General features: G+C 47.5%; 6 protein-coding genes and 1 long non-coding RNA gene across 24 annotated transcripts in view; 3 read left to right on the top strand and 4 right to left on the bottom strand.

Moving 5' to 3' along the window:
- The window catches only part of Znf707 (zinc finger protein 707), a 7,432-nt gene extending 2,240 nt beyond the window's left edge, over positions 1–5,192 (bottom strand). The window contains exons 1-4 of one of the 2 annotated variants that reach the window (XM_076912280.1): positions 4,831–5,192; positions 1,765–1,924; positions 944–1,057; positions 1–197 (exon numbers count right to left, since the gene is read on the bottom strand). The exon at positions 1–197 is cut by the window's left edge and continues 2,240 nt beyond it. In XM_076912280.1, coding sequence (XP_076768395.1) covers positions 1–197; positions 944–1,057; positions 1,765–1,798 — 345 coding nt within the window. In that variant the 5' untranslated portion in view covers positions 1,799–1,924; positions 4,831–5,192. The remainder of the gene's footprint in view (positions 198–943; positions 1,058–1,764; positions 1,925–4,830) is intronic. The other variant, XM_034516025.2, reaches the window with a different exon arrangement.
- A 5,296-nt stretch (positions 5,193–10,488) lies between these two features.
- On the bottom strand, positions 10,489–24,390 carry LOC143434191 (uncharacterized). Its single transcript, XR_013103531.1, has 5 exons — positions 18,736–24,390; positions 16,535–16,588; positions 14,969–15,045; positions 13,826–14,297; positions 10,489–10,662 (listed from the first exon to the last, which is right to left on the bottom strand). It is a non-coding gene; the product is annotated as an uncharacterized LOC143434191 (long non-coding RNA).
- Positions 24,391–25,173: 783 nt separating this feature from the next.
- Positions 25,174–34,299, bottom strand: Znf623 (zinc finger protein 623). 2 transcript variants are annotated; one of them, XM_076912276.1, is made up of 3 exons: positions 34,113–34,242; positions 33,822–34,011; positions 25,174–27,457 (listed from the first exon to the last, which is right to left on the bottom strand). In XM_076912276.1, exon 3 carries the CDS (start codon positions 27,383–27,385, stop codon positions 25,886–25,888), a length of 1,500 nt encoding a protein of 499 aa, XP_076768391.1. In that variant the 5' UTR covers positions 27,386–27,457; positions 33,822–34,011; positions 34,113–34,242; the 3' UTR covers positions 25,174–25,885. The 2 variants fall into 2 exon arrangements, with proteins under 2 accessions (XP_076768391.1, XP_034373427.1); XM_034517536.3 differs by lacking the exon at positions 33,822–34,011 and having other exon boundaries at positions 34,113–34,299.
- A 6,578-nt stretch (positions 34,300–40,877) lies between these two features.
- Gfus (GDP-L-fucose synthase) lies at positions 40,878–45,968 on the top strand. The gene is made up of 11 exons (XM_034516500.2): positions 40,878–40,958; positions 41,628–41,785; positions 42,134–42,248; positions 43,771–43,899; positions 43,988–44,061; positions 44,237–44,370; positions 44,496–44,560; positions 44,816–44,882; positions 45,015–45,094; positions 45,257–45,356; positions 45,657–45,968. The coding sequence occupies exons 2-11, from the start codon at positions 41,640–41,642 to the stop codon at positions 45,710–45,712; spliced, it is 966 nt and encodes a 321-aa protein (XP_034372391.1). The 5' UTR covers positions 40,878–40,958; positions 41,628–41,639; the 3' UTR covers positions 45,713–45,968.
- Positions 45,969–48,857: 2,889 nt separating this feature from the next.
- On the top strand, positions 48,858–53,917 carry Pycr3 (pyrroline-5-carboxylate reductase 3). Its single transcript, XM_034516502.2, has 6 exons — positions 48,858–49,013; positions 50,966–51,030; positions 51,425–51,604; positions 51,837–52,049; positions 53,027–53,119; positions 53,277–53,917. Exons 1-6 carry the CDS (start codon positions 48,923–48,925, stop codon positions 53,457–53,459), a joined length of 825 nt encoding a protein of 274 aa, XP_034372393.1. The 5' UTR covers positions 48,858–48,922; the 3' UTR covers positions 53,460–53,917.
- A 4,541-nt stretch (positions 53,918–58,458) lies between these two features.
- Positions 58,459–61,002, bottom strand: Tigd5 (tigger transposable element derived 5). The gene has a single exon (XM_034516499.2). The coding sequence runs from the start codon at positions 60,839–60,841 to the stop codon at positions 58,904–58,906; it is 1,938 nt and encodes a 645-aa protein (XP_034372390.1). The 5' UTR covers positions 60,842–61,002; the 3' UTR covers positions 58,459–58,903.
- A 141-nt stretch (positions 61,003–61,143) lies between these two features.
- Positions 61,144–68,462, top strand: part of Eef1d (eukaryotic translation elongation factor 1 delta) — a 13,901-nt gene continuing 6,582 nt past the window's right edge. For 4 of the 16 annotated variants that reach the window (XM_034516593.2, XM_076911527.1, XM_034516591.2 and 1 more), the window contains exon 1: positions 61,260–61,375. Coding sequence is in view for 6 of the 16 variants with exons in the window: in XM_076911523.1 (XP_076767638.1) it covers positions 66,429–67,702 (1,274 nt within the window). In the remaining 10 variants the exon portion in view is untranslated. Of the gene's footprint in view, positions 61,161–61,259; positions 61,376–65,013; positions 65,029–66,398; positions 67,703–68,462 lie in introns of those variants that run through there. The other 12 variants (XM_076911530.1, XM_076911529.1, XM_076911528.1 and 9 more) reach the window with 10 other exon arrangements.

The raw sequence follows: 68,462 nt of genomic DNA, 5'->3' as shown, positions 1-68,462 counted from the left end.
CCTGAGGGACTTTCCATACATCTGGTTCTGGAAAGCATCCTTTTTGTTCATTCTCCTCCCAGAGGTAGCTCTGGGAAGACACACCTTACCGGACATTAGGACATTCTTCCTCAAGGTAGCTCCTCTCTTGGCTCCTGTCTGTGAATGGGTCCTCTGGGGAGCTGAAGCCACCTTACAACCTATAGACTTTCTGCCTCCTGTGGAGGAATAGATACATTTACACAGACCAACTCAAAGCAACATCCAAAGAAGGTGAAGAAAAGCTACCAAGTGTCAAATCAACTCAACTGACTTAGGGAGTCAAAGAAAGGTGGTGTGAAAATGTGTTCAGTGTGCACAGATGAGCCAAAACTAACAAGGGGAGACTTGAAAGTGAACCCTGAGCTGGGTTGTGGCACACGCCTTTAACCCCAGCACTTGGGAAGAGGCAAGTAGATCTCTGTGAGTTCGAGTCCTGCCTGGACTACAGGGCGAGTTCTGGAACAGCCAGGGCTCAGAGAAACCTTGTCTGGAGGTGTACAGGCACAATGATCTGGAGGGGACAGATCTGGGCTGAGTTGTAGCCCAACAACTGCTTATCTGAGGCCTTGGATTCCATGCCCACCAAGGCAAAAAGAACTCCCCCCCACCCCCCCAATGACCTGCTAGCACTGGAAATCTTAGGACCTGGAGCATGACCTCTCTTCTCTCTCCTCTCTGCCTTGCTGAATGGATAACACAGGTCCAATCTCAGCCACTCCTAGGCTCAGACAGTGCTAGGACACTGCCCTCCTTTCTCAAACACCTCTCTTCAGGTACAACCTCACAAGGGACCAATGACACAACCGCCATCAGAGCTTAGTGGCAGAACTATGTCATTCATACTGCCTCCAAAGTCCCTAATTCAGAAGGAGTACCTACTCCCCCACTGTGACTGAGAGTAGGAAATACTCATCTTGCTTACCTGGGTAGACACTTTTTTGTCCTTCCAGGAACTCAAATCTGTCCCATTCGTCAACCCATGGCTCATCCCATTGTTCCAGATGAGAAATAAGGCCCGGTTTCTGAACACAGCATCCTTTCCAAAAGGGAGAGAAATGGTATCTGATTTGTGTAAAAGACAGTAAGGCCAGGACTAAGATTAGCTCTGGGCAGCACAAGAACCCAGCAGGCTGGCCAGCCCTTGTAGGTGTGTGTTCTGGAGAACCTTCCTGGAAGTAGGAATGAAGAAGACAGAAGAAGTATGTACCTTCCCCCCACCATGAGCAAGCCTGAGAGACCTTGTTTACCACAACAAGGTCAAGTGACAGGATCTAGGTGGAGTTACCCACCTTGGCTGCCCAGAACACAGAAGCAGAACTGCCCCTGGGCTTGCCTTGAGACCTGGAATATGGATTATCCCACCCACCTGAAACCAGGAGGGGTTGTGGGTTGGGTCTTCCCCTTTAAATTGAGAGCTGAACATTAAAGCTTGGGGCCTTGATCAGAGAACTTTGTCTTGGCCTCATCTCTTCTCGCCCTCCTTCCCCCTTCGATTCCCAGCCCCCCTTTCAGGTGTACCCAGTTGACTTGTGGCTGCGGGCGGCTACAGAAGTATGCATGCCTACATGTGAACACACGCATGTTGACAGAAGCTGCCCCCCCCCCCCCCCGCAGGGCCCCAAGGGTTTGAGGAAGTAGTCAGGCTGTCAGGCTACCCCAGGGGAGCCAAACAAGATTGGACACAGCACAGGAGGTTTTTAGCCAGGCCCCTCAGAGCTCCAGGAGCCAGCGTGCAGCCCTTACCTAGCTGCCTCAGGTTGCTGAAGTTCTCCAGCATTACATCGTGGTAGAGGAGCCTCTGGCTGGGACTCAGACACTCCCATTCTTCCCTGGAGAAGTACACAGCCACGTCTCTGAAGGTCACTGGCACCTCACACCCAGCCGGCTCCAGGACGGCCTGCTACTGAGTGACAGTGAGTCAGAAAGAGCATGCTAGAAGCCACATGCAGTACAGGAAGAAGGGTCAGGGCAAGCAATGACTTCTGTGATGGTTCGTATTCACTTGAGGGTGTTTCCCAGAGGTCTAACCAACGCTTAAATGTATGCACTATCACCCCTTGGACTGTGGTTCTAGCCTAACAAAGAGGGGGAAAGACAGCAGGGCTCCAGCATTTCCTGTCTGCCCCCTGAACAAGGATGAAATCTGTCCAGCTTCAGATCACACTCCTGCCACTAGGGCAGGCTGTATCCCTTCAAACCGCAAGCCTGAACCTTGAAGCTACTTGTCACAGCAACAAGAAAAGTTACTGATAAAGAAGACATCCCTACAGTGCTGGGCACGACACTCCAATTTATCCTGTGCCACTGAAAATGAACCAGAGTCTGATGTTGTAGCACACACTTTTAATCCCAAACTTGGGAGGCAGAGACCGGTGGGTCTGAGTTCAGAGCCAGCCTGATCTAATGAGACAGTTGCAGGACAGCCAGGGCTACACAGAGAAACTGTCTTGAAAATAAAAATAAATTTATAAGGCAGACAGACGGTAAGAACGTACAAAGAGAAAGGAACCATCATTAGCTACCATTGTGGTGGTCTGGCTACAGCACAGCATGACCCTCCCTTCAGAGCATCCCCACTGCTATCAAGAGAGATAATCTTGATTCCTAGTCAGAACAAAGTAAGCAAACAGCATTGCAATAACCAGGTGTACTGCAATGAGAGTAAGATTGCTAACAGTCTCCCTAGAACTGACCCACCAATCCCTCAAGGCTGCTCATGTTCTGCTCGCTCTCCTTTTCATTTGATACAGGGCCCAGTTAGTGAAGTGGTGCTACCCATATTCAAGTGGAACTTTCCTTTTCAGCTAACCAATTAAGAAAATCTCCCAGTTAGGCGTGGTGGCTGAGGGATGGGTGGATCTTGATGAGCCAAAGGCCAGTCAAAGATAAAAAGAGAAACTGTCTCAAAAAAAACTATAGAAGTTCCCCAAAGGCATGCCCAGAGGCCCATCCTTGGTGCCAAGCTATATACTCATCATCCTTATCCAGGGTGAAGGGATCTGTCCAAGCTTCCCAAGGAAAAGCTACCAAATTAGTAAGAGAAAAACCAAAACTATAATCAATTTGATTATCTCAACAGACCTGGGATACAGTTTGAATGCCATTTTAAAATGTGCGATACTGAGTGATTGGCACATGCTTTAATTCCAGCACTTGGGAGGCAGAGGTAAGTGGATCTCTTGAGTTCAAGGCCAGCCTGGTTTACATAACAAGGTCCAGGGCAGCCATGGGGTAAAAAAAAAAAAAATCCTATCTGAAAAAACTAGTACCCCTCTCACCCCAAAAGATGGACATACTGCTCAAAGGAACTGAATACTATCAGAAATAAGATCCATAAAACAGTTGTTTTCTTTTTTTTCCCTCTCTTAAACAGGGTCTCGCTGTTTAGCCTTATATATACACACAGTAAATACAGTTTTCCAAAAATAAATAGCTGCCGGTAGGTCTATAATCCAAGCACTAAGGGGTAGAAACAAAAGCAGCAAGAATTCAAGGCCAGGCCAGGAACGGTGGCCCACACATATAATCCTAGCACAACTCTTGAGATCCAGGCCAGCAAGGCCTATCTGAGTTCCAAAGCAGCTATAGTGCCCAGTCTCAAAATCATCATCAAGAGTCCAAGGCCAGGTTTCATCTCTGCTGCATGATAAAACTCCGGGGGGGGGGGGGGAAGTTTAGAGAAGAAAGGCTTATCTAGTTTACAATTCCAAGTTACAGTCCCCTGCTGTGTGGAAGTCCAGGCAGCTACTCACATCATAGTCAAAAGCAGAAGAATGAACTAATACATTTTTAGAACTCACTTGGCTTTCTCTCATCTTCCATAGTCCAGGGCCCCAAATCAATTAAGCTATAATCAAAATCTGCCCATATCAATTAAGCTATAATCAAGGCAATTCCCCACAGACGTGCCCATAAGCCAACTTGAACTAAATAATCCCTTGAGATATTCTTTCCGAATTATTTTGATTGTGTCAAGTTGAGAAATTAACCATTACACCAACTTCGACTACAAAGCTATGTCAAAGACCGTTTGGGATACTTAAAAAGCAAGCCAAACAAAACAACATTTAATGAAACCAACGAAACAATTTCTGGTTCTACACGGGAGTTAGGAAGATGAAAGGGCAAGTAACAGAGAAAGGATTCGTTTTCCTGCCAAAGAACTAGTGTCTACAATAACTTCTACAAACTAACAGTAGAAAGAGAAACAACTTAAAAGGGTAAAAATAAGTCTAACTAATCCTAACACTCAGGAGACATAGGCAAAGTGGTCAGCACAAGTTGAGGCCAGCCAGGCTACAAAAGCGAAACTGTCTCAAGAAAAAAAACCAAGATAATTTATTTTAATAGCTATCACAAAAGTTGCGCCTACAGACACTCAACCTTGTGACTTTGCGGAGTGACTAACCAACCACCTACAACGTGCTGATACGCATTCTTATCTGTACTCGCCTAGCAAGGCTGCAAACTGGAACACACCTGGAAGACCCGAAGCTCGGGAATCACAGGTCTGGGTTGTGACTGCCAACCACAAACTCTGCATGATAAAACGAGAATATCTATTTCTCATCTGAACAGCAGAACTGGTGCCACAAGCCTGGCTGGACTTCAAGGCCAGAGAGCAAGGAGTGTGGGAAACACAAACAGAAAGCCGTAGTCCTGGAGGGCAGGAGCAGACAGAGACCCAGACTGAGACCCGAGGACGGCCGGAGCGCCGTACCAGCGAGAAGCAGGAAAGCCGAGCGCCAGTGCCATGGGGATCTAGGTGGGCGCGGGGCCAGAGATTGGGGGCAGACGGTCCTTACTCACCGGAGGGGCATCGCCGTTAGCCCGCTCGGGAAGAGCCTCACCGGGAGCAGCGGCAGCAAGACGCATGTGAAGGCCGCGGGGGATGCCGGGGGTAGGGTCGGTTTCAGCGCAAGCGCAGTGGCGCGGAACAGAGCAGTTCAAAGCGGCACTGCCGTCCAGCTCCAGAGGAGTCCCCAGCTCCTGCAGTTTCACCCGTCAACTCCGGTGCGCGCCGTACTGACTTCAACTCTGTAGCGGAAGTACGCCAACAAGAAGCGGCTTCCGGCTACTTCTAGCGCAGGCAGATAAGAAGGCGGAAGTATGCGCGAACCCGCCCCCTTCGATTGCTAAGGGCGGTCGTGCTTCGTGCATTCTTGATTAGTTTCCTACTTTAAGGGCTTGCACTTGGCCAGGTGGTCCCTCCACCGTGGAGGCTGGCTGAGCCCTGGCACTCTTGAGCCCACTGGGAGGAGATTTTTGTTTTGTTGGATTTTTGGGATAGGGTTTCTCTGTAGCCCTGGCTATTCTAGAACTCTCTTTGTAGACCATGTTGGCTTCAGACACCGATCCACTGTCTCTACCTCCCAAGTGCTGGGATTAAAGGCATTCGCCACTATCCCTGCGCGTTTTGTTTGTTTTTGTACTTTTATGTATGATAAAATACAAGTAATAACACAGCTTACCTTTCAACCTGTTGAGTTATGTGGTGTTATGGGCCAGCAGTTTTGCATTTTGGATCTGGAAAGCTCTTTATGCAAATCAGAAATGTCCATGCCCTATGAAACCTATCTCCAGTTCCTCTCCAACAGCCAGGGCCATCAACATTCTTTGTTTGGAATTTGTCCTATGACTGTCTACCTGATGTTTGTCAGGTTGGTTCATGTCAGTGGCATGGGTCAGGATTTCCTACTTTGTTTTGTTCACTCGGGTCACTGGATACTTGAGTCACTTTGATGCCAAATTTCATTTGAAAGATAAAAAATTATACTTCTAGTTTAGGCAACTTTCATTCCACAATAAGATAGCTGAGCAGATGGAAGGGAGGGTACAGAGGGAAGATCTAAAAAGAAAAATGAAAAAGGTAGAAATAAGATTGGTCTTGTCTGTTGTTTTTAAGAAAATCTTAATTGTTGGATTTTTACCAATGAAGACTCCAGAACCAGATGCTGGTGTGAAAGCCTGCCAGTTCTGAGAGACAGAGAAAGCATCCAGCTGACATTCCACCTCAGCCAATGTTCCAGAAGGAATCCCTTCTCTCACTCAGTCCCATGTGCCTCTATCCATCCTACTGACTCTGTTTACTCTCTGGCTTTTTCTTAATACTCTTATGTTCACTTCCTGTCAATTGGTTGCTTGTTCTGCCTCTTGACCTATGGTTGACTTTATTTAATCCTATTTACAATATTCAAGCAGAAAGCTCTATGGATTAAAAGTGTGTGCTAAAGCTGAGTCACACCACAACTAAAAACAGTTGTTTCCAGTGAATAACATAATCTCAGAGTTCACAGTGTGATTAAATGTCCTGTAACACTTGTTAGCTGGCAGTGGCAGTTCACTCCTTTAATCCCAGCCCTGGGAAGCAGAGGCAGGTGGATCTCTATGAGTTCCAGAACAGCATGGTCTACAAAGCAGATTCTAGGACAGCCAGGGCTACACTGAGGAACAAACAAACAAAAAGATTGGTCTAGACAAAGTTACTTCCTTCCTAAGGCAGAGACAGGCTATGGAAAAACAACTCCAGGTTGCTCATCTGTGAAGATTAAAGCTTAGGGAACTAGGAGCGCTACTATCATGCTCACGGATGGATATCCACTCTCTCCTGATTTCCCAAAAGGTCAGATAACAACCTACTTTCCTTTGATACCTGAGACTTGATTATGGTTGACACCTTTGTTGAGTCTGGTCAGCTCAGGCCCAGTGCAGAAGCCTAATGCCAAACCATGGCCTCCTGTGGCTTTTTGTTGAGCAAGAGAGCTAAGAACACACGTGTATGTTACCTGTTTGTATTCAGTACTTTGGACTGTGTGTTCAGAAAATAGAAATTCTTTAATTTTCTAGATTTATGTGTCAATTCCATGACTTGATGAATTAACAGTTTCTATGTCAGATGCACCCGTGCTTACGAGGCAGCCCAAGAGAGGTTCAAATGACCCCTGTCCTTACCAAGCATGTTACTTTTCTACTTGGGGTTATTCTGGGCTTTTTGTTTTGCTTAAATAGTAATTATCATAGCCGATTTAGAGAGGTTTGTTATACTAGAAAAGGTCATCTTGGTGTTGCACAAATAATACAGAACAAAGCAAAAGCATTTTGGTAAGGTTTTGGGTTTTTGTTTTTTGTTTTTTGTTTTTTGTTTTTTTGCCCAAAAAGGGTACATCAGAACCCAACTCCAACCAGTAAGTGGACCAAGAGAGGAAGTTCACTTGATTGTTATCCTAATGTAGGTGACTGCATCTTTTCCCTATCTGCTGGGGTCTGACCACAGTCTTTTGCAATCAGCTAAAGTAATCAGTGTAAAGGCATTGAAAGATCAGCCACTTCAAGCTGTCAAGATCCCAAAATGCACTGGGGCCTTTGTATAAACAAGTTTTACCAAGTAGGACAAATCAAAAGGTTCATTAAAATGTTTTACAAGGTAGGAAAGATTGAAGGTGAAGGAAGCAACCCTGTCTCGAAACCCAAAACAGAACAAAGAACCAGGCATGGTGGTACAGGTCTTTAATCCCAGAATTTGGGAGGCAGAGGCAGGTGGATCTCTTGAGTTTGAGGGTAACCTGGTCTATGGATTGTGCTCATGGACAGCCTGAGCTACATAGTGGAGAGACCTTGACTCAAAAAAGCAAAACACGATGACGGTGGTGATGGAGATTTAAAAGGATATTCTCTCATGGCCGAGCTGTGGTGACAACATGCCTTTCAAGGCCAGACTGGTCTATAGAACAAGTTCCAGAACAGCCAGGGCTCCACAGAGAAACTGTGTCTCAACAAACAAACATATCTCTTAGCAGGGAAGCTTTTTTTTAATTCTTAGACAAGGTCTCACTATGTAGTCTGGCTGGCATGGAAATTAGACCAGACTAGCCTCAAATTCACAGAGATCTGCCAGCAATTTCTAGTTTCTCTGGAAACGTGGGTTATAATGCTGTTTTGTTGAGGCAGACAGGTGAAAGTTTTGCTGAAGTTGACACAGATGAAAGGACACATGATGATTTGAAAGGATATAATTATGACCCCACAGACAGTGGGACCTCCAGCATTGGATCGCTTTGCTTCATCCTGCTAGTCTTTGCTGACCACATGCATGCATTGGTTTACCTTACATTGCATTGCTATACTTCACTTGTGGTAACTTCCTAGAAAGAAACTCATCAAAGAACTTCCAGTGAGATTCCTGCCCTTGCTGATTTGTGTGTGGCATCTGCTGAGTGGACTGGACTGCAGCTGCTGATTCGTGTTTGGTGTTTGCTAGTGGACTAGACTGTGAACAGTGAAGATTGAAATTGCCTCAAAGAACTATTTCTAAACAGGCTCACTTTCACTATATTTTTACACCAACTTTTCTTTTCCTCTACCTCTGGTGGGTGGTAGGCTACAGGAGAGGTTGAACCCTTATTATAGTAAGTTGTGAGATGTAGTGGGTTGGCCCAATGCTGCTTGTATTCTAATTCTAATAGTGTTTCCTTGAGACCTGGTTGCCCCACAGATGAAAGAGTCATCACATAGACCCAAGTGACACTATGTGATCTTGCCCCCAAGTTATTTCTGATTGGTGAATAAAGATGCCAACAGCCAATGGCTAAACAGAAGAGACATAGGCAGATTTTTGGGTTCTCAGGCCTGGGAGGGCGGTGTTGGAGGAAAACCATGAGGGAGAGAAGAAGGTGAAGGAGGAGAGAGAAGCCACCATGGGTTAGGTGAGTCATGAAAATGTGGCCCTGAGAGCTGGCCAACAGGAGTTAAGAGCAGTTCAGGTGAAACACAGTAATAACTCGAAGTTATTGATAGGAAAGTAGAATCTACTACTATAGATGGTAGGCAGGTGCCCAGCTCTTGTGATGTCTATGGTTTATTGTAAACATAAAGGCGTGTGTGACTTTTATCCAGGAACTGAATGATCAAGGCAGGTTAGAACCCCCGGATTGGGATTAAACATTTCTAAAACAGTGAAATATATAGGCCTACATTATAGATATGTAGATATATTCCATTTAGGTGTTGTGTGGTTTATTCATTTCTCAGCAGTGATGTTTGAAAGGTTGAGTTTCACGGTTCAGTGGAACTGGATTTGGAAAACATTGGCGTGTTTTAAATGGGATTTAATGAGCTATCCTAGTAGGCATATGGAAGACTTGGTTATTGGGAGTGATTTGAAATGTGAGTTAGTACCTAGCCCACGAGTTTCAGTGGAGACCTCAATATGTAGCCGAGAGACTGTTTTAGTGGTATTTTGGTGAAGAATGTGGCTACTTTTTGCCCTTGTGTGAAGACCCTGCTTAAGATTAAGGTAAAGATATTTAGATTAATTGCATTGACAATGGAAGTTTCTAAAAAACCCAGCAGAGACTTTGTTCCCTGGTTAAGTCTCATGAATAGCATTTTGAACAAGCATAGTAAGATTAGAAAGGAAAAAATTTAAATATACAGTTCAGGTATTAAAGGGGCACCAGGAAGTGAAATGGAGCTGGATCCTGTGTTCAAGGATATTAAATTGAGTTAAGGGAGTAGTGACCTTGGGGCAAGATCCCATCCAGCAAAGTTTAAGTCCAGGTGGGGTAGTACATGCCTTTAATCCCAGGAGGTGAAGACAAGCAGATCTCTGAGTTCAAGGCCAGGCTAGAACAGAGAAAATTCTTGGTGAAGAAAAACTTAAATCCAGGCTTGATGGACGATACGTTTAATCCCTGTGCTTAGGAGACAGTCATGCACATCTCTGCTTCAAAGTCAGACTACAGAGCAAGTTCCAGGACAGCCAAGCCTTAGTCAGTGAAGGAGTTGGAAAACATAAAGCTGGTGATAATGTCAAAGAACGAGGGGGCCATGTTACAGCCCCAGCAAACAACAGAACTCATCAGCTTTGGCCACATGACTCTGGCTTTAAAGTCCAGAATAGAAGGGATTACTGGGACAATTGATGCTGGTCAGCTGAAGCTAGGAAATTAGTGTTGATTAAGAAGAAACCAGCATCACTGAGGTGAAATCTTCTGAAAAGTGTTTTATGAGAGCACAAAGAAGCTGTGTTCCAGAGATAGCCAAGGGATTACCTACTGGGAGCCGACTTTTAGCAGAAATTGGCTATCAACTTTGCAGCCATCTCGAGCCATATACCCTGACAAGAGATTTGTTTTTCAACAGCCTACTACAGCTGAAGCACACTCTGATAAACATCTTGTTTATCCCACATATCTTGTTTTGCTGTTTAGTGACCCCAGCTGCATGGTGCATGTGGTAAAGTGTCTTCAGCTGTGTTCCCCTGCTTGTGCTTATAAATACCCAGGATTTTCTTGCAATAGAGAGACAATAAGAGAGAGAAATAATAAGAGAGACAGTGAGAGGAGACAATAAGAGAGAGATGACTGTTGCCGCCTGCAGCAACAGCTGAACAGGTTCACCTGTAAGAGAGGCTGAGAATAGGGAAATGGGCAGGAAGAGATGAAGCCAAGACAAAGTTCTCTGATCAAGGCTCAAAGTTTAATAATTTGTTTTCACATATAAAGGGGAAGCCCCACCCCCAGAGTCTCTTCTCAGTTCAGCCCAGGGGCTGGGCAAGGAGATAGTAGTCTGGAAGGTGTCAGGGCTAGCTCAGCAGGCAGTCCATTCTTCTTAGCTCAGGTAGCAGGCTCCAAGGTGCCAAGGCTGGAAATGTAATACATCTCCTAGGTCCTACTGTTGCTTGGTCTATTGTGGCAAATGACTTTGTAGGCCTGCTCAGGCCTGGGGGGAAGGGCACAGTTCCCCCCTTAATTTTTTAAGATGGCAGTTTCAATATCTGGACGGGGCACAATTTCATCCTGTCTAGGTTCTAGAGTGGCCGGGCGACCGTGCCTGGCTTAAGTTGGCATTTATATTACTCCTATATTACCCGTCATTGAGGAAATCATACATAGCATATTGATGTATGCCTCTGCCTTAGGTTTATGGGAGCTAAAAATTACTCCTATAATTACCCGTCATTGAGGAAAACATACATAGCATAATGATGTATGTCTCTGTCTTAGGTTTATAGGAGCTCAAAACACTCTTACCCGTCATTGACTAACAGTAATTCTCCTATGGTAAGCTTAAGATGAGGGTTTAGCCAATTAATATCTCTTAACACCTTTTAAAAAATCACTAAACGCAAATCAAGATTAAAAGCAAACCATTTTCTTTTTGCATGTATACTTATAAGCCAGAAGATGGCGCTAGATCTCACCACAAATGGTTGTGAACCACCATGTGGTTGCTGGGAATTCAATTTTTATATTTTTAACTATAAGTCTAGCCTTTAACGGCTGAGCCATATCTCTAGCCCCAACTATCTATTTTTATGAGAATTTTCTGTGTCACAATCTGCTTAGGATATAACTGAAGTCTCAAATATTGAAAAGATACTGCCTTTGAATCCTTTTGGAGCAACAAGTACTCTAAAAATTTTTAAAGCTCATTATATTGGAGCAAGGGTTTGTAGAAAAACTTTAGAGAAATTCGCTAATAAAGTATCATCCAATGATTAATATACACTAAAAGATTTAACCTCTTAATTTCTAGCATCAAAGTAACTATATATATATATATATATATATATATATATATATATATATTAAAGCAATTAACCATTCTTTGAAGCAAACATTTCTAATGATATCACTTCATGGACTCTTAAAAATTACAAATAAATTTACTGCATGTAAACCTCCCACCTTTACCATAAATGTAAAGGGATGGTATAAAAACATCTTTTGGATCTATAATAATTCTATATGTATTTACTGGAATGGAGTAGGCAAGTCAGACTGTAATGCCCCATTAGTTTCATAAATCTTAAATTTGAACTTTATTTTGGATTAATTTAATAACCAATCTTTTTTAGCTGGGTGAGAATATCAGATAAAGGTCAACTTTATCCTCTAATAATTGTTACATATATTAGAGGAATCTAAAGCATCTCATTTTTAACAACTTTGGATGTAAAGGAATGAAAACAAATTGAACAATATTTTATCAGCAGGTATAGTTATAACTCATGGAGGGAAGTAGGCATAATTTTAATGTCTCTAGCATAATTATAATTCTCGGCCCACAGACTGTTGTAAAATCTTTGAGTCTTAGATTTATCCCTCCTCCACTGTAGAAACAAGCAAGGCAAAAGACAAATTTCAGTAAACACATTTCTAGGACCTGGTAGTGAAGGCCCAGGACAAAAGGAATGTTTGGCCCCTAAGCTTCTGCAGAGCTCAGTATGCATTGTCTTAATTCAAATGTAAATGTTCTTAATCTCTGGCCTGTTCTCTGAGGCCTGGCTAGGCCTGAACTGTGTAATTTTTTTTTTAAACTTTAACTTTAAACTTTAAATTTAAACCGTAAACTTAAAAAGAAACGTGTTGTATCTTTTTTCTATAAACATGGGTAAATCAAAAAAATCTCAAACTCTCGATAGAACTACCAACTGTAGCCAATGGAATATTGGCAGTTTAACTATGTTTTTAAGCCTCTTTTGTAACATTAGAGTACAACCATAATTTTGAGAAACAAAACTAAACTTTAATGATGTAAGCAATCTATTTTCTCTAAAATCAACACCAAGTAGATTACCTTTATGCTATAAAGTTTTGCTGTCAATTCTTATATATGAATGTATGGTAGTACAGCTTTTAATATCTCACTAAAGAGACATTGTTCTTAAATCTCATCTTTATACATCTGGTTTCTGAATGACTCTAACCCTGAGTTATCAATCTTAAGCCAACCTTTGTTACCAAGGTTGTAAACTTTTTTTTTTATCATATCTAATAACTTTAGGCCAATAATCTATAACCAAGACATGTAGAACATATTTATACCTTAAAACCAATTAGAAACAAAAATGAAGTGACAACACATCTTATATATTTAAACCAAACAAACTTTCTCGCTTTCTCTAGCTGTAATTTTAAGATAAAAGCACTTTGTCACAGAGATTTTTCTATGACAAACAACTCTTAGCTTCCTTATTTAATCCAAAAAACCTGCTGGTCCCTTTAAAAGCAGCTTTTCTAGCTCAGCTTGACTCTTAGCTACAGGTGTTAAGCAAACTTATCAGCCACTGCTCTGCATATTAAAACTGCCTTTGAAAACCAAGTTAAACTAGACCAAGTGTTGAATCAAGCAATTTTAATGATCTTTTGAACATTAAACATAGAACACCACAAGACATAGACAGACCACCAATCATTCACACAATGAGACACGTGGACAAAAAACACAATGAGACACATGGACATTGGTGTGCCAAGGGACAAAGAATGTAGAATTATGGATACTGCTCAGTGTTCTGCCCTTTTTTGTTTTTCAAATTCTTTTAAACCCAGTTCCTCTTGTCTAAGGCTGCCTCTCTTGGGTCTGCCAAATATTCTCCTTTCCCCAACTCACTGTCACCCCCTATTCGATTATCAATAGCATCTTTTACAAGCTCCCAAAGGCAAAGGGTGTTAGGATCTGCCTTTGTAGTTCGTGAAACCTGTCTGTTTCCCAGGTTTTCTTATTCAAGGTTCCTTCCTGTGGGAACCATGGGCAGTATGAATTTATCTTTGTCAAAAATTTTTCTAACATACTATTTGAAAACCCTGGTCCTCCTGCCTGGAACAATCCTTGTAAGCTGCGGGCAAATGCTCATTTTGAATTCTCCTGACCCATAATTCATTGTCAAAACCTAGGTAAATTCGACGCTGGGCCAACTCCTATTTCCTAGACCCTATCCCTGACAAACACACTTCCTGTAAACATGGCCTTCAACAATTAACCGTAACTAGCGCTAGTATCAAAATCGTTTGCTACTTACCAAGTTTGTGGGATAATCTTCTTCTTCCATTTTCCGTAGAGCTCTACACAAGACAACGAATGTCCCTCAGCTGATCTCTTGATCTCAGGTCCGTCCCTGTTCAGGCGCCATTCTGTTGCCGCCTGCAGCAACAGTTGAACGGGTTCACCTGTAAGAGAGGCTGAGAATAGGGAAAAGGGCAGGAAGAAATGAAGCCAAGACAAAGTTCTCTGATCAAGGCTCAAAGTTTAATAATTTGTTTTCACATATAAAGGGGAAGCCCCACCCCCCCAGAGTCTCTCCTCAGTTCAGCCCAGGGGCTGGGCAAGGAGATAGCAGTCTGGAAGGTGTCAGGGCTAGCTCAGCAGGCAGTCCATTCTTCTTAGCTCAGGTAGCAGGCTCCAAGGTGCCAAGGCTGGAAATGTAATGCATCTCCTAGGTCCTACTGTTGCTTGGTCTATTGTGGCAAATGACTTTGTAGGCCTGCTCAAACCTGTGGGAAGGGCAGATGACAATAAGAGGGAGACAGTAAAGGAGACTTGACTACAGACCCTCTGGCTTGTCTCTATTCTTTGAGTCTCTTTCCCTTCTTCCCCTTTCAATACACTAACACAAAGTAGGAAGTGTACAATCAACGCATGTTACAATAAATGCCATAGAAGAAACAAAAGTAATTTTAACATGGCAAATTAATAAAAGATTAGGAGCCTTAACACATGCACTAACACTTGTTCAAAGTCCAGATCCTCTCATTGTTCTATATCCAGATCCTGTTCCAATTTTAATCATTGCAAATGTATCTTCGTACAATGCAGTTGTCAATTTTCAGATATGTCTCTGAAAATGTCCAGAACCAGCCTTCCAAATGAAGACTGTCATTTCCTTTTTTCCAATATTGGATTAATTTCTAGACCAGTCCATGACTGAGTCAGAATAACTGGTCACATTAAAGGAAAGAGAAGGGTCATTATAACAACTTCTCTGTTTGATTAATTTTTTTTGAAGGCAGTTTCCACAGTCTCCATGTTCTCTGTCCCACAAGGTCTAAAAGCTTAAAGCAAGGAAACCTGTCCAATCTGGGATATAGGCAAGCAAAGATGGGTCAGGAACATATGTCTAATACAGCTTCCCTGTCATCATTATCAGAACACTCTGAAAGCTCACAGGTCACCATCATTCTTTGTCCCAGCATCAGCATGTCTCACCAATCACTCTGGCAGCTAGCATTATCCTTCAGCATCCTGCAGAAAAAAACACAAACATGTCGTCTTCCCCATATTAAATACCTGACCAGGACCATGCCATATGCCAGTATGTGGATCCTTCCATTTCACCTAGACATAAGTATGCCTAGTTGTAGGGTGCCATAGACACTCAGCAGAGAGTTCCTTGGCATCCAAATTTAAAAATTGTAAAGTAAAAAGAACAAAGAACATAATTTAAATAAATTTGTGGTGTATGGGATATAACTCCCCCTTTTTTAATTTTATGAAGATATTGTTTTAAAGTTCCATAATACCTTGTCCTTGAGGATTATAAGGAATCCCAGGAATATGAATAGTATTAAACTGTCGACCAAACATCTCAAATGCTTGACTGTAATAGCCAGTTCCATGATCTGTTTTAATCTGGTTTGGAACACCCAGTATAGGAAAACAATGTGGGCAATGACTAATTATGTTTTTAGTTGTTTCTCCTGTTAAAGCAGTTGCAACTAGAAAGCCTGAAAAGTTTTCAATAGTCACATATACATATTTTAATTTTCCAAAATCAGAAATATGAGTAACATCCATTCGCCATAATCGCTTAGGTATAAGCCCTAAAGGATTAACACCATTATGTGGTACAGGAAGAAACTGAGGACATTGAGGACAAGTCTTTACAATTTGACATGCACATTCTCTAGAAATACCAAGCTATTACTATTTTGATGATATACAAAATGAGATTGTATGGCCAATTATTCCTGTGTAAGGTCTATGATTTGCCTGGTATACAAATCTGCTGTGACACTGCCCTCACTAAGGGGTCCAGGCAATCCAGTATGAGTTCTTAAATGTCCTATAAATAAGGAACAGTACATTCTCTTAAATTGAGTTGTATGTCCAGAAGCAGCCTTCCAATTGAGGACTGTCATTTCCTTTTTTACAATATTGGATTGATTTCTAGACCAATAAAATTCTTTATTTTGCATAAATAATTGCAAAATTTGAGAATTAGCAGTATCTTAAAAAAAGAACAATTTCAAGCAATTTGCAAACCATAAGCTATGTATTGGCTATCAGTATACAAATTTAAAGCTAGATTTTTCAGCATTTCAAAAACAGTGGCTACAGCATGTAGTTAACTTATTTGTGCTGAAGCAGGGGGAAACGCAAGAGAATAAACATGTGATCCAATTGCCTATGCTGCCTTCACATTAGATGAGCCATCTGTAAATACAGTAAGTGTATTCTCTATCAGCTGCATGTATAAATTTACAGGAAAAACAAAAGCATGCATAGAGGCAAATTGTAACAACTTTTCTTTGGATAACGATTATCAATTTTGCCTAAAAAATTCACACATGCAATAGGCTAAATATCAGCGTTCTGCAATGACCAACTTAATTCCTTATTCATATAAGGAATAAATATTTCATCAAGTTCTTTCCCAAAATGCTTTCATGATTCTATCCTACAATTCTGTATTAACACAGCAACAGCTTCAAAATAGGGTGTTAAAACTTACTTGGAGACGAAAAAAGATGAATCCACATTAATGGTCCCTTTTGTCAAAGAATTGCTGTGAACACATGAAAAGTACCAAGACTGAAAACAGCCAACAATTGATTGTAGTCTATATAAAATATCTGTTGTTGACTAATAGCTTCTTCTACTTTCTGCAAAGCTATTTGTCCCTCATCAGATAATTGTAGAGGGGAATTAGGATTTGTATCCCCATTGAGAATATCAAACAGAGGTTTAAGTTCTGTGGTAAGCTTAAGATGAGGTCTTAGCCAATTAACTCCTAACAACTTTTGAGAAATCATTAAAAGTAAACTATGTTTTCTTATTTGAATTTTCTGTGCCACAATCTGTTCAGGGTATAATCGATGTCCCAAATATTGAAAAAGATATCGCCTTTGTATCTTTTCTGGAGCAACAACCACTTTCCAAAATTTTAAAGCTCGTTGTATAAGAGCAAAGGCTTGTAGTAAAACGCCTTCTGAGGGATCAGCTAATAAAATATCCACATAATGTATAATATACACTGAAAGTTTCAAAGGCCTAACTTCTTGTATTAAAGCAGCAACCAATTTTTTACATAATGTAGGGCTATTCCTTGAGGCAATACTTTCCAACGATTTCACTTCATGGGTTCTTTAAAATTACAAGCTCACGGAAAGAAAACCCTTTACAATCATCAGGATGCAAAGGAATAGTATAAAAGCAACCCTCCAAATCCATGATTCTATGTGCATTTCCTGGAATGGCAGCTGGAGTAGGCAAGCCAGGCTGCTGTACCCCCAAGTTCCATAGTCTCATCAAGCCTTCACAAACCCTGCAACAATCTCCACCTGCTTGATTTTTTTTTCTTAATTACAAATATGTGTGAGTTAAAATCTTGAGCTTGTGATTGAATTGTAAACTGCAGCCAATGGAACACAAGCAGTTCAACCACAATCTTCAAGTTTCCCTTGCAACACTAGAGCACAACCACAACTTTGGAAAGCAAACAATCCCTTCTCTCCAAAATCAACACCAAGTGCATCACCCCCATGCTAAAAAGTTTGACTGTCAGTTCCTGCAAAGGAATGCACAATGGTGCAGCCTCTAATATCTCACCAAAGAGACACTACCTTAAATCCTATCTTTTATAACTCTGGTTTCTAGGATAAGAATTACATAAAATATTACCTAATTTAGAGGTATTATTAGAGACTTGTTTCCATGGGTAGGAAAACCTCTCATGCCACGTGCTGTTGTTCTGAATGACTCCAACCCTGAGTTACCAGTTTTAAACCAACTTTCTGTTACCAGAGTTACAAATTTTTAATTATACCCAATAACTTATAAGCCGATAATATATAACCAAGACATGCAGAGCATACTTATATGTTTAAAACCAATCAGAAACAAACATAAAATGGCTGCACACATCTTATATATTTAGACCAGACAAAATGTTCTTATTTTTATAGCTGTAATTTCAAGAGAGGAGCACCTTGTCTCCTCTCAATAATCACAATCACAGAGACTTTTCTAGGAGAAAACAGCCATGAGCTTCCTTGCCATAAAAGCCATGAAGCTGCTGGCCTCTTTAGAAGAGGCTTCTACACACAATCAGCTCCTGGCAGGGCTTCTCCAGCTGTGCTAGACCACTAGCTACAGACGCAGGGCTCCAAAGGCCAATTGAGACTTCTTGTTTAGGTTTTGTTTTGTTTTGTTTTTGAAACAAGTTATAACTAAATCAACAGCCGAATGACCCACAGATAAAGTTTTAACCATTTTTTTCTTCTGAACATGAAACACAAAACAACAATCAAGCAATGAAACAGACATAAGACACAGACATAAACTGACAGACATGGACAGACTGGTGCACCAAGGACAGACAATAGAGAGGGAAGAGAACTCGATGTCCCACCGAAGGGACCCAGATATCCTACCTAAGAACCAGAACTAAGCATTCCTACAGTAGGAACCAGACAGGACATCTCCTGACCTCCTCCTGTCCCTAGGAGAGCTCTGAAACAGCCTCCATGAATTTTCCTTCTCTTTCACCAAAGCATCCCTGAAACGCTTCTCTCAAACCCATTCTCTCTCATGTCTAGGGTGTAAACTATTTCTAGTCAGGGTCCAAAGATAAAAGCATCTATGAGAATTATCTTTGCTTCTCTAGATTTTAGCATAACTCTAAACATACACACAAAAACATTTTACCATTACCTTGTCCCTTTTTACAAGGTTTATTCACCGATGGCCCAAATTTTCTTTTACTTCCCTTTGTGAGCTTCCTCCCATGGTGTCCTTCACTGTATCTTGATTACCAAAGCACCAACGTTGAGGTGCCATCTGACCAAGCCAGCTCAGTCAGTCAATAGGTTCTCCAGGACAGGGGCAAGAATTAAAAAGAAAAAGACAATTAGACAACACTGTAGCATGACCCCAGCCAGTTCTGAGGCTAAGATAGGTTTATTTTTTCCCAGTCTGTTTTTATACCATTTTAATTACATGCAAATAATTAGGTCAGTTCTAGGTTGAGGAACAAGCAAGGCAATAAACAAAGTCCCAAGATCACTGTTTTTGTTTTGTTTTGTTTTTCTCTAGACAGGGTTTCTCTGAATAGCCCTGTCTGTCCTGGAACTCACTCTGTAGACCAGGCTGGCCATGAACTCAGAAATCCACCTGCCTCTGCCTCCCAAGTGCTGGGATTAAAGCCATGCACCACCACTACCCAGCTCATGATCACTGTTTTTAAGGACTTATTGGGATGACCAAAATATCTGAGCCTACTTCCCTGTCCTACTCCAAAGTCACATTCTTGCCTGAAGCCTACTTCTTTGTTCTAGCTTAAAATCAGATTCCTACCTGAGCTTACTTCCTTGTCCTGGCCCAATCTCAAATTCATGACAAGTTTCTATAGAAACGGCCCCAAAAGTTCTCCACACTTGGTAATGTGTAAGAGTAACCCAGGTGGTACTGGTTTTGAAATTATGAAGGAGTCATGAATAATTGAGGCTTGGCACTGTGAGAGGCTAGGGAAGGCCTTTGGTGAAGGTGCAGCCTCAGTTGCATTTGATGGCCAAGGACTAAAGGGGTCATGCAAAGGAGTTGAGGCTTGGCACCATGAAGGGACCTTATGAGAGGCCATTGGTGAAGCCTAGTAACAGTATAAGACCCCAGTGTATTGGATATGCCAGTCCACAGGATGATCACCAAGAGCAGCAGCTGCAGTGGAGTGGATCAACCTGAGCTTAGAGTGCTACCGAAGGCAGAGATGGAGAAGTGACACCAGCCCTTTGGAGGAGCCCAGAAAATCATTTGTGGATCAAAAGAATTGCAGCAAGGCAAGTGAAGTCAACTGTTACCGCTGTGGCGAGTCAGGGCATCTTGCACGGGAATGCACAATTGAGGCTACAGCCTAATTATTTTCCTTTGTCACCCCTCCTTTTTCTGATTGATGGTTATATTTTTTTTTCTGAATCCTCTTCACTGGCCAAAGGTTGGCAGATAAAGGCTGTTCCCAGGCCAGTGAGCTTTACTTGTAGTGTAAATGGAGGAAAGGGGTGGAAAAAAACGAATTTCTGCATTTAACTACAAAAAAAAAAAAGTTTTATGTTTAGTTTGGTAGAGGTGTTATGTATAATGCTTTGTTAAAGAACCCCCTTTCTGTGCCACTGGTGAATAGGGATTAATGAATGGGAAGAGTTCAGTCAGACCAGTAAGCCCTTCTGGGTTTGAGTGTGTTCCCATGTAGGAGGTAAAACCAATTCTGGAAGCATCTAAGCTTCCATAAATAACTTTAATTCTTAGCATAATGACGGCCTTGGATTGTCTGACCTCAGTAGCTATTAAATAACATCGAGTAACATCTGCATCAGGCCCTCATAGAACATACAGTTGAGTTGGGAGTAAACTGAAAAGACAAATGTGTTGAAGACTGTGCCAGGAAATCTGGCTAAAAGCCTAACACAGAAGCAGCTTCATCCCATTGTTGATGCTGGACGTACAGATGGTGATGGCAAAGGTATAGAACACGTTTTTTCAAAGACTAAATCTAAAACCCAGAGTAAACATCCGATGCTCAGAGTTAGCATAATTTGGAGCTATTCAGGAATTTCAGAGAAATGCATTTTCACAGAAATCAAGATGTTATTTTTGTATACTATATCACTTAGACAATTGTTTCATTTGCTGTAATCAGTTTTTAAAAGTCAGATGGAAAAAGCAACTGAAGTCCTAGAAAATAGAAAATTTTCATTTTAAAATAGTTTAAAATGTAATTTTAAACTATTCCAATAAGGCTGGAGGAGGAAGGGGGAAAAAAAAAAGAACAAAATGGAGTTTATTTTGCTATCTTAGTCCCTTCAGTTTCCTGTGTTGCTTTGGTAATTACAATTAAGTGACTGGATGGATGAATCTCAAAAGACACTTTGAACTTTGGACTTTTAACATTGTTGAGACTGCTATAGACTATGGGAACTTTTGAAGTTGGACCAAATGTATTTTGCATTGTGCTATATGTTTAGGTATGGCCCCTATAGACTCCTGTTTAGACAAGCCTATGGGGGCCAGGGAGTGGAATGTGATTGCTTGTATATTTTCTGCCCAGGGAGTGGCACTATTAGAATGTATGGCCCTGTTGGAGTAGGTGTATTACTGTGGTATGGGCTTTAAGACCCTCATCCTAGCTGCCTGGAAGCTAGTATTCTGCTAGAAGCCTTCAGATGAAGATGTAGAACTCTCAGCTCCTCCTGCACCATGACTGCCTGGATGCTTCCATGTTCCCACATTGATGACAACAGACTGAACCTCTGAACGTGTAAGCCAGCCCCAATTAAATATTGTTCTTTTAAGAGTTGCCTTGGGGGCTGGTGAGATGGCTCAGTGGTTAAGAGCATTGGCTGTTCTTCCGGAGGTCATGAGTTCAAATCCCAGCAACCACATGGTGGCTCACAACCATCCCGTAATGAGATCTGATACCGTCTTATGAGGTGTCTGAAGACAGCTACAGTGTACTTACATATAATAAATAAAAATATTTTAGAAAAAAAAAAAGAGTTGCCTTGGTCATGGTGTCTGTTCACAACAGTAAAACCCTAAGACAGAAGTTATATAATTATCAGTAAAGATGTATACATTGTATTGATTTTTCCCCTAAATGTGTTTTTTTAATAAATATGTCATGAATGAGTTTCAATTTCTTTTTATTTTGGGATAAATGGGACTCTGTTTATTTTATTTATTTATTTATTTATTTATTTATTTATTTATTTTTGGTTTTTCAAGACAGGGTTTCTCTGTATAGCCCTGGCTGTCCTGGAACTCACTCTGTAGACCAGGCTGGCCTTGAACTCAGAAATCCGCCTGCCTTTGCCTCCCAAGTGCTGGGATTACAGGCGTGCGCCACCACCGCCTGGCAGGACTCTGTTTATTACTAATTGCCTAGAAATATTGAGAGGAAAATGCCAGCAATTACTATAATCCAATATTTATATGTGTGATTCTCTGTGCTAACATCTGAGAAGCCTTTCTGGGTTGTCTACATATGGTTTGTTCCTCTTCTGAATCTTCACATTTGATAACTGTGATGCTCCATCTTTGTACTGTAGGTTGTCTTATTTGTTCCAAATTCCAAGGGTTGACTGGGATTTACTTAATCTGTATGCCCCTTCGTTACGCTCCAAAGAAATTACCTTCTAGTGGAAGACAGAACATTTGCAAGCTAGCTGCACACCACTCTCTACTCATCTGAATTCTGAAAGCAGAATCTCTAAATCGCATCCCCATATACTGAGGTCAGGAAAGAACTTTAATGGGGAATAATCGCTACCAATTAGCTTTACTCTGACATCAATCAGGATTACCAGATCTAATGGACTCTTGTCTGTTAATGTGACCTTTGAGGCAGAGTGATTATGTGGACTGTCCTTCCACTTGGCATTTTGCATCCCCCTCCTCTCACTGCTTCCTACCATTGGAAGTCCTTTCTGTTTTTGTTTTTTTTGTTTTGTTTTGTTTTTTTGTGGAGTACTTTTTGGTGTATGTAACTTTTAAGTAATGTTTTGTTGGACTTTCTCCTGAGTTCTTTGATTAACAATATATTTTCTCTGGTTGAATCCCCGCCCTCCCCCACAAAAAAGAATCTAGCAGGGAGGTGGTGGTGCGTGCCTTTAATCCCAGGACTCTAAGGCAGAGGCATGTGGATCTCTGAATTTGAGGCCCGTCTGACCTACAGATCTAGTTCCAGGACAGCCAAAACTACACAAAGCAATCCTGTCTCAAAAAATGAAACTTTTAAATTTATGTGTATGGGTGTTTTCCCTGTGTGTATGTCTGTGTACCAGGGGCCATGAAAGGGTGTCAGAACTGGAGTTATAGATGATTCTGAACCATTAGATAGATGCTAGGAAATGGACCTGGGTCCTGTGGTAGAGCAGGCAGATCATGTAATTTCTGAACCATCTCTCAAGTCATCTGAGCTTAGCTTTAATACACACACACACATGCATGCAGAATGAAAAAGGACTTTGAAATATGTTAGCTTTTCATCACTGTGGCAACATATTTGAAGACGACATAAATGTGGATTTGTTTGTGATCAGTTTCAAAGGGTTTATTTAGTCCATGGAGTTTGCCTCACGGCCCTGAGGCTGTGCTGAGACAGAAACACCATAAGCAGGATCAGGTAGTAGAAGGGGGTGCTCACTTCATGGCAGCCAGGTAGTAGACAGGAAGTGAGATGGAAGGGTATCTAGGGTATCTTCTACCGCCCAGCTCCACCTTCTAAGGGGCATTCAGATTGCAGGTGGGAACCACCTTGCTTACCTTTGGGAAATCTGTTTTAATATTTACTATGTGTATGGGTGTTTTGCACCTGTGTGTGTGTGCACCACATGCATCTCAGGTGCCCATGAAGGGGCAGAAGAGATAACTCAAGTTATGGACAGTTATATGCTCCCACGTGGTTGCTAGGAATCAAACCCACGCCCTTTGGAAGAGGAACCTGTTAAAAGCCTAGGTAAAGTATTAAGGCCTAGATGGAATGTTAATGCCTAGGTAAGTGTTACTTGGCTAGCCTGCCATTTTATTTTATTACTAATATTATAAAGAAATTTTCTCCTATGGTGTTTCTGTTGTTACTAGGAAACTTTCTTATGCCTAAGTTGATTACATATTCTGCTATGTTCTATGCCTTTGGAAACCAATCATAACAGAAGTCAATAGAACTACTTTGTATAGTAGTATAGCTTGGGCCCAAACCAACTACCTAGCAATACTTCCTGCACCTGTGTATAAGCGTTTATGGTATTTGCTTTTATAAGCTGCCCCTGAGGTAAACCCCAACATAAGAGAGACACCTGCATCAATATAAGAAACTATTTGGAATCAAACTTCCATTTTGAATGGTAGTGGAGTAAAGCTTAAGTTCCCAAGACCTCTCTGAGAACTGACATCCTACTTGGCAGAAAGAGACATGCATGTGGGTAACTGACATCTGGTTGGCAAGTTAAGATCTGAATGTTAGACAAGTCCCATCCTGATAAACAAGACATGAATATTAACCAAGGCAAGTCCCCTGCCACAGTTGAATACCCCAACCAATGAAAACAGGAAAAAATATACAACAAAGATATGTTTCTAAGAAAATCCACCCCTAAATCCTGATTGGTAGAACCTGGCACAGATGTTTGTGGATTTTAAGCTTAAAACCCCTGTGGGATCTTTTTTTTTTTTTTAAGGATTTATTTATTTATTGTATGTATATGAGTACACTGTAGCTGTCTTCAGACACACCAGAAGAGAACATCAGACCCCATTACAGATGGTTGTGAGCCACCATGTGGTTGCTGGGAATTGAACTCAGGACCTCTGGAAGAGCAGTCAATGCTCTTAACCGCTGAGCCATCTCTCCAGCCCCCCCCCCCCCCCCGTGGGATCTTAACTCAAGGTCACAGTTCAGCTTCTGAGCCTGAATCATGTCCCTGGTCATTCAGTCTTGGGATGTGGTGTTCAATAAACCATCCCTAGTTGATGAGCCTTCCTAAATCCATAGTGCCACTAATTATGGCCTTATCTACCTTATCTAGGGCTTTTTCAAGGACTGGAGCCCTTCACTCACTGTTCTGTGATGTCTGGCTTCCTCAGCACACTCCACTTAGAACACATGGCACCTTCTTCCTCTCATCTTTCGAATAGCTAAAACTACTCCTCATAGCTTTGGAAAATACATTTTCAAACAAGCGATGCTGAAAGAGGCAGTTGGGCCTGCAGCTGTTAAAGCAGGAAAGGTGAGGTAGGTGTGAGGGCACTGTCCTCAGAGTACAGTGGCCACCTCTGAATGAGACTGCGTCACACCTGGTGGGCAATAACTGCAGACAGGAGACTGTCAGCAACTCTTAACAGGAACAGGTAACAACAGGACTTGAGGTCAGCACTTCCTAGTAAACAGATCACACTGATGAAAAAAGAACATCCACAAATTTAAAAACAGCAACACAGAATGGTGGCAACTTTGGAGCACACATCCGTAGTCCCAGTTCTCAGGAGGCTAAGGGTAGGCTGTGAGCTTGAGGCTAGCCTGGGCCACATGGTAAGACCCTGTCTCAAAACAACAACAGCAACAAAAAACAAACAAACAAACAACCAGACAGACAAAGGATGTCAATTACACAGACTTGGGGGTTTTGTTTATTGTTATGTGCGAGACACTAGGGAGACAGGAATCAATGACACATCATTACTGTCCTCAGGGAACAGCATAATGGGAAAGAGGAAATTCCTAACTGTGGTATTTAACAGCAAGTACAGTAGCAATGGTAAGCACTGAGCAACAGAAGCACAAGACACAAACCCAGCTCAGTACGAGGAAAGCACTTTTGGGCATGATGCCTAAGAGAGGCCCCACTGAATAATCAGGAGTGACTGGGAGACACACCAGGACAGGAGTGGGGGCAGCCTGGGGATGTGAGTGGCAATACACATCCACTGCATTACCAGGCGTCAAACAGTTGAGGAAGCAAAGGCCAGAGACTAAACCCCATGGCTCAGAGATGAGTTCCAGACAACAGGGAACCAACTTGTAGTTTTGCATGAGGAAAGCCCCTTTCAGAAGGGGAACCATTTCTCAAGTAATAATACAGCTCTTCTCTGAAAGGATTTAACTTGAGAGTGTGTTGAAAATTCTCTAGAGGCTCTTCCTCAGTGTACAGCTCAAGATCAGATGTCCGGTCCTTCAGCTTGCCTGCCCTGATGACAGACAACAGACTAAAACTAGCCCATCTATGACTTGAAAAACTGACAATCCACATCTTCAAGGCCATATATGTCCTAAGTATGACTGTTTACAAGCACCACCTGGCTCAGAGTGACCATCTTATAAATTATCTCCACAACACTCCTGATCTGTAGACCTCTCTCCTAAATGAACGGAGGTCTCACTCAGGGAAAGATCCTCCTGGTGGACAAGATCTGGGGGTGGGGTAAGATCTTTCCCATGCTGACTGTACTTGTAGAGCTTCTCTTCAGTGTGCATCTTCTGGTGCTGAAGGAAGTTGGATCTCTGAATAAAGCCTTTCCCACAGTAACTACACACATAGGGCTTCTCTCCAGTATGAACAATCTGATGCAGCAATAACTTAGAACTCTGGATGAAGGCTTTCCCACAGTCTTTGCACTCAAAGGGTCTGTCTCCAGTGTGGATCTTCTGATGCTCAGTGAGGTGGGCCTTCTGCAGAAAAGCCTTCCCACACTCTTTACATTCATATACCCGTTCCCCAGTGTGGATTTTCTGGTGTCGTATAAGGTATGAGCTCAGAAAGAACGCCTTCCCACATTCGTTACACTCATAGAGTTTTTCTCCACTATGGATTCTCTGGTGCTGGGTGAAGTTGGATGTCTGACTGAAACGCTTTCCACACTCATTGCATACATAAGGCCGTTCTCCAGTATGAATTCTCTGATGCTGAATGAGCTTTGAGCTTCGAATAAAAGCCTTCCCACACTCGTGGCACTCAAAGGGTCTCTCTCCAGTGTGAATTCTCTGGTGCTCAATGAGGTCTGAGCGGTGTCGGAAGGCTTTGCCACAGTCTCTGCACTCATACTGCTTAACTTCTGTGTGGATCTGGTAATGCCGGATAAGGCTTGAGCTCCGAATGAAGGATTTTCCACACTCATTACACTCATAGGGTCTTTCTCCTGTGTGGATTCTTTGATGTCGAATGAGTAAGGAGCTCTGACTGAAGCCTTTCCCACACTCTTTGCATTCAAAAGGCCTCTCTCTGGTATGAATTCTCTGGTGCCGAAGCAGGTCTGAACTGTGACAAAATGCTTTTTCACACTGTGCACACTTGAACAGCTTTTCTCCTGTATGGACATGCTGATGCTCCATTAGGTTTGCGTAGTGAATGAAGTCTTTCCCACACACATTGCACACATAGAGTCTGTCCCCAGTGTGAACTCTTTGGTGTTCAGTGAGGAGGGAGGTTTGGCTGAAGCCTTTCCCACAATGATCACATTTATAAGGCTTCTCCCCTGTGTGAGAAATCTGATGTGGAACTACATCTGAATTAAATGGAAAGTTTTTGCCACCAACACCACAGGAATGGGTCTCCCCTTCTATAAGCTCTCTCTGAAGTATAAGAAGGTTTGAGTTGAGAATGGGATTTCTTCCTGACTTACTACACATTTGAGCTGTGTCTCCTGTTTGAATCTTCCAGTGGGTCACTGTCATCTGAGTGAAACCCCCATCCTGGGAGGAGGGACTCTCCAGGCTCTGCTTTTCTGGGTTCCCCAATAGCTGTACCAATCTGTCTTCATGAAACTCTCCAGACACAGAGGCAGAGGGCTCCAGCACTGTGAGTTTGTCTGACATCATCGTATGTGAATTTTCATTCCCAGAAAATTCAGGCTTTCAGGATCTTCTTGCCACCAGCTCCTACAGTAGAATCTGCAATGAGAAAAGAAGCTGGTCTTTCCCCTTTGTTAACAAGAAGCTGCTGAACTAGCAGAAGGTATAAAGTTAAACCGCCATCCATCTGAGAGAGGAATAATTTCCTCTGCCCACGTTTCTGCCCTTCACTGTTACCAGCTTTCATTGAGCCCCGATCAGCCACCCACATGGGAAGGCTTCCTACGGCCCTACCTGTGATATGTTCAACCTTAGGACAAACAGGCTATGCTACACAGCACTCATCTAACTTGTGTCCTGTGTGGGTGACAGAGGGATAGGAATATAGTCAGGACTCTACTTAAAAATCAAGACATATAATTCCAAGATCACTCAAATAAAATCTATCAATTCTACTGCCCACCACCCTCATTCACATTCTGCGTCTTGTGATTTATATCTTGTCCCTACCCAGGGCACATGCCACTCTAGACTATTTGTAGCATGCACGGCCTCAGTGCTAGCAGCATTTCCAACCTACAGCGACTGAGCCTGAAGCCAAGAACCCAGTTAGAATCTCCACACTTCTAATTTCTCACCCTTTCAGCAGCCTCCGTGAAATCCCTTGATGACTGGAATGATGCCAGTGGTTCCTGTCCTAGGCCTCACTGACACAATGCTCACACTTTATACATAGTTAGCCCCCAAAATGGTTGAGTTCTGTACCCAAAAGTTAGCCCACCTCAGATAAAAAAATTAAGAAAACAAAAACAAGCAAACACACACACACACACACACACACACACCTACCTATATCTGTACCAAACACGAGCATGTCCCTTTTGGGGGGGAGGATCATTATTCCTTGAAAACAGCATACTTACCAACCTGTCACAATGTGTTAGGTGTGATAAGTAACAGAGATGATTTAAAGGACAGAAGCTGTGAGTAGATAGCATGCAATCATTACACATTTTCTCTTTAAAGCAGGGTCTTACTCTGTGGCACTGGCTGGCTTAGAACTCACAATATGGACCAAGCTGTTAGGTGTGATAAGTAACAGAGATGATTTAAAGTACAGAAGCTGTGAGTAGATAGCATGCAATCATTACACATTTTCTCTTTAAAGCAGGGTGGCTTAGCTCTGTGGCACTGGCTGGCTTAGAACTCACAATATGGACCAAGTTGATTTCAAACTCACTGAGATTCACATGCTTCTGCCTCCCCAGCGCTGAGATTAAAGGTGTATGCTATCACTCTGGCAACTACAACATTTTACGACATTCAAGCATTCTTTGATTTCGTACCCGCAGTGAGGAAGTGGTATAGAATCCTTTCCTGCAACTCACCTGCCCTTTTCTTCCCATCACCTTGTGGGAGATCAGCTCTGGCTACATCCACCTGTTTTAGATCTGTCTGAACTCTTGCTCTCTACACTGACAGTCCTGATACTCTAAGGGTGTGTCAGCCATGTTCTACACTCTCCCAACTCTCCCCCCCCCTTTTTTTTTTAATTTAAATTCATCACTGGAGCTGTAGAGACAACTCAGAGGTTAAGGGTACTTGCTATTCTTGCAGAGGACGCAGGTTCCCAGCACACAAACCAATGGGAGCTCATAACTGTCTGTGACTTCAGTTCCAGGGAATAAGATGTCATAGTCTGACTTCTGTGGGCACCAGGACCACATGTGATACACACACACACACACGTAAAACACTCATATACATAAAGTAAGTTTTTAAAATATCTAATACTTTTTCCTACCCCTTAACCCTTACTTCAACGAGAGAGGAAAGGCAGGGAGACAGGAATGGCCGCTTCCACCACTGACCTGTGTCCCCATCAGTCTACCTCCCTCTTGTTTCATGAGTCAAGCTATACTTGACCTGAAAGAAGGTCCTCACCTCCCCTTGCTCTAGACCTTCTCCCATCCCATCTTGTCCAGCCATCACTCCCTCCCTCTTTAGATAAAAGCTTCTCTGCTCCTCTAGCCTGCCATTTCAAATCAGCATACAGTAATGCTAGCACTGCCACATAACTGGAGAAAGAAAGCTGGAAGTGACAGAGTAGGGAACAAGAGGGCCTTGACATCCTGTAGGTAGAGTATCAGCATCTCATTTAAAAAACTAAATGGTACATGTATCTAGTCTCAACTTCTCTGAAGGCTGAGGCAAGAGCATCAACTACTCTGGGGAACATATCAATATCCTACCTCAAGGAACACAAATACCTAAGTTCTAGTTCCTCTCCAGCTACTGTCCCTACTCTCCTTCACAATGACACTCAATGGTCACTGAGTTTATTTTTACATCTCCTCTCTTTTCTTTTTCTTTTTTAAAAAGACATATATTTATTATGTATACAGCATTCTACCTATATGTATGCCTGCAGGCCAGAAGAGGGCACCAGATCTCATTACAGATGGCTGTGAGCCACTGTATAACCATACATACTGTATAACCATAACATACTGGGAATTGAACTCAGGACCTCTGGTAGAGCTGCCAGTGCTCTTAACCTCTGAGCCATCTCTCCAGCCCCTCCTCTCCTTTCTTATGGATAGGACCTCACTGAGGTCAGACTCTCACAACGGTCTATCCTGTCACCCACGCTGGCCACTTATTCAACCCCACTTCCAGCAGTGCCTGTCATCCAGTCACTTCTTACTCATGAAGTCACCTTGTCACAATGCTCTTGGGACAGCCTCTACTAGCTTTCTCCCTCACCAGATACCTCCTCCCAGTGTTCAGTAAAGACAGTGGAGCCCTGCCTCCATCTCTACTGACCTACCTTAGCAGAGTGACGGTATCTACCGCCCAGAATGTTTTCCTCCTGAAACTGGGCTCTTCCTCAACCTCCACATTTGACCAGCTCCCAACCTGATGCCTTCCTTCTCTTGGGCTTTCTTGGCTGTCTAAATCTCAGGGGTCTACACTCTGATGTCTGCTCAATCTGCCCCTTCCACAGTGGAATCTCCACCACTTGCACTTGTTCAAGCCGTAATCATACAGTAACCTTTCATTCCCTTACTTTTATTCACGCCCCACATCCAGTGCGCTGGCTCACCTGTAGGCTGGGCCGTTACTGTACACCCTGCTCCTGTCTCAATGCGCCCTCTAGTGCTATTTCTCAAGGCACTAGGGTGACAATCTTCTAACCTGTCTTCACACTCCCTTCTTCCACTGCTCTTCTACAAAGCCAGCAGGCTGACCCTTTCAAAGCATAAGTGAAATGGTGACTTTCTATTTTAAAACCTTGAAGGATCTCCTAACCTCTCCTACCAGCATTCTTCCCCAAGTATGTAGGTGAATTAGCAGAAACACTTGAGTCACTTACTAGACAACTGTGGTAAATATGCTTGGCCAGGGAGTGGCACTATTAGGAGGTGTGGCCTTGTTGGAGTAGGGGTGACCTTGTTGGAGGAAGTGTGTCACTGTGGGGGTGGGCTTTAAGAGACCCTCCTGCTAGCTGCTTGGAAGATAGTATTCTTCTGTTTGCCTTTGGAACAATATGTGGAACTTTCAGCTCCTGCAGCACCATGCCTGCTTAGATGCTGCCATGCTCTCACCTTGATAATAATGGACTGAACCTTTGAACCTATAAGCCAGCCCCGGGTAAATATTGTCACTTACAAAAGTTGCCTTGATCATGGTGTCTCTTCACAGTGTGAAATCCTAAGACATTTGAGCTCAACGTTTCCCATCACCCCTTCTAAGAGCTGGCTGTTCCCAGGGGCCAGTGCTCTATTCTGCTCCATGCAAGCTTTAAGCTTCAGAACCGCTAAAGCTACAGCAAGGCAGTGCTGCCAGCCCGTGGCACCAGAGTCTCACTGGCATTCAGCATAAGGAAGTCCAAGGCAACCCAGCCCGCCACAGTGATTGGAAAGGACCTGCAGAGTCTCACGTGTGTCCCAGAGTAGATGCTGCACTACTTACAGAGGGAAAATAGCCTGGTAGAGAAAGGAGACCAACCAAGATCATTAGCCCAGTCAGGTCTGTCACCCTCAGAGTCCATGTCCTGGCTTGAGAGACTTTATCCTTCATAAGCACATATTGGATGTGTAGAGTATTTCACTTAGAGATAGACAGAATTGGTATTATTAAGAATTCTGTACATTGAAACTGAATGTTTAGGAAAAAAAAGGGAAAATGGACATGTGATTTATTTTAGAAATCACTAATCCCTTCTGACTTTTATTATTTTATGTAGCGCTAAGGATGGACCTCAGGATATTATGCATGCTCAGCAATTGCTCTACCAGTGAACTACACCTCAGCCCCTTATATCAGACTTAAAATGACAATTGTACCCGGACACAAGCCTGCGGCTGTTTACAAGAATAGCTTAGAACCACGTGTGCCTCTCTGTGACTTTTACAATTTTTTATTTTAAGGGAAGTTTCTTAAATAAAATACATCTGCTTGAAGAAATATTTATCTCAAAATCAGAATTTGGAGTGACAGAGATGGCTGAGCAGTTAACAGTATTGACTGCTTTTCCAGAGCACCTGGGTTCAAGTCCAGAACCCACACAGCAGCTCAAAACTCTGTGATTCAAGTTCTAGGGGATACAATGCCGTCTTCTGGCTTCTGAGGGTACCAGGTACACACATGACTAACAAGCAGGCAAAACACTCATGAGGCAAGATTGTGTTATGGTGTAGCTCAACCTTAGCACACACCTTTACTCCCTCTGGCTGGAATACAGACACATCCTTGGCACACACCTTTAATCCCAAACAATGAAGGTAAAGATAGTTTGTACAAGGAAGCTCCCATGTTTGAAAATGATGTCTGAGTGGCAAAGTGACAAATCAAGAAAGATTTGGCAGAATAGGATATGCCCGACTCTCACTAGAAGAGAAAGGAAAGGGAAACTACTTAAGGGACAGGATAGAGAAAGAAGAGAGGCAGTTTTACAGGGAGAGTTTTACAGACAGGTTGGAGAGAGAGCAAGCCAGAAGATTAGAACAGAGTACCAGAGTTAGGGACCAGGCAGAGCAATTCAGAAGCTAGATTAAATCAGTCAGCTGGGAGACACGTTTGATATAGAACGGCTGAGTTAAACCAATCAGGACAGTCCACAAAGAACTAAAAAGGGTGGAGCTTTTTCAGCAGCAAGTCTCAGAGGCTGAAAACATCTTAGGCCTAGATTGGACTGTACAGAGGCTAGAAGCTTCTAGGACTAGCTTTCAGGACAAGCTAGCAGATGGAGGTAGTAAAATAAAAAACCAACATTACACACCCTTACACATGAAGTAAAATAGGAACAGGAAAGTTTGCATAGCTTCAACCTTGGGAATAGGCAGGCAGGTGGGCCTCGACATCGCTTCCATAGCAACCTGTGGATGTGTCGCTGCAGCTGTGGAGGTAGCTGGGCGCTGTGTGTGTGCAAAGCATGCTTATTTGAGGTCAAAAAGAATAGAACCAGTGGCTGGCTGCTCTCTTAGCACTGCTATTCCAACCTCTACCCCTAGTACCTACACACAAGATCTCCAGCTGACACAATCTTCTTTTCATCACAAGCCCAGGGGCCTTTCAGTAGCCATTTTCCATAAGCCAACAGAACATCAAAAGGGCTCTGTGATTTACTTCCGGGACACCACTCTGAGTGTTCTAGCCCGCTGCTTATCTGACATCCCTTGCACTTCCAGATCAGATCATGAAGTCTTGTCGAGGGGCCTTTTCCAGGTCTACCCTCTCTAAATATCATCCTCCAAAGTATTCCAGAACCAGAAATCCACCCCTCAAGCCTCCAGGAATGTTCAGAGCTGTACGTGTCGGCTTGTGAAGTTTCTCTGTACCTCTCATGAAAAAGAATGCCATCATTATGCCAAGTATTAAAAGAGATACAATACCACATCCGTGACGGTAACGAAGATCTGCTCTCTGCCTTAAAACTTGACATGTATGTGTGTGGGGAGATCGGGGTTTGATTTCTTCGTGAGCAGAAGACATTTGTTTCTTTCATTGGGACGGGTCTCAGAGAAACGATGTCTGTGAGTGCACTTGGGCGACTGCAAAGATCAGCTCCACCTAGAGACTACTTGAGTTTAGATCTGTTCTCCTGCTAACACCCCGGGAAACCCTAGCATACCACTCAAGACCTGGGAACTCCTGGACCACGGTGAGGTAGGGTGCAAAGAGAATTAAATGTCCCCAGCATTATCACAGAGATGTCATAGACACTTGTCAGACACTTCGTGAAATAGCTAGGATTGCTTGGCTGACACCTGACCCCCGCCTGAGAATCCTCCTTCAGGTCATATGGAGCTGATTCTGCCCAACACACATATTATCTTCAACCCCTGAAGCACTGGGGTGCCCGCACTGCATCTCCTCGGACAGAAGCCGAAAGGACTGAGGAAAGGAAGGCATAAGGCAGGAGGGCAAGGTCCAAGCCGAACAGCAGTGTTGTGCGCACCTGCATTCCATCACCTGAGCAGCTAGCCTTCAAGCAGCGGCTCGGAGGTCTGACCTGCAGGCGCCGAGGCTGAGTGTGCACCGCTTGAGGGACTCGATGTCCGCGGACGACCTGTCTAAGCATCTACCACCCTCAGCTCGGCGACGAGACGCAAGGCTCCGGCCCGAACCAAGCGAGGAGCTGCGGACACCTGCAAAAGCGAAGTGCAGCCGGCCCGGGACACCAACCAACTCGCTGAGCCCCGCCGGCCACGAGCCCGCCCACCGGTGCGAGCCGCGCCGCCTCACTCACCCGGAGCCCGGCAGCGAAAGGATGGCGCGGAACCAAGCCGAGCCGCATCCAGGCGCGCAACCCCGGGCGGCCACAAAGCCCGCAGCGCCGCCGCACGCCCCGGCCGGAAGCTGCCCGAGGCTCCGCCCGGAGGACATCCGTAGGCACTCTAGGATAAGCATGGGGGCCGGGGCCGTCTCCGTGTCACAGACTTCCGGGCCAGATTCCTGTGGTCAGCCGGAGGACCCAGCGCGCAGACGCGGTGGCCGAGAACCCTGTTTGCGCACGTGGGTGTGGGATTAGCGGCGAGGCCAGGCAGTAGATGTCGCCAGACTTCTTTGGAAGAGCTGGGTAAAGGCAGGCCCTTTAGAGAGCTTTTAGTAAAGGTTTCTTGTTGGTTGTTAGTGATGGTTCTGTATGAGGCTTTTGGTTTTAGTTTTGGGCGTTTAGAACATCTTTATCATTATTGTATGTGTGTATGCCTGTGGTGGAGGGACAACTTTGAGCCAATATGCCTAAAGACATAACAACATCTTTGTAATAATCCACTGGAGACTCAGAGTAGTGAAATCGAGGAAGTTTATTTAGTGACCTTGCAAAGTCAGGTGAGAACCTAGAATGCCAAGCTCACTGATCGAGGCAGAGCTTTATTTTATTGTGTTTTCGTATTTGCTTGCGTGTATGTCTGTGCACCATATGTGTGCTTAGTGTTCCTGGAGACCAGAAGAGGACATTAGATTTCCCTTGAAATGGGGTTATAGACACAGTTCTTTGCCATGTGGGTGCTGGGAATCGAACCAGGATCCTTTGGAAGAGCACCAACTGCTTGCTCCTGAGTAGTCTCTTCAGCTTCATGGAAGGTACAACCTTAAGAGTCATCTAGGTCTTAACAAAAAAACTGTGTGGGTTTATCTCTGTATTTTATATACTGTTTTTAAAAACTCTGCCACTGAAACTGCATGTTCTCAACTGGCCTCCCCTGCCCTCTCACAGTGCCAAGCCTCAGCTGCTCTCCATGACCCCTTCATGCCTTTGAAACCAGTACCACCTGGGTAACTCTTATGCTGTCAAATTCAGCTGCCAGCATGAGGTATAACATTGGCTGTTTCTGGGACACAGTTTCTGTGTAGCTCTTAGGAAATTCTTAGAAGATTTTACCTCAGTGATGCTAGTTTCTTCTTCTTCTTCTTTTTTTTTTTTTTTTAATTATTTGTTTTATTTATGTGAATACGCTGTAGCTGTCTTCAGACACTCCATAAGAGGGCATCAGATCTCATTATGGCTGGTTGTGAGCTACCATGTGGTTGCTGGGATTTGAACTCATGACTTCTGGAAGAGCAATCAGTGCTCTTAACTGCTGAGCCATCTCACCAGCCCGTTAGTTTCTTCTTAATCATCACTAATTCCTCAGTTGCAGCTGACCAGCACCCAGTATTCACAGCGAAACAAAGGTTTCACTTTAGTAGTTCTGGTATCTTGTTCATCACTGCTGATCCTTTAGCCTCTGCTAACCTGAATCACAGAATCTTAATTCAAAATAACAAATGGTCCCAAAGGAATCTAAGCTTCCCTCTGATACTTACCAAGCCAGGTCTCCATCTTCGGCGCTGCCCTCAACAGTCTTATGTTCCAAGCTCTTGCAGAGCAGTTCACTAAGCACTAAACACTTTCCACAGCCTCCCCACAAACAGCCTTGTCTGTCACAGCAACACCCCACAATTGGCACCAATTTGTCTTGGGGTTTCTACTGCTTCGATGAAAGCCCACAACGAAAAGCCAAGTAGGGCAGGAAAGGGTCTATTTGGCTTACACTTCCTCAGCAGTGTTCATGACTGAAGGAAGTCAGGACAGGAACTGAAATGGAGCCAGAACCTGGAAGCAGGAGTTAATTCAGAGGCCATCAAGGGATGCTGCTTACTGGCTTGTTCAACGTGGTGGCTTGATCATGTTTCTTTCTTATAGAACCCAGGACCATCAGCACTGGGATGGCACCACTTAAAACAGACTGGGCCCTTCCCCATCAATCACTAAGAAAATGCCCTACAAGCTTACATGCATGTAAAAGTAATGTTTATTCAACACATATAATTGTCATCTTGGAGGCTTACTGGTAAATAAGCTCACCCTTTCTAGTTCTTTTTGAATGGTGGCTGGCTGCTTCAACTGAGCTATTCTCATTCAAACCCCTCTCCAAGCTAAGTGATTGAAGATGGCTTCTCTTGGCTTCTCACTGAATTGCTCTGCTTGAAAAAAATTGCCTCTGAATTACACAAATTGAACTGCATTCAACTGCACTCACTGAACTGCACTGAAATGAACTGTAAAGTAATTGAATTTCTACCCCATTAGCTTCCAAAATGAATGAGACTCAGACTATTATTTATTTAGCTTTGGAATAATTACTGGGGGAATTAACCCTAGCCTATTTTTTTCCCCAGAACTAGACTGTTAATTCCCCAGCTGTGCTCCCAGGTACTTGCAGACTGAGTCTACCTGGGTTATTTCTGTTCCATCAGCATGTCCTCAGGGGCCATTTCACTTCGGTCACATTCTCCTGGCCCCTCATGTCTAATGGAGACCTTCTGTCCTCTCTGTCTTCCTTTTCCTACCCTCCTTTTTCCCTCCTTTCCCCTCTTCTCCATGCAACCCCCAGCCTGGTAACTGAAACTCCATCTACTTCTATTCTCTCAGCATTACCTCATTACCTCAGGTAGAACTGCTCTAACTTTCTAGAGAATCTAGGAAAGGGTTTCCCACTGTGAAGGAATCTTCCCCACAGCAGCAAGGTATTTAAAGACTTACATGCCATTCTGTTGTGGTGACCGTCCTTACATTATACTAAGGTGTGCCTCTGTATTTTCAATTGTTAATACTGTACCAGCAGAGAGCTAAGTGCTGGCAGAATTCTGATACTGTCATTTCGATGGTTCATCACCAGGTTTTCTATTTTGTAAATGTTTGTCCTTCCTCACCTGCTAAAGGCAATCTTAGTGGTGTATCAGGCGTTGGCTTGCTGCTGAATGGTTGTAATAAAGATCTGACAGCCAATAGCAGGGTCAGGAATGACGAGGGTGGGCCTTCTGGGAGGTGAGAGTGAGGCAGGGGAGGAAAGCAGAAGAATCAGAAGCAGACACAGAAGGGAACAGACGTGGATAGGAGTGGAGCAGAGAGGCATAGAGCTAGCCACATGGAGGGTCATAGGTTAGAAGAGCCGGGTTAAGTTTAAACCGTAGCTGAAAGACTGCCCCAGTAGAAGGCCTAAGCTTTAAACTATATTAAAAGTCTCCTTTATCACTATATCTCAGGCAGGTCCACAAAAGTCCTGTAATATTTGGTGCGCAACTTAGAGCTAGGTAGAATGGCAAATTTGCTTTTAAATGTTGTAAAGGAAACAGCAAGGGACCAAGGAATGGTTGTGGGCTTAGATTTTTTAAAAACCTGCTTTTAATAAGGGTTCACAAATGTTTCAACCCCCCTCCCCTTCTATCCCAAAGTCCAAAGGTAGGGGAGGGAAGATGGAAAATAGGACAAGGGGATGTGGACCTGTTTAGAAGTAGTTCCTTGAGGCAATCCCATTTTCCACTTGTCAGGATACCAAACACAAGTCAGCAGCAGTGGCACAATCTGGCAGGAAGCTCCAGTCCTCAGCCAATTGTCACAAGACAGTAGGAGTGACCAAGACCAGCCAGGGTCATGGAAAAAGTTCCCTGCCATGCCTCTGTCACTGAAGTAAAGATCAGCAAAGCTGAAGACAAGAGACCAATGAAGCACTGCAGAGCTAGCTATGCAAGCATGCTATCACTAGCCATTGAGTCCTATTTATACTCTCTCCAATGTACGTGTCCTCCCACAGGTGTTACCTCAGCAAAGCACCACCTGAGTCTGTATCACCTGACGTATCCAGAAATTTCCACTTCAAATGGATATTCTTTTTCAAGATGTGGTTGCTTCTGCTGAGATGTCCCCTGCTTTGCTACCAGAGGGAAATTTCTGGTTTTTTTTTTCTTTTTTATTCCTATATTCTGTCTCCAAAAAGTTGGGAGAATGGCTGAGCAGGTGGAAAAATTGCAGGTGGAAATGGAAGCGCTGGGGAGGCAAGAAGTGGCAGAAAATGGAGAACAAACGGGCTCAGTCCCTGTGACTGAGCAAGAAAGTGGAAGTTTTCTGCAGAAGGAAAGAGGAAAGAAACTATGCCAGAGGGTAGTGAGATCAGAGATGTCAGAAAAGGCAGGAGGACAGAATGATGAAACAGCCCATTTTGAAAGTAAGGATTAATCTCAAACCAACTGTGCCACCAGAGACAGAGGAGGGGTGGCCCAGGGTTACGAAATCACCATCAGTTTTCCCAGTAGTCATACAGGGTATGCCTGTTAATGGGATGCAACAAGGTTATGGCGAGATATGGTGTCATCCTATAGAAATTGATAGATCTCAGGCATTTTAAAGAGGCCGTGGTTTTGTATGGAATGAATTCGTCTTTTGTGGAATAAATTCTAAGTAACTAGGGTACTCAAAACAAAACTATCCCCCAACACTGGAAGGGGCTGGTAACAGCTGTACTAGACTCTGGTCCACTGTGCCTCCTTCCTTCTCTATTCTTTTTTCTCTCCTATCTAGTGTTAGGGGGTGAAGGGGTGGGAAGAAAAAAAGAACACACAAAGTAGCTAAAAGTCTGGGCTACATCATTCTTTGAAATGTAATCAGTGAAGAAAGTGTCTGTCAGTGTGGGAAGTTCCCCAAGCTCCAGTAAATGACCCTACACATGTGCTCATGCAAGCAACCCTGACTATATCCAATGAGCCATTTAAAAGACATAAGAATTAGGAGAGGCTCAGAGGGATAACTGAACTAATAAATGTGAATTAAATAAAAATGCATTATACCCATACGTAAAATTGTTAAGGAGTAAATAAAAGATTCTGAAACATTCCACTTCAGAGGGAGAGGCTCCTTAAGACTTTGGAAGCTAACAACTCACAAGTCTCAAGATGTTCCTGATGCCAGACTCACAAGCCCCCTTCTTGCCCCCAGATTATATAAGCAGTAAGGACAGCTGAGGAGGGAAGACCTGCGTAACTAACTGCAAATCATGCAGAAAGATCCAGGGGTCCAGCATTCTCGAGTCATCATCCGTGCTGGGGTGGGCTTTTAGTGACATAACCCCTGTAAGTAACTCCAATAAACTCATTGGTTCATGAGGTTGACGGGAATATCACAGAACAGTTACCAGACTCTCACCCACCACAGGGACTCCTGTCACCCCATCAGCTTTCTGCTTCTGCCTCTCTGACCACTTTGGAACTCCTTGGATTCCACTGCACCCTCTTTAACCCACTGTAGACATTCTCCAGCCTACATGTAGGCACTGCAGACAGATCACTGTGTGATGTGTAATCCGTAATCTCAAAGCTAATAATCATAGTTAGGATTGTAATAAAATAATTTGTGTTTGCTTCAGCTCAATATCAAGAAAATCTGGACTATTAGCATATTGTTCCAATGGAAAACACTGTGCCTTCTGAATGTATTATTGTCCAATAAATTCTGACCTTAAGGAAGAACACAAGTGTGCCAGTTCTCTCCCCAATCATTTATTTGGGTTCCAGGGGTGGGGCAGGGATTGAACTCAAGTTATCAGGCTTGTTGGCAAATGTCCTGAGCCATTTCTTCAGCCTGTGTCTATTTTTTTGTTCATTTGTTTGGTTTGGTTTGGATTGATTCTTGTTTTTTCAGAGACTATGTAACTCTGGCCGCCCGGGAGTTCACCTTATAGACCAGGCTGGCCTCAAATTCAAAGATCTACCTGACTCTGCCTCCGAGTACCGGGATTAAAGGCGTGCTCCATCACACTTTATGTAGTTTTAAATCTGTGCCTCTATTTTTTTGTTTGTTTGTTTGTTTTTGTTTTTTTCGAGACAGGGTTTCTCTGTGTAGCCCTGGCTGTCCTGGAACTCACTCTGTAGACCAGGCTGGTCTCGAACTCAGAAATCCTCCTGCCTCTGCCTCCCAAGTGCTGGGATTAAAGAAGTGCGCCACCACTGCCCGGCCCTCTGTGCCTCTATTTTTAAGTTAACACTACCATCACAGTTGATATACATATAAAATTAGCTAAATTGAATTGCCCTACTTACCTCCTCATAACCAATATTTTTTTTGTTTTTACATTTATTTATTATTTGTATGTATGGTTGCGTGTGTGAGACAGTGTGACCGTGAAGATCAGAGAACGACTTGTGGAAGTCAGTTTTGGCTTTCCACTAAATGAGTCCGAGTGCATCAAACTCAGATGAACAGGCTTGGAGTTACGTGCCTTTAAAAAAAAAAAAACGCCATCCCAGCATGTGCCCCTTTGGCTGGTATTTTAATTTTTCCTTCTGAAACACATTTTAAGATGTTTTCGAGGTAGAAGAGATTTTATTCACTGCTTTAAAATACTCTATTTAGGTAAAGAAATCGAGTCTTCTGTGAATTCTTGGCTGGAACACACAACTGGCAAGGGATGCTGGCTCAGCCCAGCGTGTGGTCACTCAAAGACTTGCAGAAGAGCTAATGGGACGTGGTCTTCGTTGCAGGATAAGAGCTGTAGATTCCTGGCCAGGCCACTAGTCTCTTGAGGGACCTGTGTCCGTTTGACCACCAGAGTGTGTCTGAGTGGGCAGCTTGTCTTCCGAATTGCAGTTCTGGCGGTCAAACTGGACCACCCCCGCCCCACCCACCGGACTAGAAGGGCCCGCGCCTCACTGGCGCACGACAAAGACTCCATTTCCCAGAGTTCCTCGGGAGGGCCTCGCCCCCTCCACTAGAACCGGGAGTTGCTGGAGAATTGTGCACCGGAAATAGCTCTTAGACTGGTGGAACCCATCGCAGGTGAGACTTACAGTTGGGTATGATGCAGTAAACCGGGGACCTCCAAGCTGGTCAGGGCCGTATGAGTGCGTTTCGCATCGTGGGTCTGCGTGGAGTTGGGTTGGGTCTGGAACCAAGGGGTTTGGGGGCCGGGCTCTTGCTCATCTGGGTAACGGTGGAGCCATGCGGCTGGTCCAGAGACTCCCTACAGGGACCGTAAAAAATTTACAGCGTCCTGCGACCGTCCAGCGCTGCACCCTGCCCTAGAAGAACTAGGCTTTCCTGGGTCGTAGGCTATCAGTTCAGCACTTGTGGATATGGAGCCCCAAGTACGGCACCGCCACTTGTCTGTCTGTAGGGTGAACGTTGGGGAGAAGCAGCCGCTAAGATCTGTGCAAGGAACTGCCAGCCCTACTTTTGCAGTCGTAGGGATGAGGTGTACCTTTCTTCTGCCTAGTAGAGTCACGGGTTGGGACCAACCTGCTTTGTTTTGGATGGCTGCCAGTAGGAACTTATAATGCCCAGGGCAAAGGACTTCCTTGGGGAACAGAGCTGGGTGTGTCTGTCAGTCTGTTGACGCTGCTCCTTGGGAGTTTTGATTCTTTGCCTGCTGCGATTGGCCAAGGAGAATGGGGTAGGGGAAATAGCACATCCTATATCCTCCATAGCTAATGCCATTTGGCCCTCCAGGTGCAGATCACAATGGGTGAACCCCACGGATCTATGAGGATCCTAGTGACAGGGGGCTCTGGACTGGTGGGCAGAGCCATCCAGAAGGTGGTTGCAGATGGCGCCGGCTTGCCTGGAGAGGAATGGGTGTTTGTCTCCTCCAAAGATGCAGATCTGACGTAAGTTGGGGCCATATTCAGATCCAATCCCTCTTGGTTCCCCCTCCAGACTGAGTAGTACCCTTTGGGGTTTGTTCCGGAGCCTAGCAGTAATCTACCCCGAGTTTGGGTCCTCCCTGCCAGGTGACTGATCTGGCCGGGGTTGCTGGCTGTACTCAAAGTAAACATCCTCCTATAGTTCCGGGATCCCTCAGCCGACAGCTGCTAGAGCCCTGAACTTAGCTACTTGTCTCTGTGGTTGCCCTTCCAGCCATGGACCCATTCATTTCAATACTCACTGCCCAAGCCCCTAACTCCTGATTTCCTCAGGCCTCCCTAGGCCTCCCCTGACATCCTGGCTTCCCTCAGGGATGCAGCACAAACCCAAGCTCTGTTCCAGAAGGTACAGCCCACCCACGTCATCCATCTTGCTGCAATGGTAGGCGGCCTTTTCCGGAATATCAAATACAACTTGGATTTCTGGGTAAGTTGGAGTGCTCAGGGCAGCAAGCATTGGGAACCAGGAGCTTGGGTTCTTGAAACTTCCACAGATTTACCCCAAGAAGTCCCTGAGGGCTGGTTTTGTACAGCCTTGGGGACATTTGGCCAAGTGCTGACCTGCAGGATTGGGAAGCTGAAAGAAGCCTGCATACCACACTGTGTCACACTATGTATCTGAGACTGAGCTTGCTTGGCAGGCAGATTATGTGTGTGTGTATGTATGTATGTATGTATGTATGTATGTATGTAGCTATCTATTTATCTATCTATCTATCTTATCTATGGAATGTGCATTGGTGTTTTGCGTGTATGTATGTCTGAGTGAGGATGTCCGATCTCTTGGAACTGGAGGTACAGACAGTTGTGAGCTGTCATGTGGGTGCTGGGATTTGGTCCTCTGGAAGAGCAGCCAGTGCTCTTAACTGCTGAGCCATCTTTCCAGCCCCCAAATTTTCCTCCTTTCTTTCCTTTTTTTTTTTGGGGGGGGGGGGTTGTTTGGTTTGTTTTTTGAGACAGGGTTTCTCTGTGTGCTCCTGGCTATCCTGGAACTTTCTGTATAGACAAGACTGGTCTCAAACTCACAGAGATTCATCACCTACCTCTGCCTCTGCTTCTGGAGTGCTCGGATTAAAGGCATGCTCCATCATTGGCCATGCTGCCAGATTCTTGTGCTCCCAGGCTTGGTTTCCTCAGCTTTCTGGATCTACCAACCACTCCTGGATGTTGGAATGTCTGTAGCATGCGCCTTAGGAGGAGAGGCGAGCACTGCTTCTGCTGACTGTGCTCCTAAGAGTTGGCTCACCTGCCTCTGGCCAGTCAGTGGCCTTGACCGAGCTGGCCTGACTAGGCACTGCAGTACGCAAAGGTTCCCTCCAGATTTTGCCCCAGGACTCTCACCCAAAGCTCCCCTTGCCCATCCCAGTCTTCTCAGCAAACTGCCCAGTCTCTACCTCTCCCCTGCTCTTAGACCAGCATGCCTCATATATGTTTAGGGAAGAGAACTGGAGAGGCGCAGAGCAAGGCCCTGAGAATACAGCAGGGCAGGGCTCCCCTGGAGTTGAAAGTGGAAGGAAGGCATCTCCCTTATAGTGGGAACCCCACCTAAAGTTTTCCTCATCTCTACTACCTTCCCCGCACTCAGTAGCCCTGAGGATGCCCCCCTGGCCTCCACACCCAGGCAGGCAGGGCAGGACCTTCTTATGCTCCTAGAGGACGACAGCTTCCATGAGGTCAGTGCTGGGAGGCTGAGCCTTGTTCTAGAAGCACTTCAAATCCATAGGCACAGATACTGCTCATCTCTGAGCGTCTGTCTGTGGAGGATCAGGAGAGAGCTTGGGTCCTCATCTCTGAGCCAGGGATGTCCCCGCGTCTGTCTGTGGAGGATCAGGAGAGAGCTTGGGTCCTCATCTCTGAGGCAGGGATGTCCCCGCGTCTGTCTGTGGAGGATCAGGAGAGAGCTTGGGTCCTCCATAGGCAACCTGACCCACCTGTGCTCCCCACTGCAGAGGAAGAACGTGCACATCAATGACAACGTCCTGCATTCAGCCTTCGAGGTGGGCACTCGCAAGGTGGTCTCCTGCCTCTCCACCTGCATCTTCCCTGACAAGACCACCTACCCTATTGATGAGACAATGGTGAGGCATGGGGCCTCCTGGGGTGGTCCCTGAAGGTGTGGGCAGAACCAAGAAGTGGGGGTTCTCAGTGCATCCCCTCTTCCTCCAGATCCACAACGGGCCACCTCACAGCAGCAATTTTGGGTACTCGTATGCCAAGAGGATGATTGACGTGCAGAACAGGTGCTCCCTCCTGGTCTTGCCCAGGCCTCTCTGGAGAGGGGAGGATGGACCCTTGGGTTAATGGGGCCTTCCTGCTGCCTCATTTATATCATTCTTAAGAATCCAGCTTCGGAAGGAATTGGGGACACTAGGGCACACTCTGGGGACGGTACCAGGAGACACTGTGCCTCCACAGGGCCTACTTCCAGCAGCATGGCTGTACCTTCACTGCTGTCATCCCTACCAACGTCTTTGGGCCTTATGACAACTTCAACATCGAAGATGGTCACGTGCTGCCCGGCCTCATCCATAAGGTGCACCTGGCCAAGAGTGAGTGCAGCTGTCCGGCACACGCCTGGCCCAGGTTACCTGCCTGAGGGGCCTTTATGCTAAGCTGTGGGGTGGCCAAGGAACTGGGCCTGGCCACAGAGCTCTGACACCTGCCCCATCTGTAGGTAATGGGTCAGCCTTGACGGTGTGGGGTACAGGGAAGCCTCGGAGGCAGTTCATCTACTCGCTGGTATGTTTGCGGGGAGCATGGCCTTCCCAGTAAAGCTGAATGGGAGGTGGAGACCTAGGAAATAGTCCTTTAACCTTGCCAAGTCCCTAGGGTGTGACTTCGGCTCAGTAGGAGAAAGTCTGCCCTGAATGAGGGACCTCCATCAGGGTGAGCCCTGGCTGTGTTCCCAAGGGAGCAGAAACAGCGGCCCAGCCTCCCCACTAGGGGCATTTGGTGCTCACTTATGGATATTTGACCTGACCTTTTGACCTCCAGGACCTAGCCCGACTCTTCATCTGGGTCCTTCGGGAGTACAATGAGGTGGAGCCCATCATCCTCTCAGGTGGGCATTCTGCAGCTACCTTTCCTACAGCAGGGCAGGACCTGTATCTACCCTGAGGAGTGGGAGCAGACAATGCCCCTAGGGGTCTGGACAGGGAGGCCTGACTGACTACTGGCCCATGGTTCCCCACAGTGGGCGAGGAAGATGAGGTGTCCATCAAGGAGGCAGCTGAGGCTGTAGTGGAGGCCATGGACTTCTCTGGGGAAGTCACTGTATCCTTTGATGATGGCCCACTGGTGAGGCAATGTGGAGGGGTAACTCGGCGTTCCCTTGTAGGATGGCTAACGTAACACCATTTTGTTTCTGGTGGTGCTTGCCCTGGCAGCAGGAGGGGTTAGTGCTCTTTCTGCTATGGTCTTGACCAAGGTATCCAGTTTGATTCAACAAAGTCAGATGGGCAGTATAAGAAGACGGCCAGCAATGGCAAGTTGCGGTCCTACTTGCCTGACTTCCGTTTCACACCCTTCAAGCAGGGTAAGTTCCTGTCCCTTCCGAAACCCTTAACCACCCCAACCTGCCTAAAGGCTCTTTGCCAATTAGCCCTTGGCTTCAGCACCAGCAGTTTCTCCCTGCTCCCTGCTCCCTGCTGAGGTCTTAGCCTCCATACTGGGACCATGGGGTTTGGTGCTCTGCTGACTTGGTCACCAGACCCTTATCAGAGCCTATACCCACTGAGAAGCGGGACACTGTAGTTTAGGGTATTGGGGAGGGGGCACCCTCCCTACCTCCTGGGGGACAGGGTAGTTACTGGCTCTCACTTGTCTGTCTCCGCAGCTGTGAAGGAAACCTGTACCTGGTTCACCGACAACTATGAGCAGGCCCGGAAGTAAAGCACGGGACAAGCAGGTGCTCACCTGGCAATGCCCAGTCAGTGGTCACCACCCTCAGTTCTCGCCAAGAACTGAGGCTAATATCCAGCCACCTGAGCCACATGCTGACCTCTATGCCAGGATCCTCCATGCTGCTGTCCAGTAGGGTCCATGTCCAGCCTTGGGGAAAGGCAAGACCAACATCTTGCTTGTCTGCTTCTGCCCAACCTCAGTGTGTCCCTGCTGGACTAGAAACCAATAAAATGGGTTTTCATGAGCCTGGACTCAGAAGCTGTACCAGCCTACTCCTCCCCACAGTCTAGCCTTCTTGGCCTGGCCTGGCCTGGCCTGGGACTCACTGTCCCTTGCGTGCTACTTAGCTCCTAAGAGCTACTAGGCCCAAGGCAAGAGTCCCTGTGTGAAGGACCCAGTGGTATCACGTCTGGGGCTCAGGGGACCTCCCCAGAAGCCTAGCCTGTATCTTGGCCATGCTTAGCCCTTCACTTGTGGTCACACACTGTGCACTCTTCTCAGACTTGAGGACCATGGTGAAGGAAGGTGGGTCTCGATTTGGACAGATTGAGTGCCCATCTGGGGACACAAGGCTGGGCCTGTGAGGAAGATTGGTGATGGGTGACCCAGATTCTCTAGACACCCCCCAGGCCTGGCCTTGATGGTGAGCTTTATTCACCTGTGTGGTGACATCATGGGCCTTTCCGTTCTATTCATTCTTACATGGTCAAATCCAGGCTAGTTAGGGCAGCACAAGAGAGTCCACCTACGGCTGCTGCAGCTAGGGGCAGGTCACTTTGGCATTGCTTGTCTTTGACTACAGGTCATTGTCAGGCTTCCATCTTAGAATTTATTCACCTAAGACTGTTAGGATTGCTTCTTGTCCATGATGACATGGGGTTGGAGGTTACAGACTCCTTGACACCTCTCAATCTTGAAATGGAGCTGCTACTGTCCCTGAAGACTGGGGGGGAGCAGAGGGGAACATTTACTTTCAAGACTCAAGAGCTATAGCTCCAGGCAGGCAGAAGTGACAGTTGGCACCTGTGTGATAACATTAAGGCTTTCCTAGGTGATGAGTCATGACCACCAGCCACATAGCTAAAGCTGACTACGGGCTTTTTTTACAAGTCGGGGTTTTCGAAGGGAACAGAGCTGTTACACATGGGAGGTGATTAGACTGGCTTACAGGGTGTGCTCTGGGTAGCGCAACAATGACACTGGACAAACCAAGAATCCGGTAGTTGTTCGGTGTATGAGGCTGCATGTCTCAGCAGTCCCAGCTTGGCACTGCCGGCCTGGAGGACTCCTGGGTCGCGGTTGGTCTCCTGTGTACTGTGTACTTTGGGATCCTAGATGGGTTTAGCAGCAACAAACAAAAAAGTTCCCTTCCATGTCCTGTGATGGAGCTGCCGCCAGAGGGCGCGCTGACTTGCTTTACCCTTCCATGGCCTGTGATGGAGCTGCCGCCAGAGGGCGCGCTGCCCTGCTTTACAGTGGGTCCTGCTTCTAATCCAAAAGAATCCTGTGAAGGCTTACCCTGCAGCTTGTTATTTTAGTTAAGTTCAGATGCAGTCAGAATCGACAACTCACACCCCCACTTGGCCCCTCGCCTCAGAAGCTACACCCATTTGGCCCAGCACCTTTCCAAATGATCAGCTGGGGTCTCATAACTTGCTCAGCTTTCTCCACTCAGCCCAACCCTCCTATACATTCTGCCTCTCACCTCCTAGAAGTATTAAAGATATCCAATTGTTCTTTCTCATTCCACGAACCCTTGGTTCTCAGCCTGCATCTGAGGCCTTTTGTCTTCTAGCATGACAATCAGGGCCTGCCTGGTCGTGCACTCTCTAAAGCAGTGTTGTCAGCTGCCCCCTCCTTTGTTGTACAGCCCAGTCTGCCTCTGACCTGTGCCCTCCCAGCACCCATCTCCAGACTTCCTTTAAACCTCGTGCCTCTGATGAGCTCCACCAAGCAGGCCAGGGTACTAAGGATGTAGCTCCCAGCCGCCAGGAAGAGCTGATCGGAGTTTATCAGATCTTGCCAGACACTCAGTTGACAAGTGACCACCAGTCAGTGCGTTAAAAGTGTCATTGTGTCAAGGAATGCACTCTGTCCTAAGAATCAGAGTGCCTTGATCACTGTAGCCAGGCAGCTGCGTGCATTTTCTGATGGGCTTGAGGCCAAGTCTCATCCTTGAACACTTCCAGGTGCTGCTGGTTGCCGCCCAGAATACAGAAATTCCTTACACTCATGTTCAGGTAAATGTTCCTGTCCCCCCCCCTCTCCACAGACATTCCTGAATGGATTGTTGTCTCTGTAGATAGGGTTCTGCAAGTTCCCTGTGTCAATCTGCTTTCTGTTGCTACCTGAGACACTTACCTTCTTTTTTTTTTTTTTTTTTTTTTTTTTTTTTTTTTTTTTGGTTTTTTCGAGACAGGGTTTCTCTGTGTATAGCCCTGGCTGTCCTGGAACTCACTCTGTAGACCAGGCTGGCCTCGAACTCAGAAATCCGCCTGCCTCTGCCTCCCAAGTGCTGGGATTAAAGGCGTGCGCCACCACTGCCCGGCTCTGTTTGGGGCTTCTTGTTTTACTTGCTTTTTCTTTCCTTTGCTCTTTCGCTTCAGCTAAATGAATCTACATATAACCAGCTAAGTGACTATATGTGGAATTCAATTCAGATAACTTCTGGTGAAACACTAAAGCACACAAAAGTTTTCTTTTTTTTTTTTTTTAATTAAAGAATCAGTGCAGTGTACTGGTGACTGATAGCACTGCTTTTAATGTGGAGAACCAGAACCCGCTCCAAGGATTGAACCCAAGACACACAAGCTAGGCAAGAGCTGGACTTGTAGTACCTACCTTACTCCCCAGGCCCGTCTTGGGGTGGTTCAAGCAGGGTTGTTTGTTTTTTTTTTTTTTTTTTTTTCCTCTAAATCTCACTGTAAGGCTTTTGGAGAGACTCCAGCTTCGGGTTTCTCAGGAGGAATTAGCCTGTTTAGGACTAGCTCTTCATCCTTTCAATTCTTTCTCAGTAAAATCACCTGCCGTTTTACCTAGGTTTGGGGAAAATCCCGCCTCAGGCAACAAAATCCAAGCGTCTGTGCCCGCCCCGCCTTCGGTCCTCCCCGAACCCGCCCAGTCGCTTCTGTCAATCATTGCAGCTCTAGTGGGCGGGGCCGCTGCCGCAGGGCGGGGAGAAGGCCAGCTCAGAGGCGGATGGCGGCTACAATGTCTGAACCTCGGCGTGTGGGCTTCGTGGGTGCAGGCCGCATGGCAGAGGCCATTGCCCAAGGCCTCATCAGAGCAGGTGGGGAGGCAAGGCCTGGCTGGGGGAGCTTTATAATGGGAGGAGTCCGTAAGCCTTAGTGGGAGGGGCGCACGTGGTACCCCAAGGGCCAGTAGGGTGAATTCGCTCGTTTCCTGGGTGAGAAACCAACAACAGGCTTCAGTCAAGGCCTCCAGGATCCCTGGGTGAGCCCGCAGCCCCTTCCCAGGCGGATGAGTGGGCAGGCCAGGCATGGTGTGGAAAAAGAAACCACAGTTTATTTTATTTAACACTGATTATATTGGTGAATGACATTTCTTTAAATGTATTGCATTAAAGACAATTACGATTGACTTCACGCGTGACTTCTTGGGGGGAGGGTTGTGTGTGTGTGTTTCCTGAGACAGGGTTTATTTGGCCTGGAACTCGACGGTAGACGGGGCTGGTCCTCAACTCAGAGAGATCCACTTTTTTCTGCCTCCCAGTGTGCCAGAGATTAAAAGTACGAGCCACTACCAGCTGGCTCGTTTTTAACTTTTTATCTCCTTCATGTGGCTGTGATTTTATAGTTCCATCTGTGGCTCAAATCATGCCTTAGATTGAACTGACTTAATGCCAACTTCCTGGCCTCCTCCTCCAGAGCCTCTGGTTTGGTTTTCTATTCATGCCTCAGCTCCACTCTCAGAAGTGGGCAGCTGTGTGGACATTCGGGAGGAGGAGGATTGGCCCTGTGTTCTGAAGAGTGTCTTCCATCACTGGCTTATCGTCTCTTGATGGCAGCAATACCTTGAATTTGAAGACTGAAGTGTCTCCAGTGCCAAATGCCTGCTACCTGGGGGTGGAGGGTAGGGTGAGGGGAGGTGCAAACTCTTCCAGGCTGAGGACTGCTGCCGTATATATGGTATATGTACTGGCCCAGCACTGCTGTGCACTGTTGAGAAACCTTTATGAACAGATGTCAGGTAGAGAAAGTTGGTGAACTTTGCCTCTCTGTTTTCAGTTGCATCTCAAAGTCCAGAGGTCCATGATATGGGAGAACGGCTTCCCACAAGGCTCAGGTGTTTACATGTAAAGCCTACCAGTTCACCTGTCTCTTGATGCACTGACATAATTGGCTCTCTGTGTTCAGGTTTTGGCATGCACTTCCATCTGGCCCAGTCTTTCTTCCCCTCTGTCCTCCAAAACCAGATGATTTCCGCCAGAGGGACCACTTAGTCTCCCCAGGACATTCCAGCTCACTTGCCTGTTGAAAAGAAACACATCCTCTGTTAGGTCTTTATCAGATTGGTTTCTCTATGTAACCTATCCTAGAACTCACTCTGTAGACCAGGCTGGCCTGGAACTCAGAGATTCACTTGTCTCTTCCTAAATGCTGAGATTAAAGGCATGCACCACCATCACCAGGCTAAGATCAGCTATTTTTTAAAAAAAGATTATATGTATGAGTCTTTTATCTATTTATGCACTTGTGTGTGTGTGTGTGTGTGTGTGTGTGTGTGTGTGTGTGTATGCATGCTTACATACTAGGTATCTTCAGAGGCCAGAAGAGGGCACTGGTTCCACTGGAGGTGGACTTACCAATGGTCAGCTGCCAGTGTGGGTTGTAGGAACCTCTCCCAGGTCATCTTCAAGAGCAGCAAATACTCTCGACTGCCAAGCTGTCTCTGCAGACCTTTACCAACTCTCTCACGCTCCACCCTGCAGCCTAGCTCTGGTGTTCCATCAGAGGTTTTGCATGTTGGCCGACAGACCTAAGTGTCCCAGTCTGCCCCTTCCCTGAAAGCAGAGGCTTTCTTCCTTGTTAAGATCAGGCAGGTTCCTGGCCCCAGTGTCCATCAGAAATGGCAGTGTCATTCAAATACAGATGAATTGACTTGATCAGCACCAAGGACAAGCATCCCTGCTGTGTCCCTAAGAAGCCTGAGGCTCACACTGGGCTAGGCAAGCTGTTTCCTGTCTTCCCAGTCCTCACCAGCTTTTGCCCTTCTATCCAGGCAAAGTAGAAGCTAAGCAAGTGCTGGCCAGTGCACCAACAGACAAGAACCTCTGCCACTTCAGGGTGAGTGGGACTTAGGGTCTTGCGTTTCTGAAGCATTTATCAGGGGCAGGTATGTATAGCTGAAGGTTTGAGATGCTTTGGTCTGTCCAGGGGAATTGGGGGGGGGGGGTTGGTCAGAGACTAGGAAGAAAGCCAAGCTTCTGGAAGGACTAGAGCAGATGCAGTGTGTGCCTATGTAGGGTGGGTGTGGACACTAGTTAGGAGGGAAGGTTCCAGAAGGTAAAACTTAAGAGTTTGAGGAACAGGGCCTGTTGGGTTTGTCTTAGGAGTTAAGAGAGTACGTGAGTACAGGCGTTTGTAACCCATGGGATACAGAATGATGGACGGCACACGGGTCAGCCTGTGTAGGATGCTGCCTCACACAGCCTCACTTCTGGCCCTTGTGTCTGTTTAGGCTCTGGGTTGCCAGACTACTCACTCCAACCACGAGGTGCTGCAAAACTGCCCACTTGTCATCTTTGCCACCAAACCCCAAGTCCTGCCAGCTGTTCTGGCAGAAGTGGCCCCTGTCGTCACCACTGAACACATCATCGTATCTGTGGCTGCTGGGATCTCTCTGAGCTCTATGGAGGAGGTGAGTGGCCCCTTGGCATAAGGCCTTGACTCTGAAATAGGTTCTGTGGCCCATATTTGGGAAGCAGATAGCATCCTTGCCAAGCTCCAAAAGTTAGCCAGTTGGCTCCGCAGGGTTAGGTGGCTGGGATACTGTTCTGGGAAGTGGTGACTAGAGGCTGCATGTGGATGACATGTTTGCCTAGCAGGCCCAGTCTCTTAGGCTGCCTGACACTGAACTCTCTCCTGTCCAGCTGTTACCCCCGAACACACGAGTGTTGCGAGTCTCTCCCAATCTACCCTGCGTAGTCCAGGAGGGGGCCATGGTGATGACACGGGGCCACCACGCTGGGAATGACGACGCTAAGCTCCTACAGAACTTGCTGGAAGCTTGTGGGCAGTGCATAGAGGTTCCCGAGTCCTACGTAGATATCCACACCGGTCTCAGTGGCAGTGGTGTGGCCTTTGTGAGTATTGTCCTAACCCATGCCCTTAAAGGCAAGCCCTTAGCAAAGGCCTTGCTCTCAAGGTCTTGGGGTCAAGCCTTGGGGGCTTCAAATGATCCACCAGCCACCTGTGAGCTCTGCTGTCCCTCAGAACGTTATGGTTAATTAGACCATTGAGGCTGGCCCCATTACCAAACTCTGGGTTTAGGCCTTATAACCTAGAGGTATCTGTGATCATGTTTAGGGCCTTGTTTCTTGTGGTTCTGAGCCAGTGTTTCTCAACATTCCTAATCGTAATTCCTGTGACCCTTTCATACAGTTCCTCATGTTGTGGTGACCCCCCCCCAACCAAAAAATTATTTTTGTTGCTACTTCATAACTGAAATTTTGCTACCATTATAAATTCTAATGTAAATATATGTGTTTTCTGATAGTCTTAGGCCACCCCCGTAAAAGGGTCATTCAACTCCCAAAGGGATTGATAGGCATTTTCTCTCCCTTGGTGATGCAAACATAGGCCAGATTAGACCAGATTAAAAGTAGATAAAGTTAGATTTATTAAGAGGCAGCTCTCTGGGTGCACCAATCTCAGAGGTGGAGGTCAGCGAAGTCACACATCCAGGCTAAAGCAAGGGGGTTTTTATAGAGCTTAGGTGAAGTGTGATGATATGCCATCTAGGAGCTGGGCTTGTGTCTGTAGCGTACGTGGTCAAAAACTGAGCCCCTGGGTGGGTACTCGTAGGTGGCTTGTCAGAAATGGAAAGACAAAGAGTGATGACATGTTTACAAATGGAAGAGTTTTCTCTGTGTGGGTGGGATTGGGGGAAGGACAGGGTTTCCCGGCTTATGCAGGTGGATGAGCAGGGGTTCCAGCCTAGCAGGGGTCCCGACCCACAGGTTGAGAACCACTATTCTGAGCATCCTCTAGCTGTGAACTGTGTCCAGCAAAAGGTCAACTTTGCCGTGCCTCCTCCCCACTCCCAATGTTGTTGCTACAGGTGTGTACATTTTCGGAGGCCCTGGCTGAAGGTGCCATCAAGATGGGCATGCCCAGTGGCCTGGCCCACCAGATTGCTGCTCAGACCCTGCTGGTGAGTGAAAGGCTTCCTCAGGAGAATGCTGGGAAGGTTGGAGTGTGAGCTGTCTCCAGCAAACAGGGAGACAAGTGTGCAGAGTCCAGACAGGCTGGGGAAATGTGTATCTGCCTTGCCTCTCTTTTCTCTCATTACCCTTAACTCTTCTCCATAGGGGACAGCCAAAATGCTGCAGCAGGAAGGGAAGCACCCAGCCCAGCTTCGGACAGATGTGCTCACACCGGCTGGAACCACCATCCATGGGCTTCATGCCTTAGAGCAGGGCGGTTTTCGAGCGGCTACCATGAGTGCTGTGGAAGCAGCTACCTGCCGGGCTAAGGAGCTCAGTAAGAAGTAAGGCAGGCCTCAGATGAGACGACGGGCTCCTGGCCCAGCTACAGCCTCTGTGGTGAGACTAGCCCTGCGTGGGAGTTGTAGTGGGCTGTCCTCTAAGTGCAATGCCCATCATCTTCATCCGAGTAGCGGTGACCACTTGTAAGATACCGTCAAGACGGGGAGTGTTGACTGTGACATTCAGTTGAGGAAGGAAAAGGTTAGGAGGGTCACTTGACCCTGACCTGAGATTCCAGATCCCCCCTTCTGCACCTCCCAGCCAGTTGCAATTGTGTCCTCACTGCACGTGGCCTCGTGGTCTCAGGAGCTGGTAGAATATGTAGCCTGTGGAGGTGGCGGACATTCTCCTCCCTGCTGGCGTGAGATGTTTTGATGGTCATGGCTGTTTTGGGACCACCCACACTCTTGTAAGCAACACCCCATCCATATTCTCTAAGTCCAATAAACACATTGGTTCCCTAAGTTGGACTTTAGTGGAATTGTACTTTGGTTTGTCCTTGGTACCTTATAAAGAGAGGGTACATATTTATATTTCCTCAGGGAAAATTCCTACAACACTGGGCACTAGCCTCCTTCTCTAGGTCACCCCATCTTCCCGTTGTCCCATCTCTAAGGACCACGGGTCTCTGTCTCATCACACAAGTGTCTTCACTTCCTTTACACTTGGAAAAAGTATTCATTTCTGCAGGCCTCCTTACCCCTCAGAGTGGCAAGAACCCTACTGACATAATTGGCGATGTTGGGTCTCCAGTGTCTGAAAGCTGGCCTGTTTTGGAAGCAACAACGTATTCTTCTACTAGCAACAAGAGCCGCTGACCCTGGTCCGGAGCCCTGGCCTCCTCTGCATTTCCATGGGACTTCTCGAAAGCCAGTGGTCACAGTAATGGAGGATAAGGATGGGAATGGCAGAGGAATACAGGTCACTTGCCCAGAAAGTTCCCTCCATCTCCATGAAGCCAGAGCCTTGGCCCATAGGAGGAGAGAGTCCCCAGAGGAAGCTGAGAACCCCGCCTCCCCCGAGCAGGTGTTGGGAAGCTGCACCCAGGTGGCTCCTGCAGCAGAGCTAAGTTGTCCAGCTTGCCCAGTCCTCCAGTCAAGGGGAAGAGCTGTTATGAGGTTTTAAAGGTGTGTCCTAGGTAGCATTGGAAGACGAGAGCCCTGCCTTCAGCTGGACATAGGCTGCTTCACTTCCGGACCCAAGCTGGCTCTATGGCAGGTAGAGCTTGAGTCTCCAGAATTGTGGCTTGGGTCAGGAGTCCTTGAGTGCCCTATAGCCCTGGTACTGTCCTGGCAGGATTTGACTCTATAGGATTTGAAAGGATACACACACATACACACACACACACACACTCACACACTCACACACACAAACAACAAAAAAGGATTTGATAGCATTTCCTGTGCCAGCATGCCAGGAAAGCCAGGACATAGAGAAAAATGAGGGGATGGGCTTGAGGGCCAAAGCTCTGAGACCACTGCATAGGGAGGACCTGGCGTGGTTCTGGCCCTGTCCCAGGTACCCTCTCCCCCAAGACAATCATCACCACTCAGCCGCCAAAGTGCTGACTCCCTCACTTCTACCGAGCAGCCTCCTGAGATTAGGTGGAAGCACCCATTACTGTGGCTTGGGGCAGCTCCCATGGTGGCATCTGTTAGCTGAGTGTGACTAAGCCAGGTGACTCTTCTCCATGAAGCAGGACTAGGGAATGGCAGTTCCAGACCGGAGGAAGCTGTCTCATTCCCAGCCCCACTCCTCCAACACTGCAGCCCTGTGTTCTCTCGGCCCCTTGCCTTGGATGCCCAGCTCTCTGCCCGTTCCCAGTGGCAGCTCCTCTTAGCCATGGGCTACCTGATTGGACTCTGGCATTGTCACTTGTCAGAAGGGCCATTCTGAGTCCAGTCCATGCCCCTATTTCTTCACTTGTAAGAATTTATAGAAAAACAGCTCAGCTGTTGTGTTTATACAAAGTGCTGAATGAGCTGGCCATCGAGAAGAGGTGAGAAGACAGGCCATACAGACAGCAGAGGGCTCCACCATCCCAGCTACAGGGCCAATCGCCTGTGTCGTTCAGACAGAGACAATCAGCTTCCCTGCAACAAGGCTTCCAAGCTATCCCAAGTCTAGGTAGGATAGAGTCCCAGGGTCTGGTATAAGGCAACCCTTTGTGGGAACTCCTTGGGTTGTCCACCTGCCAAGACAGTCAGTGATGGTCGTGAACCAACAGCTGTTTGTCCCTGGGACCAGGGCTGGGCAGAGGATCACACCCCTTCATTGCTGGGTCACAGTCTAGAGCACATTGTTACATGGCCTTAGGTTCACTGGTGGCAGGCTGGGACACAGGCTGTTGGCTACTGAGAGAAGCAGCTTTGGGACCATACAACTGTGAGGCTATCAGTAGGCCTTTTCTTGCTGTGTGCTCCTTTCTGAGATTAAAAACTGGTAGGTGCTCATGGCGTTCTCTTTAATCAATATTGCCCCGCTTTGATGCACTTCTCCTCCCCCGTCCTATGGAGTGTTCCAGATGTAAGCATTAGACCCAGTCACAAAAATAAGACTAAAACAGGGTAGCTAATGACGTTGACCTGTTTCACCTTTATTACACGTGGTCAGGTGAACTCAGCTGTGAGCAAGGTTGAGTGTCAGAGAAAGGGCCCTACAATAGGACAGGAAGCCCACACGTCCAAGATCCTCTCTCTGGAGGACAGCTGCTGCCATCAAGATGCTCTTGTGGATACATTCAGAAGAGGCTACACTGGGTGTCAGTTCCCAGCTGGGCTTTCTGCAGGCAATCCTGACTAGGTAGTGTAAAGGGCTCAATCCCCCACTGCTGGAAGCTCCAACCAAAACCCACATTCCCCATCTTTCTGCGCTGGGTGCTTTCTCCGGACAATCTGCTTATGAATCCAAGGTAGAACATAGCAGAAATGGCTGTCTCTATTTCCCAAGCCCAAGGATCACCACACTATGGGGAGCAGGTAGACTTCTGGGGGCAAGTGAACTGGGATTCCTGTGTGATGCCTGCTACACAGCAGGTGGCAATGGCTACTGAAGAAAGGAACTACAGTGTCATCCTCCTTACTAGTTCATGGAGCTCAGTGCTCACAGGGAACCACGGTACACCAATAGCTCCACACAGTGAGAGTGGAAGGTTCTCTCCTGAGAACCCATGAACCCCTATGGAGCCCCATCAGACACTGAGTACAGAAAGGTGAACTGGTTGCACATCTCAAGCTGAACTGGCATTGGGGCTGAGGCCTCTGTGCACCGGGTTATTCAGCACCATAAGCCCCAGGGTTACAGGATTCCCTGCTGAGGCATTTGTCCGGCAACCTGGGCAAAGTAGCCTCTTCCACAACCAGGACTCAGCAACCAGAACCTCTGCCTATAACATGTAAAGAACATCAGAATGTTTCATTCTAAATGTACTTCTTTTTTGTAGTGTAGTTTGAACCCAGGGCCTTAGGCCTTGTAGGCAAGCACCCTACCACCGAACTACATCCCTAAGCCTGAGATGACACCTTTGAGCCTCTTCATGGGGGTCTCCCTAGTTGAGTTAATGATAGTACATGGACACAAACCTGACAGGAACTCTCTGTCACTAAGCCAGGCCACACTTACTTATGGGGCAGCAACAATATGAGGCCATAACAACCTCCTGGGCCTTGTGTGACCAAGTGAAAGGGGCTCTGGACAGTTAGGCTAGTGAGAGAGGTTTTACTCTCAAGCCCCAGTCTCTGCCAACTCTGTCTACCTGGGCCCAGGCCAGATGGAAACCTCTCCAAAAGAGCAGTACATGTTGCCTAGGCTGAACAGCTACTAGACGCTACCCAGCCCAGTTCTGCTGCTCTGCAGATTTTAAATCAGGTCTGTCAAAGCTGGATGGTAGCTCCTAACCTGGGTGCCTGGCTGATATGGAGGCTGCTGGTACAAACACATTAGACATTTGATAACCCACCCAAGGTAGCCAGTGCGGGAGACTCCCTGCCAGCCATGATTGCCCAAGGTTCTCTAGGTCTTCATCGGGGAGGCTGGGTACTTAGGTGGTCAGATGGTCCCTTAGTGTGCACAGATGGAGTGTGCTACCTGAGCCCGGTTCCCTTGCTCCATGCTTTCCCTCAGCTTTTGATATTTATGCAGATTTTTGACTGGGATGTAGTCGTGGCTCCAGGGAGTTGTATTCTTGTTCCTACATGGAAATCACTTTTGGATACGCCACCCAAGGTCCTGCCCATTGCCAAGCTGTTACATCCCCTGCCCTTCTCCACTTCATGTTTTCAAGGCTCATACTAGGAGACGTGAAGACGAGGAGAGAGCACCAGGACAAGGGCTCAGGACAGTATTTCTGCAAGGACAACAGTGCCCCTCTGTAAGACACAGGTGCCTTAGCTCAGTAATCGGAATCCACAGTTGGACAGGGCAGCACAGCGATACAAAATTCGGACATTCTTTTGAACCTTTTCTCCTTCAACCTGGGCTGTCCAGCAATAGCTCCTCAGCCACACCCTTGGCAATTGGATGAGTTTAGGGAGAAGGTTGGTGCAGGAAGAGCCCATGGGGTTAGGGGTTGACTTTAAGGCACTGCAGAGTTCCCAGTTGGACTTGCAAATGACTTGTTTCCAGGAAGATCAGATTGCCCTGGAGCTAGACAAAGTGCTTTGTGGTTTGTTCTGCTCCTCCTGGTCAAGCCACCTGGGTCCAAATCTAAACTCTTGCCAACCTCATGAATAGAAGACCTATCCAGATGTAGTTTTTAAAGTGGGGACTAAAAATCCAAGTTGAACAGATTTTGCTATCCTCTCTGCTGCATCCAAAACCTCACCAAGCACTGGGCTTCCATTCCCCCCCCCCCCCCCACTCTCTTGTGAGTGCACCACCTCAGGTGAGGAACTGGAGCCTAGCCTGGGCTTTGATCCAGCACCACAAGGACCTGCAGTTATCAGAGCAAGAGCAAGAGAGCCCAGAGCCCACCTCACCCTGCTAGCACTCATGGTCCCCCAGGAAGGGCATTTTTCCAAACAGGTTTAATGTGTTTTTAAAACAAAACCAAGTGCTTCCCCACTGAGATGAGACCAGGTAGCACCAGGGAAGCAGATGAAACAGCAGCAGCCTCATCCAGTGCACATGGAGGCAGGTTGTGTATGTGTGTGTGCCCCATAGGGGCCAGAATGGAAGTACAGTCATCTGTTCTCCAGTAGGTGCTGTGCTTCTGTGCCCGCATGTGCCTACCCAGGGAAGAACATTTGCTTCTTTTAGCTACTTCTCCAGGACCCTGTGCATCATGGGGCAGTTCATTCTTTACTAACAGAATTCCTCCAGGCTGGGCTGGGCTGGGCTTGCAACCCTGGACCTCTATAGTGGACTATCAGGGAGAAAAGGTGGAAGATGGCAGACTCTGTATGCCCCCTCTCTCCCAGTGTGGCAGGGAAAAGGCCACTGGGCCAAGGTAGTCACACACCATCATCAGAAGCTGCTGCTGAGGGGGCAATGCCCCCAAGCCTCCGTGCCATGGTAATGAGGGAACGGAGCTGCACAAGCCTCAGCGGCCCCACTTCTCTAGGATCCTGGCTCTCCAGCCACCTCAGAGCTGTCTCTAGTCCCCAAACGGCTTCCCCAGCAGTAGGTACCAACACTCCTCCTTGTTCAGTGGCCTCTTCCTCCTCCTCTCCAGCCCCAATGCTAGAGGGCAGGCTAGCTGGGGATGGAGGAGCTGCAGGGGCCACCTCTTCTCTGCAGCCCTCAGGGAGACCTCCATCATCATCCAGGTGTAGCCACTCTGCCACCTCTTCAGGTGCCAGGCGCTTGTAAGCCAGAGCTGCCAGATGTGTGACGTCACTGAGCACCCTGCTGTGTTCAGCGGCCTCCTCTACTGGGTGGGCTGGCTGCTGCCCAGGCTCAAAGGCTGCTCGAAGACCCAGCAGCCAGCAGCGCTCTATGCTGCCTGCCTGGACCAAGTCCCAAGAGAGGCCAGCCAGGTAGAGCATGTCCTTGAGCATGAAGCTTCTCATGAAGTCCAGAGGGGAGCCACTGGCACAAGACACAGCAAGCCTCAGGAGCTCCCGTTTGTACAAATGCTTGAAGGCGGCCACCACACCATGCTCCAAAGGTGCAGGGATGTGTGGTCGGCTGTTGCCCTTGGATAAGAAGAGCACTCGAACTGCACCATCTGGTGTTTGAAGTTCCTCTGGGGACCCAAGAAGCTCAGGTTGACACTGCCTGGGAGCCTCCTCACTCTCCTCCAGGGCAGGCATGCTAGTAGCCCAGCTTGGACAGGGTGGATGCGCCACCAGCAGCACAGCCTTCTGTTGCAGGCAGCTTCGGCGTAGGTAGCGCTTGACCCCAGGGACGAATTCCTCGAAGAACCAACCCCGAAGAAGTGGGCGACTGAGCCAGGCATCTGGACTGTAGCGGTACGAAGCCGGGAACTTGTCCTGGTTGTGGTGCCGCAGGCTGGGTGGGTCCGGTAGCTGTCCGATGACTAGTGGTTTCAGCTTGTGGCTGCCCGTCAGGTTGGCGGCCAGCAGTACTGTCACTCGGTCGCTGCGCCAGCGTCGACTGCACCCACCAGGCTCCCTGGAGTCCCCAGCGCCCGGAGTTGAGGCCTGCTCCGGAAGTAACCTCCAATAGAGACCAGTAACGTTAGCATTGTAGATCTGCTCGTCGCCATATCCGCCCTCGGAATGGGGTAGAGTGGCTGGCGCGCCATCAGGTAGGAGACCTGCGCCCGGTGGCTGCGCGGGCTCCTCTTTGACAGGCGCGGGGCCTGCGACCGGGAGCTCAGCCTCACCATAGATACGCTGACTAGAGATGCCATGGCGCTTCTGCCAGCGCCAGAACCAACCGTGGCTAGCCTTGAAGGTACACTCGGGGCCGTAGATCTGGCGAGCAAAGGCCTCAGCCTGAGCTTGGATAACTGGCCCGGACAGCGGCACGCCGTGCTGGCGCAAGGTGAGAAACCATGAGTAGACGGCGCGGTCGATCTCCTCCTCGTTGGCCAGACGCATCTTTTTGCGCTGCGTGCCCACTTCTCCACCTAACTGGTCCAAAAACCAGCGCAGCTTGGGCTCGTCCTTGAGCCAGCCGCGCAGTGTGCCGCCTGGCACGCCGAAGTCGCGGCACACGCTGGCCTGCCGCTCACCGCCCTTGACGCGCTCGATGGCTTGCAGCTTGTCTTTGATGGAGTAGGCCTTGCGGAAAGTCATCTTCACGGCCACTCGGGGCCGCGGCCCTGGCGCTGGGGGCAGCGGGCGCGCCGTGGAACCCGGACCCGGCGCCGGCGATCGCAGCGGTTCAGCAAGGCACCGGGGCGGGGGAAGACGAGCGCGATGAGGGACTGGGTGCAGGGCTGGACCGGCCGGAGGGCTCCCGGGGTACATGGCGTCGGCCATAGGGACCACCCGGGATAGCGAGCCTGACACCCCGCGCGGGCCGCTCGGGGCGGGACTCGGGGGCGGGGCTGCCCGGGTCCCTCCCTTTTGTCTCGCCAGCCTTGCCTGCACGGGCCCGCAAGTCCCGCCCCCTCCGCCCCGTAGCGCCTGCGCACAGTCTGGCCTTGGGCGCGTCACGGGCGCGTGCGCACACCAACTTCATTTCGTCCCGCCCTAGTCCGGCGGCTCCACTCTCCGTGCTGTGGAGGGGTGCGGCGCGTTGGAAGACCCGGCTCTCGGCTACTAGCGGCGACAACTTGAGTGAAGCGCGGCCCTCGAGGTAGCTGTGTGCTGGATTCTACCATGGTGGTTCCTGCGTGCATCGTGATGCATGCTCTGAGGGCAAGGCAGCGCGTGCCCAGGGTTGTGTCCCCCGCCGCGCCTTTCGTGGTCTGTGCCATTGCGTTTTCCGGGAGCTACGCGGTCGCCCTCCCTCTCCTTTGCAGTCCTGAGTTCGCAGTCCCAGGTTTTGGTTGCCGCGTCCTTGGCTGGCGTGTGAGTACTGCGGGCCCCGCCTCATGGAGTACACGTGCGGCAGAGGCCTGGAGTGCCCGGGCCCCGCACCCTTAGGGTTGGCTTCAGTGGGTCAGCGCGGGCTGCGGGCGGGTGTCTGGGCCTGTGTGGAGGCGGGTTCTGGCCACATGGTTGCCAGATCCTCAGCGCTGCTTCAGGCTGGCCGCCCGGCGGCTCAACACCGCCTTGAGTGACACGCTTGCCTGCGGTCGGTCGGGCTCTGGTGGGGCCGGTGTTCGTCTTCCCCAGCTCTTGCCAACGCCCTAGGTCCTTGCGGCTAAGCACCGAGGGCATGCCGAGCTCTAGGCATAGAGGGAGGCTGCTTCGGGTGCAGCCTGATGGAACTTGTACGGCCCACGGACTCAGGGTAGAAAAAGGGCTTGTGGTGCCGATTGGTTCAAAACTAACAGGGCTGGCTCTACTTACTGATTTGAATAAGAATGGTCCGGGCAGTTTTCTTGGGAAAGGGGCGTTGAAGGGTACGGTCGCCCTTTTTCTAATACGTGAGCGCTCTCTCCCGGCATCGTGGTTCTCTAGAGTGAACGGCTACCTCGGGAGCAAAAGAACTTGGTGAAGCTAATCTTGGGGTGCTACTCCCAGGGATGCTTCTGAATTGGCCCTGTCACTCAGGGATAACTGGGTCTTACCTCAGGCGGATTCTCGTGGATGAAGCAAAGGACGGATGTGACAGGACCGCCGAGTGCCCCCTAAGCCAATCCCATGGGGCAGTAGAGTCAAGAGGAAGAAGTCAAAGGGACAAGGAGTCCCCTTCCCAGGCTCTGTGATGGCCAGTTCAGCATGAACCTCCTCGGACTGTGGGAGGACTCAGCAAACAGTTGGAGAGTTGGCAGAGGGAGCCATTTAGACTTTGTTGCCTGGGATTTGCTCTGCACGGCTTTCTGTCCTCTCAGGAGGAAGCTGCTGCAGGGTTGTGCTCCAGGCTTATCTTTTGGATAGGTGAGGCTCCATGGCATAGCACAGAGGAGGCAAAAGTGCTTGAGAGGGCTTGATAGTCAGCAAGAGTGACTCTTGGGGGGATGAAGGTAGGAGATGCTCTCGTTGAGCATTTCTTCTGTGCCAGGGATCTAAGATGCTGTGTGCCTATTGAAGGTTGGAGTCATTGAGACATTCGTGTGAAATCCGGGTGCTGGAACATGATTTGGTCTCCAGCTCCACACATCACTTGACTCAGCAGATTTGTGCAGTTATACCAATCAGTGCCTTAATTTTTCATCCTGTGTCTAAGATGACACACAACCAACACCCCCACCTCCTTAAGTGTGAGTTATGGTGCAGATATTATCAGGTGTAAAGGAATAGCTGAGAAAGCAAGCCATCTAGCAAAGCCTCAAGACCTGTGTGTCAGGTCAGGGTACCATCTGCAGAAACAGAAATAGAGCCAACAGACAATGGCACTTGGGGTAAGGAGATTAGGGTTGCCTGGGTTCAGACTGGATCGCGAGCATTAGCCTCTGGATCTTAAGGTGGGCAAACAGCTCAGGTTGGTTTTTCTGAGTAGGGCTGGGATATCCCAGAGGCAGAGAAGTAGAGTGGGAGCTTGGAGATTAGAATTTAACCCATGAAAAGAGACCAAGGCATCACTCCTGTGCCCGTATAAGCTGCAGTGTGGCCTCCCCCACTACATGGCTGTTATGAATATCCAGAGAACAGAAGGCTGAGGGCTCAGAAAGCCAGCTCTTCTGTGGACATTTTTTTTTCTCTTCATTCCCAGTACCTGGAAGCCTCCAGGTGTTTGCTACTGTGATGGGGGGAATAGCTGTGACTTACCCTTTCTCATCTCCCTCAGAGTCCAGTTCCCAAGCCAGAAGTGCCCTTGGCAGAGGCTGCTGCCTGGCCCAGATTGGCAGAGCAGTTGTAGCTCAGCCCTCAGACTGCAGCTGGCTAGTACAAGCTTCTTTTGAGAGGAAGCTAGGTCTGGGTGCTGGGCTTTGTGGCCATGCCTGGTTGTGTTGTATCTCAGGACCTAAGACTCATCAGGTCTTGTCTGACACTTGAGCTGCCTGCACCCAGGCTCTCAAGAGTTCAGGCTTGAGTTTGACAGCTGACCTAAGGTGACCAGGTCCTTATATCTTATATCCTGGAGTCCAGCCTATGACTGGGAGCAGGGCAGGGCCTGCTTAGGCCACTTCTTTCTAGGTCCTTTGATGTGCTGAGCCTGCTTCTCTGGAAGTTTGTTTTCTCTTTGGTACTTCAATCTCTTCAGCCTGTTCCTGCTATTGCCTAGATTAAAGCCTCAGGAGAAAGAAAGCCAACCCTTTGTAGGGATGTGGGGACAGGACAAACTCACCCTGTGTGGGTTTGAGACATTCACTGCTACTTGTTTCCAGGCTAGTTTTTCCTGGACAGCTGCAGGTTTGCATGTGTGTGTGTCCTCCAGGGAAGCAGTGGAGTTCAGGTATGCCCAAGTCTGAGTGCAAACTGGCTAAAGTTCTCAGCCTGTTGTGCACCTGTGGGGAAAGCAGGCTGGGGAAGACCTTGTCCCCCCCCCCCAGCCTTTTGCTGCTAATGTCTTGGGGTGGCACTCCTATCTGCTTGGTCTTTATGTGCCCAACCCAGAGGTGGCATCATTTCAGTGAGAGGCCCACAGCTAGGAGCTGTCTGGACCTGAAGCACTTGGTCCCTCGGAGATAGGACCAAAGGGGTTGTCCTTAACTTCCAAAGCCCTGTCAGTGAAGGAGAGAGGCTGGGTTTCTTTCACAGCTAGGGGAGCATCTGTAGGTACTAGCTCACCTTGGTGCAGGTGGGAGCAGACAGCCTCCATGGTGGTGTCTGCTTGTCTCTTAGATCATAGGAACCCTAAGACTATCAAGGGCTAATGGAGGGCTGCCTCTCAAGCTTTTGGACTGGGCGGCCACCGGGGATTTGGTGGTGGGTGATACGTACCATTTTATCTTACGTTGCCATGCCATCTTGGCAAGCAGTTTCTAAAAGGCTGCCCAAGTTGCTGTCTGGCATGGGTGGCCTTTCCCACCGCTCTAACCTTGCTGCTTTTCCTTCATGCTGTCCTAGGAGGCCAAAGCAAAAGTAAGTACACCTGCATAGTGCCCTGTATCGCCCTTCACCTGAGCCGAGGAGCCCTCCCCTCCACCCCAGCCATTACCTTGCCTGAGGGAGGCATACCTATGCAGAGTTGAGCTTGCTGGAACAGGGAAGTGGCGTGGTTAGCTTGTTCTTGTGGCAAGTACATACCCGTGTAACCCTGGTACCAAGTAGGTCAGCACATAACCCTCTGCCCTGTGGAGAAGCTGTGGCCAAACATGAATATGTGGCCTGAGGAAGCATCTAGTTTCTGTGACCTTATCCTGCCCCATAGGGGGATGGGCTGGGGAGCATTGAAAGCATCTCCATCTGTTTCCTTCAGGAAAGTTCCTAGTCTTAAGTTTGGTGAGGGGGCCCAGGTTAGTGGGCATTGCTGAAGGGAGGATAAACCTAGACCTGTAGGAAGTGTTCCATGAGAACAGCAGCTTCACCTCAGTCCCCCAAAGAGGTTAGAGCTAGTCACATCCTGCTGTGATGGCGTATACTGCCCCCTTGGTGACAGTGGGTGATGTCACAATGCTCTGCCTCCTAGGATCCCCCTCAGTCCCTGCCCCTGCCCCTGCTACTTGGCCTTGGTAAGTGAGGGGGTGGCCTAGAGACCTCTCTACATTGAGCCTCTGTGACTCCTGGTCCTGGCTCCTCACAGTGAGAGAGCTTGGGTAGATTGCACTAAAGAACTTTAGCTCTCACTTAAGAGGTAGGCTTCAGGGAGGACAGGAAGAGTTTTCTGAGGTCCTTAACATGGGTGAGGTTTAGCTAGCTAACACTCTTCCAGTCAAGTGTTTTGTTGGGTGTATTATTAGGAAAAGGCCCCAGACAGGGGTGTGAATGATTGCTGTCCAGCCAAAGGGTGTCCTTGCACTGCATGAATGCCCAGCAAGTGGCCTGGGTCTGTTACTACAGACCCACAGAAGAGGCAGGAGAGCCGCACCTGGACCCTTAATCTTCAAGTGTTAGGCGAGTCCAGACTACAAGAATCTTGTCTGAGTTACCTGTCTAGGGCAAGGCAGCTCTAAGAACACTTACTGCTGCCTTCCTTCTAGGCTGGCTGGTAGAGCCTGGAGCCTGTCCTTTGATGGGGCCACATCTGGCCTCAGGAATAGTAAAGTCCTGCCTGTGTGGCTGTTGCTGTGTGCTTCAGTGCCACACCCTGCTGAGGGGGCAGAAAGTCTGTAGCACTTGAGGTAACACCGTTTTCAGTGAGGAAGCTGAGGGTCCTGAGGAAAGATTGATTATAGTAGCAAGTGAGATGTGGTGTCCTGAGTCCAGGGGCCCCGTGGTGACTCTGGTTCAGAGGGATCCAGAGTTGTAGTCTGTGGCCGCCTGATGAAGTGGTATATCCTTTAGATTAAGGATCTCTGTTGGTGGTCGTGATGTGCATGCAGTCTCTGCTGCTGACAGTAGCCCCTTTTCTAAGACTCTTTGCCCCTGGGAGGGCACACTGGTCTGTGTAGGATAGTTGTATGGCCAAGGTACGTGCAGGTGACTTTCTAAGATGCCCTGCTTGTTGGGGCTGCATCCACCTGGGCAGTCACAAGTCCTTGTCAGTGAGCTAGACACATCAGCCACCTCAGGTAGGTGCCAGGCTCAACATGCAAAGCACAGGCAGACTGAGGTCGATTTCACATAAGCCGTGAGTAGTTTCTTGCTATAAGTGAGCATAGAGCATCTCATAGGATGTGCTTGTACTAAAACAAAACCAAAACAAAGCTGCAAAACACCCAGACTGGTTATTTATATTAAATCATTGTTAATGAGTGAAGCTGTTCGTTTTATTTGCTACCCTAGCTGGGGGCCCCTTAAGAAAAGGCGTCTGAGTTTGGAGGTGTGTTTAGACCCTTTCTGAAAGCTATTGGGCTTCTTGGACAGCACAGGCAGCGTTCACAGTAGTAAGATGTGGGTGTATGCATATATTTGTATTATGCTGGTTTTGACTCAAAAGTTCCTTGTGTGGACTTGACTCCTGTGCCCTTGCATGTCATCTGGTGAAGCCCCTTTGGTGGCTTGCCCTTTCCCCAGGCTTCCCTGCCCACCTTTGCCTGCTCTCCTGAGGAGGGCAAGGGAGGCAGGTGCCTCTACTATGTTGCAACTGCCTTCTTGTGCTTGCTTTTTAATGCTGCGCCCGAAGATGAGGAGTGGGAAGGCCTCTTGTGCGCTGGAGACCGTCTGGGAGGACAAGCACAAGTATGAGGAAGCGGAGCGGCGCTTCCATGAGCATGAGGCCACACAAGCCGCCGCCGCCTCTGTCCAGCAGCTCCTGGACGAAGTGCCAGCTGTGAACGGGCCCAGCCAGGAGGACACGGAGGACACCGACGAGGCAGAGTCTCCCAACACCAGCAACAGGAGCGATCCTAGGAAGAGCCACGACGAGTGCAAGAAGCCGTTACAGAAAAAGAGGAAGCGCTCCCCAAAGGGTTGGCTTGACCAGGCAGACCTGGCCCTCGTGGGCCTCTCGGCTGACCATGTATGGTTGGACAAGCCACTCTTCGACCAGGCAGAAAGCTCCTACCGCCAGAGGCTGGCAGATGTAGCTGCCCAGGCAGCCCAGGCAGCCCAGGCACCCCAGCCACCTGCTCTGGCCCCTTGGGGGCCCTGTACACATGGAAGCCATGTGGCATGCCACCATGTGACCTGGGGGATCTGGGTCAACAAGTCTTGCTTTGATCAAGCTGAGCGGGCTTTTGTGGAGTGGTCTCAGGCCTTGCTGCTGGCTGCAGAGGGGAGCCATAGGCAGGGGACTCCTGACACAGGCCAGCAGGCTGTTACTCCTGACCTGGCCTTGGCCTGCCAGCCGTGCCTACCAGCCAATGGCCAGCCGCCTCTGGGCAGCCTACAGGCACTGGTGCGGGAGGTGTGGCTGGAAAAGCCCCGGTATGATGCAGCTGAGAGGGGCTTCTATGAGGCCCTCTTTGATGGTCACCCCCCAGGGAAAGTGCGCCTGCAGGAACGAGCCAGTCAGGCAGAGGGTACCCGGAGGGGCCGCAGAGACCGTCGGAGCCGCAATGCTGTAGGAAACAAGCGAGCTGGGTCAAAACGGGCTGATGGGGAGGCTCCTTCTGCCTTGCCCTACTGGTACTTCCTACACAAGGACGCAGAGGCCCCATGGCTCAGCAAGCCTACCTACGACAGCGCTGAGTGCCGCCACCATGCCGCTGAGGCCCTGCGCATAGCCTGGCGCCTAGAAGCTGCCTCCCTGGCTCACCGACCCACGCCCCGTTCTGGCCCATCCATGTCCAGCCTAAGACCCAAGTAGGAGAAATATGGCTGCAGGTGTTGGGATTGTCCTAGGCTACTGTCTCTAGGCTGGGGTCCCTCATACTCCACCTGTGTAGGGTTAGCGTGGGCACCAGTGGTGCTCTGTCCTTGAAGGTTACAGAGTTCTGAGTTGTGTTGGTGGGGAAAGGGGTCAAAGAGCACAGAAGAACATTATCTGCAGCTGGGTCTCTGGCACCTGATAGGTCTTGATACCCATAGTCCATTATAGTTATGGGTTATAGTATATGCCCATTGAGGTAAGGTGGGCATTAGATCCAAGAGCACATGTCTGATCTGGCAGCCTCTGCAGGGTGGTTTTGTGATTTTGTGGGTTTTTTTTGGGGGGGGGGGCACTTCCCTGTTGGGAAAGAAATCTACCTAGCTCCCAGCCTCCAAGGAATCTTGCTCCAACACAGGTGTAGTCCTAAGATTGGTCTCTGAAGGCCAAGGAATGACTGACTATATGACTATGGGAGGTGGTCTCCTAGGCAGATAAGTGTGATGTATAAACACAGAAGGGTCAGGGAAGGAGGTGGAGGCTCCCTGATCTGAGAAGTAATACCAATCTGGGGCAGTGTGGGAGGAATGGGAAGAGTCCAGTAGTCCCTGGGGATCTCTACGTCCTGTCTGCCACCTACCTGCCTTGTGTCCACCAATGTGTCCTGGGGAAGGGAAGCAGTGTTAGGCCTGTATTCTTATAAGAAGACACTTAGATGGGCTGGTGGTGGCCTGAAGCCTTCCACACAGAAAATTG

The sequence above is a fragment of the Arvicanthis niloticus genome, chromosome 13, assembly GCF_011762505.2.
Source record: "Arvicanthis niloticus isolate mArvNil1 chromosome 13, mArvNil1.pat.X, whole genome shotgun sequence".
Classification (NCBI taxonomy): domain Eukaryota; kingdom Metazoa; phylum Chordata; class Mammalia; order Rodentia; family Muridae; genus Arvicanthis; species Arvicanthis niloticus.
This window is presented reverse-complemented; position numbering and strand designations above follow the sequence as displayed.

What these genes read in the sequence shown, in the direction of transcription:
- Pycr3 (XM_034516502.2), top strand. Translation starts at nt 48,923, where the DNA reads ATGGCGGCTACAATGTCTGAACCTCGGCGTGTGGGCTTCGTGGGTGCA. An exon ending in GTGGCAGTGGTGTGGCCTTT is followed by an intron (nt 52,050 to 53,026) that starts GTGAGTATTGTC and finishes TTGTTGCTACAG; the next exon opens with GTGTGTACATTTTCGGAGGC. An exon ending in TTGCTGCTCAGACCCTGCTG is followed by an intron (nt 53,120 to 53,276) that starts GTGAGTGAAAGG and finishes TCTTCTCCATAG; the next exon opens with GGGACAGCCAAAATGCTGCA.
- Tigd5 (XM_034516499.2), bottom strand. Translation starts at nt 60,841, where the DNA reads ATGGCCGACGCCATGTACCCCGGGAGCCCTCCGGCCGGTCCAGCCCTG.
- Znf623 (XM_034517536.3), bottom strand. Translation starts at nt 27,385, where the DNA reads ATGATGTCAGACAAACTCACAGTGCTGGAGCCCTCTGCCTCTGTGTCT.
- Gfus (XM_034516500.2), top strand. Translation starts at nt 41,640, where the DNA reads ATGGGTGAACCCCACGGATCTATGAGGATCCTAGTGACAGGGGGCTCT. An exon ending in TAAGGTGCACCTGGCCAAGA is followed by an intron (nt 44,371 to 44,495) that starts GTGAGTGCAGCT and finishes CCCCATCTGTAG; the next exon opens with GTAATGGGTCAGCCTTGACG. An exon ending in GGAGCCCATCATCCTCTCAG is followed by an intron (nt 44,883 to 45,014) that starts GTGGGCATTCTG and finishes GGTTCCCCACAG; the next exon opens with TGGGCGAGGAAGATGAGGTG.